The 72,089-nt window shown below is 33.9% G+C and overlaps 1 protein-coding gene, 1 non-coding gene and 2 pseudogenes across 2 annotated transcripts in view; all 4 read right to left on the minus strand.

Annotated features, from left to right (window-relative positions):
• Positions 1-1,661: 1,661 nt before the first annotated feature.
• LOC148547263 (uncharacterized) lies at positions 1,662-18,428 on the minus strand (annotated as a pseudogene).
• An 8,072-nt stretch (positions 18,429-26,500) lies between these two features.
• Positions 26,501-26,608, minus strand: LOC148547264 (small nucleolar RNA R71). Its single transcript, XR_015897365.1, has one exon. It is a non-coding gene; the product is annotated as a small nucleolar RNA R71 (small nucleolar RNA).
• Positions 26,609-48,066: 21,458 nt separating this feature from the next.
• Positions 48,067-55,962, minus strand: LOC107610522 (uncharacterized; annotated as a pseudogene).
• Positions 55,963-70,958: 14,996 nt separating this feature from the next.
• Positions 70,959-72,089, minus strand: part of LOC107612858 (O-fucosyltransferase 36) — a 2,781-nt gene continuing 1,650 nt past the window's right edge. The window contains exons 2-3 of the mRNA XM_016314619.3: positions 71,757-72,006; positions 70,959-71,394 (exon numbers count right to left, since the gene is read on the minus strand). Coding sequence (XP_016170105.1) covers positions 71,218-71,394; positions 71,757-72,006 — 427 coding nt within the window. The 3' untranslated portion in view covers positions 70,959-71,217. The remainder of the gene's footprint in view (positions 71,395-71,756; positions 72,007-72,089) is intronic.

Below are 72,089 nucleotides of genomic sequence, written 5' to 3' on the forward strand. Positions count from 1 at the left end.
GATTTATATTTTGCCACGTAGCATATCTTTAAACTTTGATCTGTACCTTATATTTTACCAATTAAAAAACATAGACAATGACTTGGTCCACAGAATCAGAAATCCTATTATTTAATTTATTTTTATTTATTCATTTATTTCATACGGAATTGAAAGAGACTATTATTGACATGATGGTGATAAAAAAAAAAAAAACTTGTTGATCACACACCTTAATCTTTTTCATCAATTCATAGGTTCAAAATATGACTTGAAAGAATTCTGTTGGTCAACAATACTTTAATGTTAACCATTTGATTAAAATATTTTTTACTTAAAATTTTTCCTTAAAAATATTAATTTTTTGTATGCTTTTTTTTGTTTTTATTAGCATTACTTTTGAATTATTAGTGTCATAATTGCTATGCTTTCTTCTATGTACACATGCAGAGGTTATTGATCTCTTTACAAAAAACCTAGTACATTTTATATTTAAAAGATTATTATATTTATTTAAAATAAAAATAAAAATGATGAAATTTATTTTTGAAAAATTATATATTTTTTAAATTAATTTTTAATTTTTTTAATTAAATTTGTTTTTTTAAATCTTAATTTAGTTATATTAATTTTTCTGTTAATTTTATAATTGATGCATCAAAATTGACTGACATTAAATAATGTCATACTGACCACAAGACATTCGTAACAGTTAAAATAATCTCAAATTAAAAGAAATCTTGAAATATTGTTAATTTGTCAAATTAGATAATTATTTATCCAAAAAATTCAAATATTTATAAAATATCGCATAATTAGAATAACTTTTTTTTAGGCAACCCATGAAAATTAATATTTAGTTTTGCGTATCTATAACTTTTTCTTCCTTCAATAAAGTAAAAATTTATTAGATTGTTTAAATTGAAATTTATTACACTATTTTTATAAATTGATATATGTTATTATTTCTCCATAAATCGAATAATCTGTCACCATTTAATGATTTACTAGATAAAATTTACAAACATGAAAACTTAAGAGAAGATTAAATTAAATTATGTTAGGCAAATACAACTTCCTTGGGGCAAAACTACACAAGGCATTTCACACTTAAAGAGGCCTGTTCAGTATTTATGGTGAAACACTGGAGCTGCAGGTTTGAAAATGAGATTCATCGTGCTCCCAATATACCCTCAACTTAATTCTCACCACTCTTACTAATATGTACTTTACAGTAGGTCAAATGCATATTTATGAGTTCAAAATTCATGATTAATTTATTCGGCTCACTCATTCAAATAAATAATTTTAGTAATAATATAACATAACTTAATATAATAATACATTTAGAAATAATTTTTTGATAAATAACAGAGTAAAAAACGCTCAAGAAAAAACAGACTATAAAATAAAAAACAATTGAAGGCCCTGATAAAATAAAAAATAAAAACAAATTATAATTAAACATGGAACTCATTGGCATCACAGGATATATCTCTCAATTTGACTATAAAATCAAAGTATAATAGACACACAGTTTTAGAATTAAAAGCTTTAACACAATGACGTTCTCTACCAAAATATATAAACTAAAACAAGACAATATACTTCTCTATTTAATCCTTGTATTTTAGACCAGCTCTCCTCTCCAATAATCTTGCTGTGCCTCAACGGGTGGGACGCTAAGGACCTAGAAAAATCAAACAAAAACAAGATGTGGCTGTAAAATGAACAGTAACACTAATAGAAGTTGAAATATGGGTATGAAGAACATGTAATTAAAAATGTATCTGAACAATTTTACCTTCATCGCCACCTAGCAAAGCTCGAAATCTCTTGATGAATTCTTCACAATTTGGGATCAATGTTTTCCTCAAAACCTCTGCTGCTGAAACAGCAGAAGGGCCAAATCTGAGAATATGTAACATGCTCAACATTTTATCTCCCGTGGCCTTCGCATTATGTTGCCGGAAATAGTCAAGCAGCTCAGTCTGGTCGTGCCGGTAATATTGGTTGAAACACCTTTCAAGTATCAATGTTTGTTCCTTGGCCCAATCTTGTTCCTTAGATAAATCAAATCCAAATTCTACGGCCTTCTTTACTATGTAGATGATATTAGTCATCAGTGACACTCCCTGGAGCTGATAAACATAGGTCTTTTTGAAGCTGGATTCAAGAGAGGCTTCAAGCTTTTTGTTGTTCCAATATATATACTTTGAAATCAGAGCTTGTCTTTTAGTCAGAATTTCAACTTCACCATTGGGGTATGTTTGGAGAAGTGATTGCAAGATGTTTTTATCCTTGAAGGCAGAATGAAGGCGATTCATTGCTTGGGCAGTGATGGGATGAACCTCACATGAAAAAGAGATTCTGATTTCGGAAGGCACCTCGTACTCTCTAAAAAAATAATCTCTGGTTGCCTCTCCTAATCTTCTTTACAGCTCTACCATGTCGGCCTTTATGGAGATATCATCCGACCCCCACATAACAATGAATTCATGTATTGTTTGAAAAGTTAAAAAAACCTCAGAGGAATCCATCAACGCAGACATCTCATTGTGGACAGAACGTACCAATTCTTTCTTAACATCTGACCAGAATTCCATAAAACACGAAGGGAGAGTCGCCGAAGATTCCATGATAGAATACCCGCTCATTGGGAATGAGTATGTTGAATACGATGGTGAAGTGTTTAATACACTTCTTGATCGTACTCATCGGGATAGCAGATCTGTCGAGCCTTAACTCCGATTTGCACAACTTCAAGAACTCTCTCCGATTTCTTGAGTACACTTCAATCTGGCTCATGGATGTCATGCCATCCTTTGGTAACGCAAGAAATTCCATCTCTCGCCGACTCCTATCAAAGGTGAGGATTTGGCTTTCCATCGTTAACTCTGGAATTTGGTCATTCCAACCATTGATGTAAGCCACAAAAACACGCCGTAACTGCCGAACAAATTCCTGATCCTTCTCGTTAAGATTGCACAAAAATCTACTCTAACATCCAACCAAGCATTTTATCAAACACTTGGAAGGCATAAAAGGGAAGCATCATAAAATTGCAAGAACAATAAAATCTACAACTACCCAATTGCAAGGAAACACTAACAATAACTCAATTTAACAATAAAGGAACATAAAACATAAATTACATTAAATGAAAATCCAAATCTAACAAGAGTTCATCAACATAAAAGCAACAAAATAAAGGAAATGACAATTAAAACTAGAGGAGCTAGGATGAAGGAACAATACATTGCAAGAAAAAGTATATGAAAGCAAGAATTAAACCCTAGATCTAAGATGCAATTAACCTAAAACCCTAATTCTAGATAGAAGAGGGAGCTTCTCTCTCTAGAAAACTAACCTACATGATCCTAAGCTAATCTAATTGCTCCCCCCTTTGTCCAATCTTCAATTCTGCATGAAATAGCCTCAGAAACGAGTTGGATTTAGGCCTGGAAAGCTCAGAAATCGCCCCCAGCATTTTCAGTTTAATGAGGTCACGTGCCGCTTGTGAGGTGTACGCATGGGTGACGTGTATGCGTCGTCTGGCTTTTTCTTGTCACGCGTATGCGTCATGTCACACGTATGCGTCGCCTGGACGATACACCTCTTCACGCGTGCGCGTCTGTCACGCGTGCGCGTCGTTCTAAGCACTCCAAATCCTTGTTTTTCCATGAATTCTCCACTTTGCATGCTTTTCTCTTCACCTCTTCCATCCAATACTTGCCTTATGAATCTGAAATCACTCAACAAATATATCAAGGCATCGAATGGAATTAAAGTGAATTAAATTTAGCTATTTTAAGGCCTAAAAAGCATATTTTCACACTTAAGCACAAATTTAGGGAGAATTACAAAACCATGCTATTTCATTGAATAAATCTGGGATAAGTTGATAAAATCTCCTAAATTGAGCACAAGATAAACCACAAAATTGGGGTTTATCAAACCTCTCCACACTTAAACTAAGCATGTCCTTATGCTAAACTCAAGAAAGAAACAAAGAGTTATCAACATTTATTCAATGTAAACTATCTATATGCAACCTATCTACATGCAATCTATCTATATGAATGCAACTACTTGGTTAAAATAAATTAATTTCCAAGAATACATATATGAACATAGGGTCTAAGGCAATCATAATCAAATCAAACCCACAATTGAATTGAGTTATTGAAAAGAATTTACAAACTTGCAAGAAAAGAGACGATCATAGGTTAAAACATGTAATTGAGCAATCGAACCCTCACTGGATGTGTATCCGCTCTAGTCACTCAAGTGTATAAGGTTGATTCACTCAATTCTCCCCTAATCATGCTTTCCAAGATTTGTTTTTTATTTAACAATCAACAATTATTTCATGCATGCATACAAATATCATGAGGACTTATCCATAGGTTGTAATGGGTCTAGGGTCAAGGTAAGGATACATATGGTCGAGTAAGCTTGAAATTTGAATCTTTGATTAACTTAAACTTCCCACCTAACCTATATAACAACCTATACAATTCTAAACAAACCTAACTACCCATTCTTCACTTTTTCACACATTCATGCATTCACTTTTTGATCATAACACATATGCATTGATTATTATTGAACTTTACTTTGGGGCATTTTGTCCCCTTTTTATTGGTTCGTTTTTCTTTTCTTTTTCCATTTTTCTTTTCTTTATATTTTTTCTTTTTATTTTTCTACATATTTATTTATTTATTTTATTTTTTTTAAACTAAAATATATACAAAAGCATCAATGCATATGGTTTAACATTCAATGCATGAGTATGTACCCAATTCCCAATATTTTCAATAGAAATACAAAAATACTCTTTTATCTCTACCCAATGTTCCCAAACTTTCCAAACTTGAATGATAACACCCTCACTAGCCTAAGCTAACCAAAGATCCAAACAAGAGACATTTATTGTTTTTCGCTTTATGGCTTGTAATGTGCTACAATTAAGAACAAATAGGTTTAGCATAGGCTCAAAATTGGCTAACAATGGAAGGTAAAAGGTAAGGCTATTTGGGTAAGTGAGCTATTCGAAACGATGATCTCAATCATATAAATGCATTCATACACAAAATAATGGACATAAAGAATCAAACAAATCAAAGATTACAATCATCGAAAGAGAATAATACATACAAGAATGAAAATAAGTGGTTATATGATGTAACCACACAATTAGGCTCAAAACTTACATACTTATGTGTTCTTAACTCAAAAACATGTTCCACAATATATATAGTTCAAGCAATTTTTTTTAAAAAAAAATTTCACTCACATCAATTGGGGTGCCCTATAGATAAAATCCTTGAAAAATTTTATTATTTTGACTAAACTTATTATGTATATATATGCAAACTAAGAAAATGCAACAAAAATCCTAAAAGACCTAAAAATGAAATGCGAAAGTGTTGGGATTAGAAATTTGTCACCCAAAAACGCTGAGTGGTCGGATGACCTCGCCACACTTAAAAGCTTGCACCGTCCTCGGTGCATTCAAAGATGAGCAAGAGGGTACGACGACTTTCCGAGGTGCCACCTTCAGCTGGTGGATCAACCGACTGCTGCATGTTCTTTCTCCCGCTTCTATTTTTGCTTATGATGACTTATCCTAAAAATAGAAGACAAGATAAGAAGCCAAGTAAATGCAAGATCAAGGAAGCATAGATTGTTGGAATGAGGTAAGGACCTCTAGAATGGAATGAGTGAATTAGTGTGACATTAAGGAAGAATAGTATGTGAGTTCTAAGTTTGCGCACGGTTTCAAACACACACTAGCATGAAAATCTATGTCACAAGTACACAAAAGAAGCATGTACTTCACTCATTCTAGTGTGCTTGAGATACTTCAAAGAAAACTTGTAGGTTAAGATACAGAAAAGTAGTGAAGAGGCATAAAAGCATTCAAGCAAAAATCAAGCAATTGTGAAATTGGATAATGAATGAACATAGATTGATGTGCAAGGTAACTCTAATGAACAAGATGGAATATGAAACTTACACATCAATCAATGACACACTTTGAATTTTATTTGCAATACTTAATTGACATAGGAGTGGGAAACATTGGTGTTATGGAACTTAGGAAAATAGGTAGAAATTAAAATCAATCACATAGCAAGAATGGTCTACAAAGCTTGAAAAGCTAAAAAATATGCAATTAAGTAAGCTTACTATCCAATTTCACAATTCCAAAATCTCAATTCATGAAATAGGTGATGTAAATAAGGATCAATCATAACAAGCATCACCTAATAAAAAAATGCATTGATAACACACTATTGCCTAACAATGGATGATGAATGCATGGTGGCTAAAATATGTAATTTAAAATATTTAAAAAGCTTGAAGGCATTGTATAGGTACTTGGTATGCACAAAATTAAACATTAAGAACTCAAAACCAAGTAACAAATTGTAACCTCAATAAAGAATCCAACCATGAATATTAACAAAAATGATGTTAAGATAACATCTTATCAGTAATTAGCAGCAATAAACAGCAAACAAAATTAAAAATCCAACACTTATCATGAAAAATAGAAAATCAAATAGAAATTAAACTAACTAAATAACTAACTAATTAACTAACTAAAAAAGATGGTGATAGATGGTGATTGGTGGTGTTGGATGATGGTTGAAGGGGGAAAAGAAAAGAAGAGAAGAGAGAAGACGGAAAGAAATGGAAAGAAGAGAAGAAATGGAGGTGGATGGAATAGGGTGCCCACGCGTACGCGTGGTGTGACGCATAAGCGTGGTGAGGTGAAAGGGGTGCGACGCGTACGCATCGGTGACGCGCACACGTGAGTGCAGAGAGAGATAAGTGACGCGTACGCGTGGGTGAAAATTGTGCCAGAGGCACAATTCCAACATGCTCAACGCGCAACTCTTTGGTTTTTGTACTGGCCCCTGAAAATTTGGTGGTCACGCGTACGCGTGGGCGACGAGTACCCGTGGATGGTTGAAAACTTGGCAGTCATGCGTACGCATGGCTGGGTGCTCTATTTTTCAAAATTTTTCACTTTCTTGCACCAAAACCAAGCATTCTAAACCTCAAAACAGCTACCAAAAGACCATAAAACCATATTTAACATACTAGATTCCCAAATAAACTCAACAAACTAAACTAAACATGAAATTAAACCTATTTTACCAATATATCCAAAAGAGAAAAATGAAAAGATGTTACCATGGTGGGGGTGTCTCCCACCTAGCACTTTTGTTTATTGTCCTTAAGTTGGACTTATGGGGAGCTCTTCATCAAGGTAGCTTGTGCTTGAATCCATCCTTGAACATCCACCAATGCTTGGATCTCCAATAAGCCCCATCATTCAAAATTAATAGCTCCAAGCTTTGATGGAGTTCTTCACAAACTATGAGCTCTCAAAATTGATCCTCTTCTTGTAATCCAAGATCCCATACTTTGTTTTCACACCCATCTTCAAATTGATCATCATTATTCCATTTGGGTGGGAAGCAAGCCGAATTCTTATTTGAGCACCAAATTCTCCTCCTAGACCCAAGCAATCTAGCTCTACACCAAACCTTGCAATCACACTTTGAACATGCAACCATCATGAACCTAGAGTGATGTTTTCAACCACTAACCATCCCCCTTTTGCTTTTAAAGCCACAAAGAGCTTGATGCACCACTATTTCGTGGTACATCTTGTGCTTAATTGAGTGGATTTTATCCACTATTCTCACACTTATTCATACAATTTGCATGATTTTACAATTTCTTCCCAATTTTGTTCTATGATTGAAAACTTGCTTCCTAAGCCTTTAAATTATGTATTTTTAATCCCCCTTTATACCATTCGATGCCGTGATCCATGCATTAAGTGTTTTTAGGCTATATAGGGCAGGAATTGTTTAGAGGATGGAGAGGAAGCTTGCACAAATAGAAGGAGCACAAGAATTAAAGGAGATAACCAGTGAGGAGCGACGCGTGCGCGTACTTGATGCGTACGCGTGACACGCGAAGAAGACCATCGATGCGTACACGTGGCTGACGCGTACGCGTGACATGCGCCACGTGCAGAAAACGCTGGGAGCAATTTTTGGACTCCATTTTGGCCCAGTTCCAAGCCCGAAAACACATAATAGAAGCTGCAGAGTGGGGGAATCATGACAGACATCACTTCTCATTCACATAATTTTGAGGTTTAGATGTAGTTTTTAGAGAGAGAGGCTCTCTCCTCTCTCTAGGTTTTAGGATTTAGGATTTCTCTTCTACTCTTATTGACTACTCATTGTTACTACCTTAGTTTGTGAACTTTTGATGTTAGATTCAATTTCCATATTAATGCAATTTGAGTTCCTTTATGTTTATTGCTTCTCCCTTTATTTGTTCTCATTGATGTTTGCAATTGGTTGTTTAGATCTAATATTCTCTTATTAATTTCCTATGGTTTTGTTGTGTGCACTCCAAGTGTTTGATGAAATGCTTGAGAGGATGTTAGCTTAGCCTTTTATGTTCTTGGCTTGGGATGGTAACTTGGGAACTCTTGAGTTACTAATGTCCAAGTAATTGATGGTTGGAAGCCATTGATTCTAGTCATCACTAATTGATTTAGTGGATAGCTAGGACTTATGGACTTGGATTGATATAGCTCATTTAACTTTCCTTTACTATTAGTTAGAGGATGATTTAATGGGATTGATCCTTGCCAATTCTCATGTTGTGGTTAGTGATAAGGATAGAGATCCTTGACCACCAAACCTTGCCAAGACCTCGTTTTATCATTTAATTTTCCACCAAAAAGTTCATTAAGAATACATTGCACCCTCAGCATGACTAGTATTGGCTCCAAACAATCAGAGAAACTACTTAATAATTGTTTAGTTTCTAGTTTTTAATAATTTTTCTAGCTCATTGTTTGTTTTCTAGTTCATAGTTTATTTTCTTAATAAAAGTACTTGATGTTTCATGCATGTATTTATTCTGCTGCATATAGAAGTAGGCAAGAAACTAAGTTTGGTGTTCCCACACCAACTTAGGTTCAGAGAATCACAAGCATACATGCATGCTAACTGTTTTCAAGTGCTTGGGGAAACAAGCAACTTTCAATATCTCTTGTAGGAAGTCATTCAATCTCTTGGAGGGAAAGATACATCATCATGTGGATGGACAAATAAAGGACATGGAACACAACAATGATGATGACACAGAGGAAACAAATGGACTCCAAGAGGTTGTATTATTCTTTGACTGACTTTAGCTTAAATATGCTAATTGAAAGTGCAAGTGTCCCCTGTTGATTAGTATCCTATTAGACTTATTTACTATCTGTTAATTTGTTTGTTTTCATGTTGTTGTGGCTTGCTAGTCTAGACATGCTTGAATAAAAGAAAAAAAATTACTGTGAAACAGAGAAAGAGTAAAAGCCTGGTTTAATATGAGACAGAATAAGGATATGTGGTGGTATGGTTGGCATGACTTTGTGATATGAACTTGAGTTACATTTCATGAGACTTGACAAATGAAAGAAGTCCATAATGAAAGAAAGAAAATACAAGAAAAAGAAACAAAAGAGAAATAAACAAGGCTGGGCACTAATGGCTTGAGATTTGGATATATGCCTGTGATGCTCTTGTACAAAGATCAGCTTGGATGACTAGGTTCTAAGGGGTGCTTCATCACCCGGCAACTTGGGTTAACTAACCCGGGATTGCCAACCGAAAGTCCACCATCAAGAGCTACTTTGAGACAAAGCATTTAGTGACCCAAAGAGGTACTGGGCATCAATTTCCAAAGAATAAAACGAGCTAAATGCCTGTGATGTATGTGTGCTAAGGAGAGGCTTGAGCAAGTAAACCCATAGGGGTGTTTCAACACCTAGCATCTTGAACCAACTGGGACGGGAATGCTGGCTGAAAGCTTACTCTAAAAAGCTGCCTTACCACATAGCATTAAGCCTCAGCAAACAATAAATTTCAGCCAAGAAAGAGAACAAGAAAAACTAAGGACCAAGCAATAATAAGTCTCATTTTTTGTGTAATTCAAGAGAGGCTCCAAAGGATTGTCTATACTTCAGCCACAGATAAAAATCACTAAGACACCATGCATGAAAACCCCATTAACCAGAATTGAGAATTCTCCAAATAAAGGCTTATACCTCTCTCTGTTTCCATCCACTTTATTTATATTTTAATGCTTGCTTGGGGACAAGCAAGATTTAAGTTTGGTGTTGTGATGACAAGTCATCTTAGGCTAGTTTCACAAGCCTTTTTCATTAGTTTTTACGTGGTTTTCATGCATTTTTAGGCAATAAATAAGTGTTTGAGTGAAAATTTCATGCTTGTCTTGATTCAATCAAACATTAGTAATTTTATGCATTTTCATTAGATTTCTTGCAAGATTTAGTTGATAATATGAATGATGCAAGATTTGATGATTATGCCAAGGCTTTGATTGCATGTTTGGTTAATTTCAAGTGAAAAAAATGGAGAGAAAGAGGGGCAGAGCAGAGTAGCGCTGCGTTCAAATAAAGAACGCCATGTTCACAAGTGACGCGCACGCGTGCAAGGCGCTCACGCGTGGGGAAGCCATTTTGGAGATCCACGCGTATGCATGCATTGCGCGCATGCGTAGATAGAGGATTAGCGTTCATTCAGCAAGAACGCTACGTTCGTTACCAAAGAACGCTTGCAACAAAGCGCAAAGTTTGGAATTGAAGTTCAGCCACCGACGTGTACGCGTGAATGACGCGTACGCGTGGATGTGGCAATGGTGATGAAGCACGCAAACGCGTGAATGAGGCACAGCGTCGATGTGACATTTTGCAATTCACGCGTACGCGTGGAAGGAGCGTTCATTTCATGAACGCTACGTTCGTTTATTGAACGCTGCAAGGGACGCGTACGTGTGGATGACGCGTACGCGTCGATAAGCCAGCACACCAGGTAGGGGTGTAAGTTACCGAACTGGACCAAAAAATACTGCAAAATCGAACCGAAAATTACAACAACCGATTGAAAAACCGAAAAAATCGGTTTTTTTTTTTATTTTTTTGAATTAAAGCGATCGGTTCGATTCAAATTTTGATTGGTTTGGTGGAAACCAAACCGAACCGAAAAAGCTGCTGCATAGTGATTCTTTTTACTGATTTACCCTTAATAAAACCCTAGACTCTGAATACCCTCACAGCCTCATTCTCTTTTCCTTTCACTCGCGTGGCGCAGTCAGCCTCTCCCACTCACCCTCAGTGCTCACTACTCACTCCTCACACAGACACGAGACACCCACCCACAGGCCACAGCTCCCTTCCATCTTCCATTCTTCCTGCTCCATGCGGCCTTGCTTGAGAGAATGAGAGCCTGAGAGAGCCAGAGAGCCAGAGAGCGTCGTCCATTCATCTCCGTCGTAGGCTCGTAGGCGTAGCAAAGAGCAGCGCCGTCGTGTAGCCAGTAGCATGGTCCAGTTCGCATCCTCGTGCAGTCCTGAGTCCACGCCGTCGTCCAGTCATAAGCCGTCGGAACAAACCATAAGTCGTGGCAAGAAACCCTAAGCGGAGCAGCACTCCAGTCGCCGAGCAGCACTCCAGTCGCCGAAGAGCACTCTGGTTGCCGAGCCCTCTCCTGCAAAAAGCACCTGAAAGATGTCTTCTTCGGAGGTTAGAATCTGATTTTTAAAATCTGATTTTTAGTTAAATTCACAAATCATTATATTGCCATAGTATATCAAATTTAATGTGTCCCTGATTGTTGTTGCTGGTCTCTTCTTAATTAAGAAGATGAGTTTGATTTTTAATTTTTGTCTCTGCGGGCTGTTACTGGTTTGTGCTTAATTAGGAAGACAAGTTTGATTAAAATTATTGTCTCTGATTATTGTTGCTAGTTTGTGTTTAATTAGAAAAATGAGTTTGATTGAAATTTTTTCTGCAGAATTTTTATTGTTGTTACTTAATTATTGTTCTTGCTTTTTACTTTGTTTACCAAACCCTGGTCTCTGTTTTTCCAATAAAAAGATAACAAATTTTCTTAGTTTCTACTAAACAGCTTTAACTATTTGGTTAATTTGTTTGCTGACATTGTGGCTAAGTGGTTATAGGAGTTCATATTTGTTGCTCCTATTCTTTATATAAAACTATATTATGAGACATATTTTAGAATTGATCTTACCTCATGCTTTATATTTATGTCGTGTGTGACACATCTAAATCAGTAAAGGTCTATCCCGTAACTTATTCTAAAACTGGATGAAAGTGGCTTTTGTGAATTATCCTGGAGAGAAATCAGAACTTTCAATAAGAGATTACTCAGAGTATCATGTTGCTGGCGCAAAATAACATAAAAGCAGCAGAGATTTAATCTAGGCATACCTGCATATATTTCTGCTTTGAGGTTCACTATTACCTATTCTTTTGCTTGTCCACACGGTCCAAGTCGTTTCATGTGTACTTGTTATCTTCCAGTTTTTCATGCTACTTGTCAACCTTTTTCATGTATCCATTTGATTTTTAGCCTGGTTTTCTCGTTAAGAGTTAAGACTAATAATTTGTAGTTATTGTGTTTAGAAGTAAACTTGTTTTGTTTGATGTTCTCGTCATGCTAATTTTCGTGTTTGTTCCTACATTTGAGATTATCATATTAGACAGGTTGTTAGTGAAAAGTGAAAACAGAGCATTGAACAAGATCAAGTTATTCTCCGGTGTCTAAAGAAACTAAAATGAATAATGAAATGAACCTTGCTACTTGGATATTATCATTTTACTTATGTTACTCTATCCTAATTTCTCTATAGGGATTTTCCAAACTAATTATCCATGTGGATCCTGTGTAGAAAGTATAAAATATCATTTCTAATTGGAGTATATAAATCTAAATTGTTTATCTAATTCATGGTTTATGTTTATAATTTATAATCTGTATTATGTTTATAATCTATATTAATTTTTTTGTTTTATTTTTGTAGAAATTGCACCAACCGGAGAAGATGATGATGAGTCTGGTGTGGATTCAGATTAAGCATGGTGGCTGTTTGGTTTTTATTTGTTTTAAAGTGACTGTTTCAGTTTAAAGTGTGTTTATTTTTGTTGTTTTGCTAGACATTTTTAATTGTCTTTGTTTTATGTTTAATTAAGTTGAATTTGTATGAATTTGGATGTGATATACTCTTGTTACTCTAGTTTATTGAAGGTTTTAAACTTCATTTTATAGTAATTTAAATTCTGATTATTAGGCGTAAAAAAACCGAAAAAACCGAAAAAACCGACCGAATCAAACTGCTGTTGGTTCGGTTCGGTTCGGTTCAGTTGTTCAAACAGCAGCCAACCGAATGGTTGGTATCATTGTAAAACCGATCAGGTCAGTTTGGTTGGTTTTCAGTCCAAAACCGAACCAAACCGAACCGATTACACCCCTAACACCAGGGACGCGCAAGCGTATAGCATGCGTACGCGTGGGTGTGAAAACGCTTCGTTCTCCAAATGAACGCTATGCTCTCCTGGAAGTGCATTTCTGCTCAACTAATTTCATTCTGAGCCCATTTGAACCACAGCAAGCAAAGCCCACTCAGATCACTCAAGCAAAGGCACAAGGAGAATCTAGAATAGGATTTTCGTTTAATTGTAATTTGTTTTGAATTTCATTTCAATTTGTAATTTAAGCAAGCCTATATAAAGGCATCAGTTTCATTTCAGGAGGAGGTAAGGGAGTCACCATGCAAGGCCGTTAGAGGCTGGCTCTACTAGAGAGCAGTAGGAGTAGAAGTAGGAATAGAGTAGAAGGCTCTTGCATACACTTTTACATTTCTGCACTTTTTACATTTCAGTATTGGATTCAATTCAGTTTTATGCAATTTCAATTTCTACAATTCTCTTCTGCAACTTTCCTTTCTGCCACTTTTATATTGCTGTTTCTATTGAGCTTGATTTACTTTCTGTCAATTTAATTTCTCTGCACTCTTTCTTTGAGCGATTATCCATTGAACCCCACTCATTAGGGGGAGGAGCTCTATTTTAATTCACATGATTGAGTGAACTTCTTCTTCTTCTCCATCCGCTTGGGTAGCTATTGGATATCCTCTGTTTTGATTGATAATTCATTCACTCCGGAAGGGGGTTTGAATCTGTGAATGCTTGTGTGAGCCTCGAAAGGGGAATCATGAGCATTAGAACTGAGGCTCTATCCTTCACTACTCTCTTGATCAACACTATTCAGGAGGAATTGAGATCTTGAGAGTTAGTGTGGCTTATGGATGAGAAACATGTACTTAACCTCTTCTCATGACAATTGGATCAAGGAATTGGAAAGATTGATTGTGATTAGAGAGATTGGATTGCCAAGGAATTGGGATCCAATCAATTTCAATCTGCCATAGATCTACTCATATGATTGAGAAAGGAGTTGAGACCCATTTGATTCGTTGTGGATTATGATATCTCTAATCCCTGATGAGTCTTTCCTTCTGTCACTTGTTCTTGCTTTGATTTACTGTTTCATTTAATTCCCCAGCACCCATTCTCTTTACATTTGATGCAATTTACTTCCTGCACTTTATATTCCTTGTTATTTACATTCTGTTTGATCAATTCCACCCAATTCACTACTATTAGTTTGACTAAATTTATCACCTCACTAAAGTTGCTTGATCCATCAATCCTCGTGGGATCGACCTCACTCGTGTGAGTTTTACTACTTGATGCGACCCGGTGCACTTGCCGGTTAGTTTGTGTGGAAATATAATTTTTTCGCCATCAGTTATATCCCACCCACCTTACAAAAAGTTTCATCCTCAAAACTTCGAGTATATCTTAAGGGTTATAAAACCACAAAAGATCCTATATTAACTATCCCAACAAATATCTTACGCAAAGAAAGGTTTGATCCTAAAGGTATTCGTAAGTGAAGTCGATGGAAACTCTCCACATTTGTATCTCATGTCACCACGCTTCCACTGCGCATCATTCACATCGGGCCGTCTTGGATTCGTTGTTACCATTCTTGTACTATTCCTATCCCAACATCTATCAGTCAACCGTACTTCTAAGTACAACAACTGCGTCCCACATAAATGTGGTCAACAGCGTTTAAAAGTTTTATGATGGTGGTCTATCTGATAATCGTAGGTGTTGCGAGAAATCCTATATCGATAAATTTGTCTACTCACAGTCATTGAGGTCTTATTCATTCCCAACAATCAACATCAAGGTGTTCAGCCTTAACATATCAGGTCAAGTGTGAATAATTCCCGAACAAGCGCTCGTAGACGATCATGCTAAATGTATCAATCAAGATACCCCAACAGCATGAGAAAACGAAAAGCAGAGTATGCAACGAAGCATGGCTAGTCCATTCCCAAGCTCTGTTAGGAACGAACTACTCTGATACCAAGTTGTAACGACCCGATTTCTGGCAGGTCCAGATCACTGCCAGTCATCAGTTGTTACATCCCAGTAGTCCTATAATACTCTATACTCGGTAATACTTACTACATATGAGCCTTTCGTACTAACGAAATTGCGTATGTTAGCTTATTTTTATCATATGTCTTTCTTAACAAACCTATTAGCAATCTTCAGAGATATACAATATAAAATAAACACCAAACTAGAAGCAAAATTAAATTAGTAATGAGATTACAGAAAACTCTCATGCATGTATACATCTCAAGTTAGTTCTCTCTTTCTTTTCTCTCTTATTAGGGCTCAAAAATTGAACTCTAACAAGGCTATTTAAAGGGCAATGGATAGTGGATTAAGGGATGGTTTAGTGACACCAATGCAAGGAAGTGAACACGTGTTTGATTGCATGCTTCCTTCATTAATTGCTTCATAATAATTCATCACTCGTGGTCAATATGTGGAGGAGGTTCAGCTAGCAAGAAGAGGAGAGAGAGAGAGAGAGAGAGTGGTTTAGTAGTGGTTAAGTGGATAATCTAGAGAGAGTGGTTTGGTTAAGGAAAAATTCGGTTATGTTCAAGTTCGGTTAGATTTTAATTAGGCTAAGTATTTTGGTTCTTTATTTTAATCAGCAGCAGAGAGTATCTTGACTCTGAATCAAATTTAGAATATTCTGCTAAGCTAAAATTGTTAAGAATAGCTAGTATTAAAGATTCCATAGATGAATTTAGCTCGACGGTCAAATTCATGGTTATCGATTTAGTTTTTGGCTTAGGACACGCTTTTATCTCTCACGGTATATCTATTATTTTCGCTTACCAAGTCTAAATCCGCCTTATTATTTTATGATGAGGTGATTCTCAGATATTTATCGAATATCTCATCACAGAATTTCTGAGAATAACTCTGTGGAGAATTGGGGTGTTATAATTTTCATCATCTTGAGCCAACATACACCCAATTGTCTTCAATGATGCCGCAATATATAATTTTAAAGGCTCATGAGGGCGAATTTTTGCCATTACTGGAGATTTGGACAAATAAGCTTTAAGTGATTCAAAAACCTCTTGATGTTTTTCTGTCCATTTGAACTAAGATTCATTTTTAAGTTTCAGCAAAGGTGCAAATACTCGAGTTCGATCTGAAAGGTTCGATATGAATCTTCTAAGATAGTTAATTTTTCCAAGAAAATATTGTACTTCCTTCTTTGACTTAGGAGGGGATAACGTCAAGATTGCATCGGCCTTATTCTTATCGACGGCGATCCCCTTTTTATGGACAACAAATCCTAAGAAATTCCTGGCTATTACATCGAATCCACATTTTAAAAGATTCATCTTTAATCCCTTTTTCCGCATAGTAATGAATGCTTTTCTCAAATTATCGATGTGTTGAATCACAGAGTTCGACTTAACCATTACATCATCGATATATACTTCCATAAATTTTCCAATATACTCATGAAAAATTGTATTCATGGCACGTTGATACGTTGCACTAGCATTTTTCAAAGCGAATGGCATAACAACCCATTCATATGTGCCTAGTGCCCCAGGACATCGAAAAGCAGTTTGGACACGTCATCTTCTGCAATGAAGATTTGGTTATATCCTGAATAACCGTTTATAAAACTTAAAATCTCATTTCCTGTAGCAGAATCAATTAACATATCTGCTATGGGCATAAAATATTCATCCTTCGGAGTGGCATTATTCAAATCTCGAAAATCAATACACATTCTCAATTTCCCATTCTTCTTCATTACAGGGACAATGTTTGAAACCCATTCAACATAACGTGCGGTTCGAATAAATTTCACCTTAATCAAGCATTGAATCTCTTCTTTAATCTTTTGATTAATTTCAGGAGCAAATCGTCGAGGCGTTTGCTTTATGGTTCGAGCATTCGGTTTAACGCTAGTCGATGTTCCACAAGAGAACGATCAAGACCAGGCATCTCATGATAATCCCAAGCAAAATAGTCTTTAAACTCATACAAAAGATGATATAATTCAGTTCGAAATGGAACTGGAAGGTCCTTACATATGTAAGTAATTCAAACATTATCAACAGATCCCAGATTAATTTCTTCTAAAGGATCTTGCGACTCGAAACCTCTCACATTTTCATTATCTTTTACCGAATATTTTTCAAAACCCAACGCTTCTAAATCATAGATATAATCAAAAGATAAATCAATAGATTCATTTGGATTGAAACAAACTTGATCATTCACTGTTAACAACAGCTTCATTTTCAATACAATGTACTTCTGCTATATCAGCAGCAGTTTGATTGACAACATTACTACAATTACGGGAACAGAAAGAATTTAAACCATGACTAAATTTGACCGAAGGGATCGAACCTACACTATAGGAAGAAGATGAAACTACTTTCTTAAATGACTCAACTTCATAAGAAGAATCACTTTTATTTTCTACTGAAAGGAAATTACTTAAATATTTATTTAAAGTTACTAGATAATCCGAGACATCTTGTTTACTTGCCATCGAAGGACGTCCTCGAATCACAACTTATGTTGAACAATCCCACCCAGTCGGAGGAATACTGAGTTGTGGATAACGAAGCTTCACACTTAAACCCTCTGAGGTTAGATAGCACCCTTCATAATTGAAAGAATTAAGGACCCTGTCAACATTCAAAGGTTTCAATTTAGGACTATACACCCTGAAGTCAACGTGTAATTGCTCGACATACAGATTCAAATCAGCTTTAACTACTTCAGGTTTTCCATCATTTGTCCAAAGGAGAATACTTTGATGCACAGTGGACGGCACAGTCCCAACTCCATGGATCCAATCACGTCCTAGTAAGGCATTATAACTAGCCTTTGAAGACATCATAACGAAGATGGTGTTTTGATCAGAGGATCCAACTTTCACTCCCAAAGTAACCAAACCTTTAGCAGGGGTTGAAGCACCACTGAAGTCTGTTACTGAAATATTAGTAGGGATTAAATCATTAGGATGTTTTCCGACCTTCATCAACATCCTTTCTGGTAATAGGCTAATAGCTGCTCCTCCATTAATCAGAACTTTGTTTATCTTGATCCCACTCATGGTTGTGGTAATGTGTAGTGGGCGCAAATGAGATTTTTGCTTCTCGGAGGGCCTTTGAAAATAACCAGGTTCATTATAAGAACCTGATTTTCAGTAAACAGATTTTTTTTGACTATTTTAAAATTTATTTCGCAAAATTTTGAAAAAATTGACTTTATGAGGGTAATTAAAGAAAATTAAAAAAAGGCCATTAATATGGTCAAAATTGACTTTATGAGGGTAATTAATCCCCCTAAGTCAAGTTTGACTAATAAATAATATATATTAGCTTACCATTGGTTTATTTCCCTCATTAGAGACTTTTTGAGCCGGGGAATTCACTTTTAATGACAGTTTTGCGTGCGTCGAGAAAAACTCTAGTAACCGAAAACCTCGGAATCAGTGGTCAAAATAATTTTTACCCAACTAAATGTGCCTCAAAATTTATATTAGCCATCCATTCATAATTTACTGCTTTAAGAATAAATAGTATCCATTAATTATTTTACCACACGATAAAATTTACTCTGAACCGAATTTCTAACTAGTATTCTGCAAACGACTCTTAGAGACCCCAAATCTTCTTACTTGGTATCCAAGTAACTTGTATCTCCTTCTCAACCTATAAGCCAAGACTATCTCAGCCTTTCACCCCTCTCTGCTGTGTTTCAACCACAAGTAACTAATTGCGGTTAACTGTGGATAAGCTCAACACGCAAGCACTGACCAAACTTCCTCGTTTCATGCCCCTTATTCATTGAAGCCTAGCCCTTGACCATGAAACTTTTAGCCACTTTTACCATTATAAATTCAGCAAGACTTTGATTTTTTATTTAAGGAAGCACTGACCACAACATTCACAAAACACTTTACACATTTTTACACTCTTTTGACCGAATTCTTGAGAGAGAAAGAGAGAAAATTCTTGTACGTATTCTCTGTGCCCCAGCCCCTATTTCAACTCTTCTTTCATTATTTTTCATGTGTTCTTCAAGTACCCAATCCATACAAACACAAACACTTGCCCATTTTTGCCAATCTTTGCGTTTATATCGAAATTTCAGCTATGTAAACTCTTGTTCTTTCTCCTTTCATTTTCTATTTTTAAAAATAGTAGATATGATGAATTCCTACTCTCCTCTATGTATAGAAAACTCCTCTTGAAGCACCCATGGAGCACGCTGATGGGGAAAAATTGTCGGTAAAGAATTCACAAAAATAATTACGTTACAAGTATAGTTCTAATCCAACAATGAATCCTCAAATCAAATTTAATTTGTTTGTCACTTAAGCAAACCCAATAAAATTAATCGAAGTATTTAAACCTCAGGTCGTCTCTCAAGGAATTGCAGGGAAGTGTTTATTATTGGTTACGAGATTGTATCTTTTTGGGTTTTGTAATAAGAAACAAGAAAGTAAATAACAAGGAAATAAAATAACAATTAAGAAAAATTCTAGCAAGGATTGAGAATTAGAAGTCCTATCCTAATTATCATTATCAATTATGATGGTAATTGCCTTTTGCTTTCACTTAGTTAACCTCTAACAATGAAGGTAAGTCAAGTGAGTAAAATCAACTTAGGTTCACAAGTCCTAATCTAAGACTAGATTTAGTGATGCTTAAGCCAACTAGCAAGTCTCAATTACCAATCAACAAAAGACTTTGGATAACTCAAGAGTCTCTAAATAATCAATCCAAGTTAAGAACATAAAAATCTAAATTAAAATCTTCCCAAGCATTTTATCAAACACTTGGAAGGCACAGAATAAAAATATAGAAAATTAATAAGAGATAATAAAATCTAAGATACCCAATTGCAAGATAACAATGACTAACAATTAAAGAGAGCAACAATAAACATAGAAAACATAAATTGCATTAGAAGAAATCAAATGTAACAATAGCTCATAAACATGAAAATAGCGAAAAAAGGAAAATAACAAGGGAGGAAGATGAACTAAATTGCTTGAATAAATAAAAGTAAGAGAAAACTAAATTAAAGTAAAATTGAACCTGAACCTAAGGAGAAATTGAAAGAGAAACCCTAAAACCTAGAGAGAGGAGAGAGCCTCTCTCTCTAGAAAGCTACATCTAAAACCTAAAATTATGTGAATGAATATTGAATGATTCAATCCCCCACTCTGCAGCCTCTAATCTGTGTTTTAGGGGTTGGAACTGAGCCAAAAATAGCCCAGAAATCGCCCTCAGTATTTTCTGATATCTACAGCACATGACGCTCTGTCACGCTTACGCGTCATCCACGCGTACGTGTCATCCACGCGTACGCGTCGTCTAAATGCAAGGCAACTATGGCAAATTGCATATCATTTTGAAGCCCCGGATGTTAGTTTTCCAACGCAACTAGAACCACCTCATTCGGACCTCTGTAACTCAAGTTATGATCGATTTAGTACGAAGAGGTCAGGATTGACAACTTAGCAATTCCTTCAATTTCTTGTATTTCTTCCACTTTTGCATGCTTCCTTTCCATCCTCTAAGCCATTCCCGCCCTATAAACCCTGAAAACACTTAACAAACATATCACGGCATTGAATGGTAATAAGAGAGGATTAAAATTAGCAAATTTAAGGCCAAAGAAGCATGTTTTCAATCATAGCACAAAATCAGGAAGAAAAATATAAAACATGCGATTTCTATGAATGAGTGTGAGAATAATGGATAAAATCCACTGAATTAAGCATAAGATAAACCCTAAAAATAGGGTTTATCAATCTCCCCCCACTTAAACATTAGCATGTCCTCATGCTAAGTTCAAGAGAACCAAAAGAGTGAAGAGGGATGATATAATGTATGAAATGAAACCTATCTATATGAATACAACTAAATGTGAAATGCTTCTACCTACTTGTTTAAAAATAGATAAACCTTTCAAGAACAAATATGAACTGGATTTCACTAATTCAAATAATAAAAATGATGTACAAATAGACTTGTAAGAAGAATATAGCTCATGAAAGCCGGGAACAAAGAATCGAGCATCGAACCTTCACTGGAAGTGTATACACTCTAATCGCTCAGGTGTTTAAGGTTCGATTCTCTCAATTCTCTACTAATCTTGCTTTCTAAGGCTTGCTCTTCATCTAACAATCAACAAAAATTTAATGCACCAATACACATATCAAGAGGTCTTTTAAGGGTTGTAATGGGGTTAGGGTCAAGGGAGGATTGTATTTGGTTAAGTGGACTAAAATCTGAATCCTTGATTAACCCAAACTTCCCACCTAACTTAAGACAATCCATGTAATTAAAATGTAAAATCTAACTGCCCATTAACTATGTTTTCCACATATTCATGCATCCAAATGGAGTACAATACATATGCATTGATATTATTACTTAACTTGGGGCATTTTGTCCCATTTTTATTGCTTTTTCTTTTTTCTTTTCTTTTTTTCTTTTTTTTCTTTTTCTTTTTATTTTTTCTTTTATTTTATTTTTCTCAATGCATATGATTAAGGTATTGAATGCATGAACATGCCTTCATCATTATTTTCACATTTTCACAAAAAATATACAACACCCAATTCTCAAACCGAATGTTCCCAAACCCAATTTTCCCACACTTAATTCATGAGCACTCTCACTAGTCAAAGCTAACCAAGGATTCAAATTAAGGACATTATTATTTTCCGCTTAGAGTTAATGATGTGCTAAAGTAAGGAACAAAAGGGGTGAAATAGGCTCAACATTGGTTTGTAAAGGATAATGAAAGGGTAAGGCCATATAGGTATGTAAGCTCAGTGAAACAAAGGCCTCAATCACATAAGTGCATGCATACATCAAACAATGGAAATATAGAATCAAGCAAGACAAAGATCACAATTTTAGAGAGAACAACACACACCAAAATAAAACATTGGTTGATAAGATGTAACCAATCAATTAGGCTCAAAATCTCACTGGTTTTGTGTGTTCGAGCTCTAAAACCATGTTCCAAAATAAAATTCTTCAAGCAAGTTTGATGAGCGAATAATTTATACGCTTTTTGGCATTATTTTTAGTATGTTTTTAGTAGGATCTAGTTACTTTTAGGGATGTTTTTATTAGTTTTTATGTTAAATTCACATTTCTGGACTTTACTATGAGTTTATGTGTTTTTCTGTGATTTCAGGTATTTTCTGGCTGAAATTGAGGGACTTGAGCAAAAATCAGATTCAGAGGTTGAAGAAGGACTGCTTATGCTATTGGATTCTGACCTCCCTACACTCAAAGTGGATTTTCTGGAGCTACAGAACTCCAAATGGCGCGCTCTTAACGGCGTTGGAAAGTAGACATCCAGGGATTTTCAGCAATATATAATAGTCCATACTTTGCCTGAGTTTAGATGACACAAAAGGCGTTGAACGCCAGTTCAACACTGTAGTCTGGAGTTAAACGCCGGAAACACGTCACGAACCAGAGTTGAACGCCAAAAACACATTACAACTTGGCGTTCAACTCCAAAAGAAGCCTCTGCACGTGTAAACTTCAAGCTCAGCCCAAGCACACACCAAGTGGGCCCCGAAAGTGGATTTATGCATCAATTACTTACTTCTGTAAAGCCTAGTAGCTAGTCTAGTATAAATAGGACTTTTTACTATTGTATTTACATCTGATGATTTTTAGTTCATCTTTGGATCATATTGATCGCATCTGGGGATGTTTAGTTCTTAGACCTTGGGGGCTGGCCATTCGGCCATGCCTGGACCATCACTTATGTATCTTCAACGGTAGAGTTTCTACACACCATAGATTAAGGTGTGGAGCTCTGCTGTTCTTCATGAATTAATATAAAGTACTACTGTTTTTCTATTCAATTCAAGCTTATTCCTATTCTAAGATGTTCATTCGTACCCAAGAACATGATGAATGTGATGATTATGTGACACTCATCATCATTCTCACTAATGAACGCATGCCTGACAAACACTTCTGTTCTACATGCAAACAAGCTAGAATGAGTATCTCTTAGATATCTAATACAGAGAACCGAGTCCGAGATATTAGAATCTTCGTGGTATAAGTTAGAACCCATGGATGGCCATTCCTGAGATCCGGAAAGTCTAAACCTTGTCTGTGGTATTCCGAGTAGGATCTGGGAAGGGATGGCTGTGACGAACTTCAAACTCGTGAGTGCTGGGCGTAGTGACAGACGCAAAAGGATGGTGAATCCTATTCCAGTATGATCGAGAACCTCCAGATGATTAGCCGTGTCGTGACAGAGCATTTGGACCTTTTTCACAGAGAGGATGGGATGTAGCCATTGACAACGGTGATGCCTTACAGAAAGCTTGCCATGGAAGGGAGTAGGACTGATTGGATGAAGACAGCGGGAAAACAGAGGTTCAGAGGAACGAAAGCATCTCTATATGCTTATCTGAAATTCTCACCAATGAATTACATAAGTATCTCTATCCTATTTTATTTATTTTCATCCACTATAATCTCTTAATACATTTGAATCCGCCTGACTAAGATTTACAAGATGACCATAGCTTGCTTCATACCAACAATCTCCGTGAGATCGACCCTTACTCACGTAAGGTTTATTACTTGGACGACCCAGTGCACTTGCTGGACAGCTACACGGAGTTGTGACAAATTATGAATTAAGATTAGAGCACCAAGTTTTTGGAGCCATTACCAGGGATCACAATTTCGTGTACCAAGTTTTTGGCGCCGTTGCCGGGGATTGTTCGAGTTTGGACAACTTACGGTTCATCTTGTTGCTCAGATTAGGTAACTTTATCTTAATTTTAGGTTTTTGTTTTTATTCTTTTAATTTTCGAAAAAAATTCCAAAAAAAAAATAAAATATATTTTTCTTCAGAATTTTTAAGAATGAATTCTAGTGTTTCATGAAGCATGTTGAAGCCTGGCTGGCTGTAAAGCCATGTCTAATTCTTGGACTGAGGCTTCCAAACCATCATCACAAGAGCAAGCTAGTTGTTGCTAATAAAATTTGCTGTTGTATGACTGATTTGTATTCTAAAGCTTGGCTGGCCATTGGCCATGTCTAGTGTTTTGGACCGGAGCTTTCACAAAAGCTTGGCTGGCTAGTGAGCCATGTCTAATTCCTGGACTGAAGCTTTAGACTAAGAGTGCAAGATTCCTGGAATTCATATTAAAAATTTTGAAATCCTTATTTTTCTTTTTCAAATAATTTTCGAAAAAAAAAACCAAAAAAAAAAATAGAAAATCAAAAATATTTTATGTTTCGTGTTTGAGTCTTGAGTCAGATTTTAAGTTTGGTGTCAATTGCATGTTTTAAATTTTGCATAAAATTTTTGAAAAATCATGCATTCATAGTGTTCTTCATGATCTTCAAGTTATTCTTGGTAAGTCTTCTTGTTTGATCTTGATGTTTTTTTGTTTTGTGTCTTTTCTTGTTTCTCATATGCATTTTTCGTTTGTTAGAGTCCAAGCATTAAAGATTTCTAAGTTTGGTGTCTTGCATGTTTTCTTTGCATCAAAAATTTTTCAAAAATAAGTTCTTGGTGTTCATCTTGACATTCAAAGTGTTCTTGGTGTTCATCTTGACATTCATAGCATTCTTGCATGCATTCATTGTTTTGATCTAAAATTTCCATACATTGAACATTTTTAGTGTTTTTCTCTCTCATCATAAAAATTCAAAAAATCAAAAAAAAATATCTTTTCCTTATTTTACTCAAAATTTTCGAAAATATGATTTGATTTAGTCAAAAATTTTTTAAATTTAATTGTTTCTTATGAATCAAATCAAATTTTCAATTTAAAAATCTTATCTTTTTCAAAATCTTTTTCAAAAATCATACCTTTTTCACTTTTCTTATTTATTTTCGAAAATTTTTAAAATATTTTTCAAAAATCTTTTTCTTATCTTTACTTCATAATTTTCGAAAATATCATCAACAATTAATGTTTTGATTTAAAAATTTCAAGTTTGTTACTTTCTTGTTAAGAAAGATTCAAACTTTAAGTTCTAGAATCATGTGATTTCTTGTGAGTCAAGTCGTTAATTTTGATTTTAAAATTCAAATCTTTTTCAAAACTATTCTTAATCATATCTTTTTATCTTATCTTTTTTAAAAGTTATCTTTTTCAAAAATTTAATTTTAAAATTATCTTTTCTAACTTCTTATCTTTTTCTCTTTTTAAAATTGATTTTCAAATCTTTTTCAACTAACTAATTGACTTATTTACTATCTCCTATCTTTTTCAAAACCACCTAACTAATCTTCTCTCTTTAATTTTCGAAAATTACCTTCCTCTTTTTCAAAATTTCTTTTTAATTAACTAATTGTTTTAATTTAATTTCAATTTCAATTTTCGAATTATTAACTTTAATTTTTAAATTTATTTTATTTTAATTTTCGAAATTCTCTCTCTCATCCCCTTCTATTTATTTATTCATCTACTAACACTTCTCCTCACCCAAAATTTGAACCCCTTCTTCTCCTCTGAGTTCGAATTCTTATCTTCTTCATTCTTACTCTTCTTCTCTTCTACTCACACAAGGGAACCTCTATACTGTGGTAAAGAGGATCCCCGGTATCTTTAGTCCTCTTCTTTTTCACATGAGCAGGAGCAAGGACAAGAACCTTCTTGTTGAAGCAGACCCTGAACCTGAAAGGACTCTGAAGAGGAAACTAAGAGAAGCTAAAATACAACAATCCAAAGACAACCTTACAGAAATTTTCAAACAGGAAGAGGAGATGGCAGCCAAAAATAATAACAATGCAAGGAAGATGCTTAGTGACTTTACTGCACCAAATTCCAATTTACATGGAAGAAGCATCTCCATTCCCACTATTGGAGAAAACAATTTTGAGCTTAAGCCTCAATTAGTTTCTCTGATGCAGCAAAACTGCAAGTTTCATGGACTTTCATCTGAAGATCCTTTTCAGTTCTTAACTGAACTCTTGCAGATCTGTGATACTGTTAAGACCAATGGGGTACAACCCGAGGTCTACAGGCTCATGCTTTTCCCGTTTGCTGTAAGAGACAGGGCTAGAATATGGTTGGATTCTCAACCTAAAGATAGCCTGAACTCTTGGGATAAGCTCGTCACGGCTTTCTTAGCCAAGTTCTTTCCTCCTCAAAAGTTTAGTAAGCTTAGAGTGGATGTTCAAACCTTCAGACAGAAAGAAGGTGAATCCCTCTATGAAGCTTGGGAGAGATACAAGCAACTGACCAAAAAGTGTCCTTCTGACATGCTTTCAGAATGGACCATCCTGGATATATTCTATGATGGTCTGTCTGAATTAGCTAAGATGTCATTGGATACTTCTGCAGGTGGATCCATTCACCTAAAGAAAATGCCTGCAGAAGCTCAAGAACTTATTGACATGATTGCAAATAACCAGTTTATGTACACTTCTGAGAGGAATCCTGTAAGTAATGGAACGCCTCAAAGGAAGGAAGTTCTTGAAATTGATGCTCTGAATGCCATATTGGCTCAGAACAAACTATTGACTCAGCAGGTCAATATGATTTCTCAGAGTCTGAATGGAATGCAAGCTGCATCCAACAGTACTCAAGAGGCATCTTCTGAAGAAGAGGCTTATGATCCTGAGAACCCTGCAATAGCAGAGGTAAATTATATGGGTGAACCCTACGGAAACACCTATAATCCCTCATGCAGAAATCATCCAAATTTCTCACGGAAGGATCAACAAAAGCCTCAACAAGGCTTTAATAATGGTGGAAGAAACATGTTTAGCAATAGCAAGCCTTTTCCACCATCCACTTAGCAACAGACAGAGAATTCTGAGCAGAATCCATCTAGCTTAGCAAATATAGTCTCTGATCTATCTAAGGCCACTCTAAGTTTCATGAATGAAACAAGGTCCTCCATTAGAAATTTGGAGGCACAAGTGGGCCAACTGAGTAAGAAGATCACTGAAACCCCTCCTAGTACTCTCCCAAGCAATACAGAAGAGAATCCAAAGAGAGAGTGCAAGGCCATTGATATAACCATTATGGCCGAATCCAAGGAGGAAGGAGAGGACGTGAATCCCAAGGAGGAAGACCTCATGGGACGTCCAGTGATCAACAAGGAGTTTCCCTTTGAGGAACCAAAAGAATCCAAGGCTCATCTAGAGACCATAGAGATTCCATTGAACCTCCTTGTGCCCTTCATGAGTTCTGATGAGTATTCTTCTTCTGAAGAGAATGAGGATGTTACTGAAGAGCAAGTTGTCAAGTTCCTTGGTGTAATCATGAAGCTGAAAGCCAATTTATTTGGTAATGAGACTTGGGGAGATGAACCTCCCTTGTTCACCAATGAATTAAATGCATTGGATTAACTGAGATTGCCTCAGAAGAAGCAGGATCCTGAAAAGTTCCTAATACCTTGTACCATAGGCACCATGACCTTTGAAAAGGCTCTATGTGACCTTGGGTCAGGAATAAACCTCATGCCACTCTCTGTAATGGAGAAACTTGGAATCTTTGAGGTACAAGCCGCTAGAATCTCATTAGAGATGGCAGACAATTCAAAGAAACAGGCTTATGGATAAGTAGAGGACATGTTAGTAAAGGTTGAAGGCCTTTACATCCCTGCTGATTTCATAATCCTAGACACTGGGAAGGATAAGGATGAATCCATCATCCTTGGAAGACCCTTCCTAGCCACAGCAAGAGCTGTGATTGATGTGGACAGAGGAGAGTTGGTCCTTCAACTAAATGAGGACAACCTTGTGTTTAAAACTCAAGGATCTCTCTCTGCAACCATGGAGAGGAAGCATGAAAAGCTTCTCTCACTACAGAGTCAACCAGAGCCCCCACAGTCAAACTCTAAGTTTGGTGTTGGAAGGCCACAACCAAACTCTAAGTTTGGTGTTGAACTCGCATATCCAAACTCTAAGTTTGGTGTTGGGAAGTCTCAACAATGCTCTGAACATCTGTGAGGCTCCATAAGAGCTCACTGTCAAGCTATTGACATTAAAGAAGCGCTTGTTGGGAGGCAACCCAATTTTTATTTATCTAATTTATTTTCATTCTTATTGTTCTTTTATGTTTTATTAGGTTCATGATCATGTGGAGTCACAAAATAAATACAAAAATTAAAAACAGAATCAAAAATAGCAGAAGAAAAATCACACCCTGGAGGAGGGACTTACTGGCGTTTAAACGCTAGTAAGGAGCGTCTGGCTGGCGTTCAATGCCAGAACAGAGCATGGATCTGGCGTTGAACGCAAGAAACAAGCAGCATCCTGGCGTTCAGACGCCAGAAATGCTCACTGAGGAAAGCTGACGCTGAACGCCAGAAACAAGCATAGAACTGGCGTTCAACGCCAGAAACATGCTGCATCTGGGCGTTGAACGCCTAGAACAAGCATCAATTCGGCGTTTAAACGCCAGAATTGCATGCAAAGGCATTTTACAAGCCTAATTGGTGCAGGGATACAAATCCTTGACACCTCAGGATCTGTGGACCCCATAGGATCATCTCAGCATCTGTGGACCCCACAAGATCCCCACCTACCACCACTCATACTCTTCCCTCTTCTCATTCATCCTCTCTTCCCAATAAACACCCTTCCCCAAAACCCTTCACCAATCACCTCAATCTCTCTCTTCCCTATCACCCATTCACCACTCACATCAATCCACCCTTCCTCATAAACCCCACCTACCTTCAAAATTCAAAATCAATTTCCCACCCAAAACCACCCCTTATGGCCGAACCTTAACCCCCCTCCCTTCCCTATATAAAGCCCTCCATTCTTCCTCATTTTCACACAACACAACCCTCTCTCCCTCTCCTCTATTTCTTCTTCTTCTTCATCTATTCTTTCTTCTCTTGCTCGAGGGCGAGGAATATTCTAAGTTTGGTGTGGTAAAAGCATAAGCTTTTTGTTTTTCCATTACCATTGATGGCACCTAAGACCGGAGAATCCTCTAGAAAAGGGAAAGGGAAGACAAAAGCTTCCACCCCCGAGTCATGGGAGATGGAAAGATTCATCTCCAAAGCTCATCAAGACCACTTCTATGATGTAGTGGCCAAGAAGAAGGTGATCTCCGAGGTCCCTTTCAAACTCAAGAGAAATGAGTATCCGGAGATCCGACATAAAATCCAAAGAAGAGGTTGGGAAGTTCTAACCAACCCCATTCAACAAGTCGAAATTCTAATGGTTCAAGAGTTCTATGCTAATGCATGGATCACCAAGAACCATGATCAAAGTAAGAACCCGAACCCAAAGAGTTATCTCACCATGGTTCAGGGGAAATACTTATATTTTAGTCCGGAAAATGTGAGGTTGGCGTTTAACTTGCCCATGATGCAAGGAGATGCACGCCCCTACACTAGAAGGGTCAATTTTAATCAAAGGTTGGACCAAGTCCTTAGGGACATATGTGTGGAAGGAGCTCAGTGGAAAATAGATTCCAAAGGCAAGCCGGTTCAATTAAGAAGACTGGACCTCAAGCCTGTAGCTAGAGGATGGTTGGAGTTCATCCAACGCTCCATCATCCCCACTAGCAACCGATCTGAAGTTACTGTGGATCGGGCCATCATGATTCATAGCATCATGATTGGAGAGGAAGTAGAAGTTCATGAAGTCATCTCCCTTGAACTCTACAAAATAGCCGAAAAGCCCTCTCCCTTGGCAAGGCTAGCTTTCCCTCATCTTATTTGCCATCTATGTTACTCAGCTGGAGCTTTCATAGAAGGAGACATTCCCATTGAGGAAGAGAAGCCCATCACTAAGAAAAGGATGGAGCAAACAAGAGAGCCCACTCATGGAGCTCAAGAAACACATGAGGAAGCTCACCATCAAGAAATCCCTGAGATACCTCAAGGGATGCACTTTCCTCCACAGAATTTTTGGGAGCAAATCAACACCTCCCTAGGAGAATTAAGTTCCAACATGGGACAATTAAGGGTGGAACATCAAGAGCACTCCATCATCCTCCATGAAATTAGAGAAGATCAAAGAGCAATGAGGGAGGAGCAACAAAGACAAGGAAGAGACATAGAAGAGCTCAAGGACATCATTGGTTCCTCAAGAAGGAAACGCCACCATCACTAAGGTGGACTCATTCCTTGTTCTTAAATTTTCTGTTTTTCGTTTTCTTTATGTTAAATGTTTATCTATGTTTGTGTCTTATTACATGATCATTAGTATTTAGTAACTATGTCTTAAGGTTATGAATGTCCTATGACTCCATCACCTCTCTTAAATGAAAAATGTTTTAATTCAAAAGAACAAGAAGTACATGAGTTTCGAATTTATCCTTGAACTTAGTTAAATTATATTGATGTGGTGACAATACTTTTTGTTTTCTGAATGAACGCTTAAACAGTGCATATGTCTTTTTGAAGTTGGTGTTTTAGAATGTTAAATATGTTGGCTCTTGAAAGAATGATGAAAAGGAGACATGTTATTTGATAATCTGAAAAATCATAAAAATAATTCTTGAAGCAAGAAAAAGTAGTGAACACAAAAGCTTGCAGAAAAAAATATATATGCAAAAAAAAGGGAGAAAGAAAAAGAAAAAGCAAGCAGAAGAAGCCAATAGCCCTTAAAACCAAAAGGCAAAGGTAATAAAAAGGATCCAAGGCTTTGAGCATCAGTGGATAGGAGGGCCTAAAGGAATAAAATCCTGGTCTAAGCGGCAGAACCAAGCTGTCCCTAACCATGTGCTTGTGGCGTGAAGGTGTCAAGTGAAAACTTGAGACTGAGCGGTTAAAGTCAAGGTCCAAAGCAAAAAAAAAAAAAAAAAGAAGAGTGTGCTTAAGAACCATGGACACCTCTAATTGGGGACTTTAGCAAAGTTGAGTCACAATCTAAAAAGGTTCACCCAATTATGTGTCTGTGGCATTTATGTATCCGGTGGTAATACTGGAAAACAAAGTGCTTAGGGCCACGGCCAAGACTCATAAAGTAGCTGTGTTCAAGAATCAACATACTGAACTAGGAGAATCAATAACACTATCTGAATTCTAAGTTCCTATAGATGCCAATCATTCTGAACTTTAATAGATAAAGTGAGATGCCGAAACTATTCAAGAAGCAAAAAGCCATAAGTCCCGCTCATCTGATTGGAGCTATGTTTCATTGATAATTTTGAATTTATAGTATATTCTCTTCTTTTTATCCTATTTTATTTTCAGTTGCTTGGGGACAAGCAACAATTTAAGTTTGGTGTTGTGATGAGCGGATAATTTATACGCTTTTTGGCATTGTTTTTAGTATGTTTTTAGTAGGATCTAGTTACTTTTAGGGATGTTTTTATTAGTTTTTATGTTAAATTCACATTTCTGGACTTTACTATGAGTTTGTATGTTTTTCTGTGATTTCAGGTATTTTCTGGCTGAAATTGAGGGACTTGAGCAAAAATCAGATTCAGAGGTTGAAGAAGGACTGCTGATGCTGTTGGATTCTGACCTCCCTGCACTCAAAGTGAATTTTATGGAGCTACAAAACTCCAAATGGCGTTCTCTCAATGGCGTTGAAAAGTAGACATCCAGGGCTTTCCAGCAATATATAATAGTCCATACTTTGCCCGAGTTTAGACGACGCAAAAGGGCGTTGAACGCCAGTTCTACGCTGCAATCTAGAGTTAAACGCCGGAAACACGTCACGAACCAGAGTTGAACGCCAAAAACACGTTACAACTTGGCGTTCAACTCCAAAAGAAGCCTCTGCATGTGTAAACTTCAAGCTCAGCCCAAGTACACACCAAGTGGGCCCCGGAAGTGGATTTATGCATCAATTACTTACTTTTGTAAACCCTAGTAGCTAGTCTAGTATAAATAGGACTTTTTACTATTGTATTTACATCTGATGATTTTTAGTTCATCTTTGGATCATATTGATCACATCTGGGGACGTTTAGTTCTTAGACCTTGGGGGCTGGCCATTCGGCCATGCCTGGACCATCACTTATGTATCTTCAACGGTAGAGTTTCTACACACCATAGATTAAGGTGTGGAGCTCTGCTGTTCCTCATGAATTAATACAAAGTACTACTGTTTTTCTATTCAATTCAAGCTTATTCCTATTATAAGATGTTCATTCGCACCCAAGAACATGATGAATGTGATGATTATGTGACGCTCATCATCATTCTCACTAATGAACGCGTGTCTGACAAACACTTCCGTTCTACATGCAAACAAGCTAGAATGAGTATCTCTTAGATATCTAATACAGAGGACCGAGTCCGAGATATTAGAATCTTCGTGGTATAAGTTAGAACCCATGGATGGCCATTCTTGAGATCCGGAAAGTCTAAACCTTGTCTGTGGTATTTCGAGTAGGATCTGGGAAGGGATGGCTGTGACGAACTTCAAATTCGTGAGTGCTGGGCGTAGTGACAGACGCAAAAGGAGGGTGAATCCTATTCCAGTATGATCGAGAACCTCCAGATGATTAGCCGTGCCGTGATAGAGCATTTGGACCTTTTTCACAGAGAGGATGGGATGTAGCCATTGACAACGGTGATGCCTTACAGAAAGCTTGCCATGGAAGGGAGTAGGATTGATTGGATGAAGACAGCGGGAAAACAGAGGTTCAGAGGAACGAAAGCATCTCTATACGCTTATCTGAAATTCTCACCAATGAATTACATAAGTATCTCTATCCTATTTTATTTATTTTCAGCCACTATAATCTCTTAATACATTTGAATTCGCCTGACTGAGATTTACAAGATGACTATAGCTTGCTTCATACCAACAATCTCCGTGGGATCGACCCTTACTCACGTAAGGTTTATTACTTGGACGACCCAGTGCACTTGCTGGTCAGCTACACGGAGTTGTGACAAATTATAAATTAAGATTAGAGCACCAAGTTTTTGGAGCCATTACCAGGGATCACAATTTCGCGTACCAAAGTTCAACAAAAATTTTAATTCAAATTAGTGAAATGCTATAAAAATATTCTTGAAAAAGAAAATATTACTTCAACCAAGTAGTATATAAAATATGCACAAAGTCTAACTATAATGCAATCTATCATGCAATACAATAACTAACTAACAACGAAAATGAAAAATTGGTGTTGGTAAAGGAAGTAGTTACCCACGGAGATCGGTATCGACCTCCCCACACTTAAAGATTGCACCGTCCTCGGTGCATGCAAAGATGTGCAAGTGGACGGGTGGCTCCAATTGACGCTTTTTCTCTAAAGAATGTGCGCCAAGCACTTGTTTGTCGCCCCATGTAAAAGTCTTCCGTTTCCCTTCTTGATGGCCATCCTGCAACAAGAGAAAAAGGAAGAAGAGTAACCTAGAAACAAAGATATGAAAACAAATAAAATATGGGTGGGCTAATGCCAAATAATAATGAGGTTCTCAACTATATGGTAGCTACAACATGCAAGTGAGAAAAGAATATAGGCAAATAGCATACAAGACAAGAAGAACCTAAAACAATGCAAGAAATATGCAACAGTTAAGTAGGAATAGTCAACACCAATAGTATAATATCAAACCTAGAAAAAAAAATAAGAACAAGCAATAAAGTTAAAATGTAATAAATGAAAGTATGCAAATGCAGTAAACGATGGAGAATAAAGATGAGAAGGGAAAGGATTGAAGGAGAGGAAAGGTAGAAAGAAAGAAGAAGGAGAGAAGAAGGAAGAAGAAAGGAGAGAAGAAAGATGAAAAATGGGAAACAGAAAGCGACGTGTACGCGTCAGTCACGCATACGCGTGGTGTGTATTGTGCTCCTCACACAATTCCCGTGCAGTGGCAGCGCAACTCTGTTCATGTACCAAAATATGCCGATTTCTCATACAACGCGTACGCGTCGTCCACGCCTACGCGTGGGTGGTAAAAAACGTAAATGACGTGTACGCATTATTGACGCGCACGTGTGGGATTGGCATGACACCAGCGCGGTTCCAGCGCAACTTTCTGTTAAGGCCGCGTGCTCGTATTGTTTCAGCACTGTTTAAGCACGAGCCAAGTCTAGGCATCGACGCGTATGCGTCGGGCACGGGCATGCGTGACAGCCCTTTTAAAAAAAAAAAAGAAGCTGATTAAAAATCTAACAAGCTACCAAAATAAATCCGAACATTATTAAACAAGCTAAATCACAAATTAAACTAAATAAACTTCATTAAAAATGAAAATTTAACTTATTACCAATAGAAATAAAAGAAAAATTAGAAAGAATTTACCATGGTGGGGTGTCTCCCACCTAGCACTTTTAGTTAAAGTCCTTAAGTTGGACATTTGGTGAGCTACTTGTCATGGTGGCTTGTGCTTGAACTCATCTTGAAACTTCCACCAACGTTTAGACTTCCAATAAGCTCCAACATATCCAAGTGAATTCACCAAGCCTTGATGAAGTTCCTTACAAGTCTTGAGCTCCCAAAGTTGATCCTCTTATATGTCGGGATCCCAAATCTTGTTTCTACACCCGTCTTTAGGTTGATCATCATTGTTCCAACCGGGTGGCAAGCAATCCAAATTCTCTATGAGGCATCCAAACAACTTTCTAGACCCATTCAATTGAGAACTATACCAACCATAGCACTTAGACCTTGAACATCCAACCATAACGAACCTAGGATTGTGTTGCCAACCACTAACCATCTCCCTCTTACTCTTAAAGCCACAAAGAGCTCTAAGTTGACCATCCGTCTCAAGTAAACCATATTCAAGTGGGAAAGTAAAGGTTATAAGGATAAGAATTTTACCCACTTGAATGTTGTATTGGATGGTAATGGCTTTGGGAGAGGTGTTTCCAATGACTTTGCAAGCTCCACTCCCTTGTGCTCTTCTTTGAATTCTTCCACCTCTTTGCAAGCCTCTTCAACTTCAACCGCTCCCGTATCAAGTTCTTCTGATTCTTTCCCATCACTCAAGTCATAAGTTGGAGGTTGAGAAAAGTCTACCTCAACATCACTTTCAGATTCACTCGGAGAAGGCTCTTCTAACTCAAAGATTTCACTTGTAGATGTAAATTTATTACTAGGATGGCTTGATTCATGATCATCATCACCAAGGAAACTTGCCTTTTGATCTATTCTGTCCAATTCTTCATGGAGAACTTGCGTTGGAGGTTGTGCACTACCCTCCTCAACATCAATTTCAAGCTTCTTGGTGGAATACACTGTAACTATAGCTTCCCATGGAGGTTCAGCATCTCCTAAGTCTTCAACCACTTCTTCCTCTTCAACAATTACAGCTTCCTCCAATTGTTTCAATATAAAGTCACATTCCTCACTTTCCACTGGAGTTTTTAATTTCTCCTTCATGCTACGCTCCTCATTAGATTCTCCACATGCGGTCATGGGGGTACTTTGAGTGTTGAAGTGTAGTGAAGCTAAATTATCTACTACTTCGGTCAAGGTAGCTATGAACCTAGTGTCTCCCGCTGCATATCTCTTTGCTCTTGAAGTAGTGAAGTGAGAGAATCATCTATTGGGACTTAGGGTGGATATGAGGATTCATTACTTGGGAGGAAAGGTTCATGAGAAGAGGGTGGTTCATCATGATAAGGATGTGGCGGTTCAACACTCTCCATCTTTTTCACTTGTTGCACAACACACTCTTCCGTGTTCTCAAGTGGAGATTTGTTAGCTATGAGAGCTTCGTGTGCTTTTCGGCTTTGCTCTCGCTCCATTTGATGGATGGTTGCTTGAAGTTGATCCATTGTTTCCTTAAAATGATCTGGTGGCTCTTGTTTCGCTTGGTTAACATAATTAGGATCATATTGTGGCTGAAAGTTCTCATACATTGGAGGTGGTGTATATTGAAGTGGTGGTTCTTGGGAGTAATTGGGTTGGAATGGGGATGGTTCTAAGTATGTCTCGTAAGACTCATAAGGCTCTTGGTATGGTGGGTAAGGATTAGGGTCATATGGGGGTGTTTGGTAACATGGGGCTTATGAGTACGGTGGTTCAAAACTATATTGAGGATGGGGTTCAAAGGTATATTGTGGTGGGTGTTGATTGTCACGAAGAGGTCCACCATAACCATTGGATTGATAGGAATCTTGGAATGGCTCTTGCTCATAGTACGTTGGTGGAGGTTGTTGCCAAGAGGGTTGATCAAATCCTTGAGGCTCCTCCCACCATTGATTGTCCCATCCTTGATGCATGTTCTCATTGTAGCTTCCATTTCCTACAACATAATTTGAACCAAACTCATAACCAAAGCAGTGAGAATTCATAGTAGCAAATAAAAATAAAACTAATAAAAATAAGCAACAAAGTCCTAAAACTAGCAAAAACTAACAAACAAGAAAAAGGCAAATATATACAATAACCAATAATAAGGCACACATTTGCAATTTCCCGGCAACGGCGCTAAAAATTGATGGAGGGAAATTGTCGGTAAAGAATTCACAAAAATAATTACGTTGCAAGTATAGTTCTAAACCAACAATGAATCCTCAAATCAAATTTAATTTGTTTGTCACTTAAGCAAACCCAATAAATTAACCGAAGTATTTAAACCTCGAGTCGTCTCTCAAGGAATTGTAGGGAAGTGTTTATTATTGGTTACAAGATTGTATCTTTTTGGGTTTTGTAATAAGAAACAAGAAAGTAAATAACAAGGAAATAAAATAACAACTAAGAAAAGTCCTAGCAAGGATTGAGAATTAGAAGTCCTATCCTAATTATCATTATCAATTGTGATGGTAATTGCCTTTTGCTTTCACTTAGTTAACCTCTAACAATGAAGGTAAGTCAAGTGAGTAAAATCAACTTAGGTTCACAAGTCCTAATCTAAGACTAGATTTAGTGAAGTCTAAGCCAACTAGCAAGTCTCAATTACCAATCAATAAAAGACTTTTGATAACTCAAGAGTCTCTAAATAATGAATCCAAGTTAAGAACATAAAAATCTAAATTAAAATCCTCCCAAGCATTTTATCAAACCTTTGGAAGGCACAGAATAAAAACATAGAAAATTAATAAGAGATAATAAAATCTAAGATACCCAATTGCAAGACAACAATGACTAACAATTAAAGAGAGCAACAATAAACATAGAAAACATAAATTGCATTAGAAGAAATCAAATGTAACAATAGCTCATAAACATGAAAATGGCAAAAAAAAAGGGAAATAACAAGGGAGGAAGATGAACTAAAATGCTTGAACAAATAAAAGTAGGAGAAAACTAAATTAAAGTAAAATTGAACCTGAACCTAAGGAGAAATTGAAAGAGAAACCCTAAAACCTAGAGAGATGAGAGAGCCTATCTCTCTAGAAAACTACATCTAAAACCTAAAATTATGTGAATGAATGTTGAATGATTCAATCCCCCACTCTGCAGCCTCTAATCTGTATTTTCGGATTTGAAACTGGGCCAAAAATAGCTCAAAAATCACCCCCAGCATTTTCTGATATCTGCAGCACGTGACGCTCTGTCACGCGTACGCGTTGCCCACGCGTACGCGTCACTTAACATTTCCTGGTCACGCGTACGTGTAACCTAATTTTAAGGCAACTATGGCAAATTGCATATCATTTTAAAGCCCCGGATGTTAGCTTTCCAACGCAATTGGAACCGCCTCATTCGGACCTCTGCAGCTCAAGTTATGATCAATTTAGTACAAAGAGGTCAGGATTGTCAACTTAGCAATTCCTTCAATTTCTTGTATTTCTTCCACTTTTGCATGCTTCCTTTCCATCTTCTAAGCCATTCCTGCCCTATAAACCCTGAAAACACTTAACAAACATATCACGGCATCGAATAGTAATAAGAGAGAATTAAAATTAGCAAATTTAAGGCCAAAGAAGCATGTTTTCAATCATAGCACAAAATCAGGAAGGAAAATGTAAAACATATGATTTCTATGAATAAGTGTGAGAATAATGAATAAAATCCACTGAATTAAGCACAAGATAAACCCTAAAAATAGGGTTTATCACACGCCTAAGGAGTTAGAGAGATTCGAGCTCAAAGTGGTTGAATTTCGACGTTTTTGTGACACTTTTGGCTAAAAACGAAGTTGCACCATCATCAGCTGTGATTCTGCCCTTGTGTGCACGTTTTGTAGTGTGTGAAAGGTTTAATAACTGAATTACATAAGAGGTAAGGGTTAGGATTATTTAGAGTATGGTTGTGCTTGTTTCGGTGCTTATATGAGCGACTTTATGGTGAATTTGTGTTTGTTTTGAATTTTTGAAAATTTTGTGAGTTACCACTGTTTTGGCTTGCTAAATATGTGTAACATACTGTTATGTTGCCTCTGGATTTTGTGTGAAAACAGCCTAAAACATGGAAGTGCTTGGGGTTAAAGTTTCAAGCTTTAAACGTCACAAAAAGTGAAGAAAAATATAAAAACTGCATCTCTGAAATTTTCAGTCACTAAGAGCACAAAAATTATGAGAGAAAAGAGTTAAAAAGTAGTAATAAAAATAGTTTTAATCCTATGGAAAGGAGGTGGAAAGGTAAAAAGGGTCTTATGGTCATTTTTTGGTAAAAAGAGAGAGTTAAAAATGTAATTTAAATGAAAAATAAGTAAAATTATGAATTTAGTGTCATAGGGATAAAATAGTAATTATATAAATTATTTGGGTCAAGATTATAATTATAAAAAAGTTTCAGACCTAAATAAAAGCTTTAGTAAACGTTAAAAGTAAAACGATAAAAAGTGGTAACTAGAATAAGTAAATAAATTAATAAAGGGTAAAATGATCTTTTAGGTCTCTAAGGATAGAATTGGCATTAATTAAAAGTATTATTGATAATTTGGTCATAGAAAAATATTAGGATTAACTCGGTAACATTTTGACGCTAAATTAGGTTAAACGGTAAAACTAGAGTACTTAGGGGCATATTAGTAATTTTAGGAATAAAGTCAAAATTAAAAATTATTAATTAACTTAATAAAGGATAAGAAGGTCTCTTAGGGAAAATATGAGGGTAAAATGGTGAAGTACACTAGTGGTGAAAGCGTCACTAAAAGCCTAAAGAAAACTAGAAAAACTAAGTTATATAAAAAAAAGGGTAAAATTGGAAATGTACAAAAATTTCAAGGCCAGATTTGAAAATATATAAAAGCACTAAGGTAAAATAGTAAATGTGACGAAGGTTGAGTTTTAAAGAGCAGAGACCGGGCACAAGTTGTATTTAAAAAGAAGGGGAGAGAGAAGTCCCTTAGAGATAAAGTTTATTAAGATGTGCCGCGGAAAAATAACTGGAAACCCCAAGGTGCTTGAGGTTGTTTGGAGGCGGGTATTACCCACTGACTGCTAAAAATATGTTTTCCCTTTGTGCGTATATTATGGCGTCATGCTTTGCGACGATTGCCTGTGTCACGGACTGGTGATATTCTTAACCACATCGACACGTATGCACGGACGGACGCAATCGGGAAACCATATCTAGGACTAGTTCCTAGGTAACGTTGGGTTGCGGATAGTCAACCAACACATGAGCTCATGGCCTGCACAGGACCAAGCATGCATCATACTTGGTTGCTGCATTCTCTATGTTTATGATTGCTTACTTGTACCTGTGATTGTGTTTTATCCCCACTTCTTGTATTCTGTACTTGGTTACTATTCTGCTATATACTTGTGCCTTTACTTGTTTGTGTGACTTATTGACCTAACTGCACGAAGTCTTAGACTTAGGCTGTGGAACCCCTTAGGATTCCTGTGTAGTACCCTGCTGGGAACCTTAGGTTCTCACCCCTTACTTCCCCGTTCCGCAGATGCAAATCGGCAAGATCATCTTTGAGTTTTCAGCCTTGGGACTAGCGAGCAACAGTAGCATTACCGGAGGGTCAGATCGACTTCTCTTACTTCCACACAGTACTTCCGTGTTTCTTTAGCTACCAAGAATAGATGACCAGCAGTAGTTATAATAGTAGCAGTAGTAGTAGTTGTCTTTGCCCTCGCTTTGTATAGACTTTTAGAGGGCTAGGTGCTTTTGTAAATACCTATATAAACAAGTTAGAATGGGTCCCAGACTAAGGTGACTCTTGTGAGTCGAGGGCTGTTAGTATAAATATGGAGTCTGTAAATATTTTTATGAATAAGCAACGACATAACATGGTGTGAATAATGATGTACTAAATGAGCCTTCGGGCATATATGTATGATATTATTATGTTTTCTGTATTTTCTATGCATTATGTATATATTATCTATATAACTATTATCTATTTCGTTACATCTATATATCTGACACGCGATCTCAACTAGCGCTATAAGCTCATATGTATATATTTAATATAAGGTCTAGAGTCTCTAGGGAATGCCGTGTAGTATCGCCTGGCGGCTAGCAATGGTCATGACGTGCTAGAAGTTGGGTCGTTACAAAATGGTATCAGAGCAGTTCGTCCTTGGTAGAGCCTGGGGATGGACTGACCATGCTTCACCGCATGCTCTGCTTGTGTTTTTCTATGCTGCTAGGGTATCTCTATTGATACATCTTGCATGATGGTCTGTGAGCATTCATTTTGGAAATGTTAGCACTTAAATTGGATATGTTAAGATTGATCACTTTAACGTTGATCTTTGGTGTTAACAGGATCTCAATGTCTGCAAATAGGCATAGCCCTCGTCAATCGAGTTCGAGTTCCAAGCCGACATTTGACCCGGCCGCCTTGTTAGAATCTATGAATGCAATGGCTGCAGTTGTGCGCGATTCCGTCGCTGCAACCAACAGAGCGGTGGAAAGAATGGAACGGCAGCAAGGGAACAGTAATGGGAATGGCCATGAAAATGGAAACGGACTGGAAAATACCGTACCCGGGGGGATGGGCTAATGACTTTGGCATCTTTCCTTAAAGTTAATCTGCCCAACTTCTTTGGAACCACCAACCTGACCGGGGCAGATGATTGGTTTTGTGGCATGGAACGGGCTCTACAAGTGCAACATGTCCCTGAAGAACAACCAGTGGAATTCGCCACTTACATGCTGAAGGGGAATGCACAACATTGGTGGCAGGGAGTGAGCCAGTTGTTGGAACAAGGAGGCGCTGAGATCACTTGGGCTAACTTCCACACTGAGTTCTATAAGAAGTATTACCCTCCGTCCGCCCACACTGCCAAGGAGTTGGAATTGCTGCAGTTGAGGCAGGAAAGCATGACGGTGGTTGAGTACACCCGGATATTCGAGGACTTTAGCCGATTTTTGAAGTTGTGCCAAGGAAATCTTGCAGATATAAGGAGTGAAAGTGTATTAAGTATGAGAGAGGTCTCAGAGAGGAGCTGTTAGCCTTAGTGGGTCCAATGGAGATCAGGAACTTTGCTGAATTAGTCAATAAGAGTCAACTAGGGGAGGAATGTTCAAAGAAGTTAGCAGTTGCACGAGCAAATCGTCGAGAGGCTGCACAACAAAGTTTCGATCAGAGACTAGCCACTCGAGATAGAGATTTCAAATCTAATGGAAAGCAACAGCACCGGAACCGATATGGAGGCGACCTTCCCATTCGTTTTAATGGTAGTAACAATAATCATGACCTAGGATGGGTACAGGGAGAACAACCTCAGCAAACTCAGGATGACCTCATATGCCCAAAGTGTGGGAAAAATTATGGTAGGAGGCCTTGCCAGTTTGGTACAAATATATGTTACTACTGCAATAATGAGGGACATCTGGCAAGGGACTGCCGCAAGAGGATTTCAGATAGGGCCTCTAGACCCCATCACCAGGGCAGAGTTTTATTGTGACTACTAACCAGTGCCACTAGATACGGTCACTTCGCTTAAGGTGAGTATTACGCCAATTAAGAATATTAACCATAATACAAGACATAGATGTCTTTATAATTTCTTGTGCATAACTGAAATTTTGAGGGCAAAATTTTCTTTAAGGAGGGTAGAATGTAAGAACTTGATTTTCAGTAAACAGATTTTTCTGGCTATTTTAAAATTTATTTCACAAAATTTTGAACCACGGCCTAATTAGAAATAGTGAGGTTGGCCCAATGGTAAAAAAATGAAAGTTAAAGAAAAAAGAAAAAAATTAAAAAGAAAAAGGCCATTAGTATGGTCAAAATTGACTTTATGAGGGTAATTAATCCCCCTAAATCAAGTTTGACTAATAAATAATAAATATTAGCTTACCATTGGTTTATTTCCCTCACTAGAGACTTTTTGAGCCGGGAATTCACTTTTAATGACGGTTTTGCGTGCGTCGAGAAAAACTCTAGTAACCGAAAACCTCGGAATCAGTGGTCAAAATAATTTTTACCCAACTAAATGTGCCTCAAAATTTATATTAGCCATCCATTTATAATTTACTCCTTTAAGAATAAATAGTAGCCATTAATTATTTTACCACACGTTAAAATTTACCCTGAACCGAATTTCTGACTCGTATTCTGCAAACGACTCCTAGAGACCCCAAATCTTCTTACTTGGCATCCAAGTAACTTGTATCTCTTTCTCAACCTCTAGCCCGAGACTATCTCAGCCTTTCACCCCTCGCTGCTGTGTTTCAACCTCGAGTAACTAATTGCGGTTAATTGTGGATAAGCTCAACACGCAAGCGCTGACCAAACTTCCTCGTTTTCACGCCGCTTATTCATTGAAGCCCAGTCCTTGACCACGAAACTTTTAGCCACTTTTACCATCATAAATTCAGCAAGACTTTGATTTTTTATTTAAGAAAGCACTGGCCACAACATTCACAAAACACTTTACACATTTTTACACTCTTTTGACCGAATTCTTGAGAGAGAAAGAGACAAAATTCTTGTATGTATTCTCTATGACCCAGCCCCTATTTCAACTCTTCTTTTATTATTTTTCATATGTTCTTCAAGTACCCAATCCATACAAACACAAACACTTGCCCAGTTTTGCCAATCTTTGCGTTTATATCAAAATTTCGGCTAGGTAAACTCTTGTTCTTTCTTCTTTCCTTTTCTATTTAAAAACAGTAGATATGATGAATTCCTACTCTCCTCTATGTATAGAAAACTCCTCTTGAAGCACCCATGGAGCACACCTAAGGAGTTAGAGAGATTCGAGTTCAAAGTGGTTGAATTTTGACGTTTTTGCGACACTTTCGGCGAAAAACGAAGTTGCACCATCATCAGCTATGATTCTGCCCTTGTGTACATGTTTTACAGTGTGTAAAAGGTTTAATAACTGAATTATATAAGAGGTAAGGGTTAGGATTAGTTAGAGTATGGTTGTGCTTGTTTTCGGTGCTTATATGAGCGACTTTATGGTGAATTTGTGTTTGTTTTGAATTTCTGAAAATTTTGTGAGTTACCACTATTTTAGCTTGCTAAATATGTGTAACATAATGTTATGTTGCCTGTGGATTTTCTGTGAAAACAGCCGGAAATATGAAAGTGCTTGAGGTTAAAGTTTCAAACTTTAAACGTCATAAAAAGTGAAGAAAAATATAAAACTGCACCTCTGAAATTTTCAACCACTAAGAGCACAAAAATTATGAGAGAAAAGCATTAAAAAGTTGTAACAAAAATAGTTTTAATCCTATAGAACGAAGGTGGAAAGGTAAAAAGGGTGTTATGATCATTTTTGGGTAAAAAGAGAGTTAAAAATATAATTTAAATGAAAAATAAATAAAATTCTGAATTTAGTGTCATTAGGGGTAAAATAGTAATTATATGAATTATTTGGGTCAAGATTATAATTATAAAAAAGTTTCAAGTCTAAATAAAAGCTTTAGTAAAGTTAGAAGTAAAACGGTAAAAAGTGGTAACTAGAATAAGTAAATAAATTAATAAAGGATAAAATGATCTTTTAGGTCCCTATGGGTAAAATTGGCATTAATTAAGAATATTATGGATAATTTGGTCATAGAAAAATATTAGGATTAACTCGGTAATATTTTGACGTTAAATCAGGTTAAACGGTAAAACTAGAATACTTAGGGGCATATTAGTAATTTTAGGAATAAAGTCAAAATTAAAAATTATTAATTAACTTAATAAAGGATAAGAAGGTCTTTTAAAAAAAATATGAGGGTAAAATGGTGAAGTACACTAGTGGTGAAAACGTCACTAAAAGCCTAAAAAAAACTAGAAAAACTAAGTTATATAAAAAGAGTAAAGTATCGTTTTTTTCCCCAACGTTTGGGGTAAATCCTAAAGTTGTCCCTAACATTTTAATCGTCCTATTTAAGTCCCTAACGTTTTTAAATTGACTCAATGGTGTCCTGCTGTTAAAGATCCGTTAATAGAATTGACGGCGGGACAACATTGAGACGATTTTGAAACGTTAGAGACTTAAATAGGATGAAAACGTTGAGGACAAAAATGATACATAGAAATAAATTTTAATTTAATTTTATCCTTCAATAATATCAATTTTTTACTATACACAATATTCAATTATTTTTTAATCACGAAGTAAATTACACCTAATCACATTACTTTCATTCTAAATAAATTAATTTTTTTAATAATTTTACTCTTAAAGATTCTTAGTTATCATGAAATATTTGTAGAATGACTAGTATATAAATTTGTGGAAAAAAATTAATATATATATATTCATACAATAAAATATAAATTATACATTTTGTCTCTAATGTATCAAAATTCTTTAAAATTATAAAAAAAAATTTATTTAAAATGAAAGTAATGCGATTAAGTATAATTTACTTAGATGTGATTAAAAAATAATTGAATAATATGTGCAGTAAAAAATTGATATTATTGAAGGATAAAATTAAATTAAAATTTATATTTATGTATCATTTTTGTCCCCAACGTTTTCATCCTATTTAAGTCCCTAACGTTTCAAAATCGTCTCAATTTTGTCCTGCCGTCAATTCTGTTAACAGATCCCTAACGGTAGGATAACATTAAGTCAATTTTGAAACATTAGGGACTTAAATAAAATGATTGAAACGTTAGAAACAACTTTGGGACTTACCCCAAACGTTGGGGACAAAAACGATACTTTACTCATATAAAAAAAAGGGTAAAATTGAAAATGTACAAAAATTTCAAGCACAAAATTGAAAATATATAAAAGTATTAAGGTAAAATAGTAAATGTGACGAAGGCTGAGATTTAAAGAGCAGAGATCTGGCACAAGTTGTATTTAAAAAGAAAGGGAGAGAGAAGTTCCTTAGAGATAAAGTTTATTGAGATGTGCCGTGAAAAAATATCTGTGAACCCCAAGGTGCTTGAGGTTGTTTGGAGGCGGGTATTACCCACTGACTGCTAAAAATCTATTTTCCCTTTGTGCGTATATTATGGCATCAAGATTTGCGACGATTGCCTGTGTCACGGACTGGTGGTATTCTTAACCACATCGACACGTATGCACGGACGGACGCAATCGGGAAATCATATCTAGGACTAGTTCCTACGTAATGTCGGGTTGCGGGTAGTCAACCGACGCATGAGCTCATGGCCTGCATAGGACCAGGCATGCATCATACTTGGTTTTTGCATTCTCTATGTTTGTGATTGCTTACTTGTACCTGTGATTGTGTTTTATCCCTGCTTCTTGTATTCTGTGCTTAGTTACTATTCTGCTATATACTTGTGCTTTTACTTGTTTGTGTGACCTACTGACCTGTATAAAGTCTTAGACTTAGGCTGTAGAATCCCTTAGGATTCCTGTGTAGTACCCTGCTGGGAACCTTAGGTTCTCACCCCTTACTTTCCCGTTCCGCAGATGCAAACTGGCAAGATTTTCTTTGAGTTTTCAGCCTTGGGACTAGCGAGCAGTAGTAGCATTACCGGAGGGTCAAAGCGACTTCTCTTTCTTCTATATAGTACTTCCATGTTTCTTCAGTTACCAGGGATAGATGACCAGCAGTAGTTATAATAGTAGCAGTAGTAGTAGTTGTCTTTGCCCTCGCTTTCTATAGACTTTTAGAGGGCTAGGTGCTTTTGTAAATACCTATATAAACAAGTTAGAATGGGTCCCAGACTAAGGTAACTCTTGTGAGTCGAGGCCTGTTAGTATAAATATGGAGTCTGTAAATATTTTCATGAATAAGCAACGACGTAACCTAGTGTGACTAATGATGTACTAAATGAGCCTTCAGAAATATATGTATGACATTACTATGTTTAATGTATTTTCTATGCATCATTTATATATTATCTATTTAACTATTATCTATTTCGTTAAATCTATATATCTGACACGCGATCTCGACTAGTGCTACAGGCTCATATGTATATATTTAATATAAGGTCTAGAGTCTCTAGGAAAAGCCGTGTAGTAGTGCCTGGCGGCTAGCAATGGTCATGACCTGCTAGAAGCTGGGTCATTACATTCATCCTCATATTGAATGAATGAAAAGGCTTCCTCATCATCAACATCATAATCCTCCATTGGATTACTCTCATATTCTCCCAAATACTCAGTTAGGATAATCGTAATGGTTCAGACCATTTCATCTTCTCCTTCTTCGAAGTACTCTTCATCTAAACCAGCAACCTTGTCCTTATCACCATTAGAAACAGTAATCACTGCTTTTCCTTTATCCAACTTCACAGGGGAGGAAACTCCCTTTGGATACATCTCTCCATCAATCGGGAAGACTATTCGAGTGTGCACAGAAGGTGTTGTCCCTTTAACTTTGTCAACTGGAGATACCTTGGGTGGCTATCGTCCTCTTCGTCCTCTGCCCCTTGGATACCCTCTGGCTCGACCATGGAAGTAAGGATATCGACGTCAAGGAGGAACTCTATGCCCCCATTGTGGGTTACGCTTATAATGAGTGTCCCTGTTCTGAAACTCTTGGCAGTTTCGAATCCAATGTACACCTATGACTTGAGAACAGTTTATAGGTGCAATAGTGCTTTTCTGAGGTCCTCCAAAACTTTCCCCTTCCATCCGTCGAATAGGCTGTTTCTGACGGGCTTGTTCTTCTCTGTGAGCCAATTCCTTCTTCATCCTTTCCTTCTCAAAAATTGCCGCAACCTCAGCATCAAAAACTGCATTGCATCGAGGACACAGAGATACGTCCCGCTCCCTTAATTTCTGTTGCACCAAGAAACCCATCAACCCATCTCCTGCCCCAGGGTATATAGATCAGACATTTGATTTAAAGTTTCCTAGGGCCATATCAAAGTCATAAGACATTCCAACCATATTCACCCCAAAATATGGTTCAGCAAAACTGGCTTCACTGTAAAAAAGATCAAAAAAAATCAAGTTTCATTTCTTTTTTTACTATCATCAAATTTCAACCGTCCTTCCATGATGATTTCTTGCATCAAATCTCTGAAACGAACACAATTGTTAGTTGAATGACTAGTTGCATGGTGAAACTTACAATAAGGTTTTCTTTTTAAATCTTTTTACCGAAAGCAAAGTTCTGCCTTCAGGTAAAACTAAATGTTTATCTTTAAGCAACACATTGAAAATCTGATCAAATTTCGAAATATCAAAACTATATCTTTTCCCGCTTTTCAATTTTGAATCATTCAACTTCTCATTGTTAGGGATTTTCTTGAGTAAAAAACAGACATAAGGAGGGTCTTTCCTAAGTTCAGCCAAATCAACTTCTGCATCTAAATCGGACTCCTCATCAGAGGATTCCATGGCCACATAAGAATCTTTCTCCTTACAAGAGAAAGGTTTACTCTTCAACCTCCTTTTGTTCTTATATTTCTCTTTTTCTTTCTTCATAATTTCTACTTGACGAACTCTCTCAGCCAAATGGACCAAGTCAGAAATATGCACATTGAATAATTTTCGACGCATATAAAATCCTAACCCCATAATTGCTATCTTTACTACTTCACTTTCAGGAAGATACACATAACAACGACTTCTAGCATTTTTGAAATGAATCATCTAAGGATGGTTTCACCATCGTCATGTTTCAAAGCCACTAGGTCAGTAACTGCCACATTTAGTTCTCCCCGATAAAATTGGGCATGAAAAGCAGTTTCTAACTGAGCCCATGTTGTTATCGAATTTGGTCTAAATTAGGGAACCAAGTAAACACATTCTTCGTTAACGAAGAATGAAAAAATTTTATTTTCAAATTTTCATCATTAGCCAAATTTCCAATCTCAACCAAATATCGAGCAACATGTTCAGTAGTCGATTCTCCAACTTCTCTTGCAAACTTTGTGATTATCTTAGGATTTTTCATTCCTCTTGGCACTTCAGCCATTTGAACACTATGAGAAAAAGCTGACACAAAGTGGGGTCAATTCATGAATCCTATATTGAATCCAACCATATTTAGAACATCTTCCACAATTCTTGTAACCTAATAACATTCACCGACATTATTAGCACGTAATCGAGCCAGGACATCATCTGCATTTTGACCACGAGAAATTAATTGAGGATTTTCTCTGTTTCTAAAAATATCATTTTTGTTTTGAAATAAATTTTCAAAACCCTCATTATTTCCTCTAGCATCTTGCCTTTCTCCTTCATCATAATTAATGATTCGGGCAACTCGCTCGACTTGCCTCGCAAGACGATCGAACTTCGATTCGTGATTAGCCATCATAGGATTTTGAATTGTGGTCATTTGTTGAGTCAATAAATTGATCAAATCATGATGGCTTTCTTCTACATGTTGTCGAAATGCTGCTATTGAATTAGAAGTATTCGATGTAGAACCCACATTATAATCACGAAAATACTCGGATTGCTGTTGTAGATTTTGAACATTGTTTATTCCACTTGTACCCCCAAATCGGATCAGAAGAACAAAATCACTTACTGGTAGGGTATAACCAGGAGGAAGGCCATAAGGAGGCCAACCAGCAGTTACTTGGGGCTGAATCGGGGATGGATTACCACGTGGACGAGTATTACGCCCGTTATTTTCAGCCTGCACATTAGTAACCGCCACACTTTCATTTACAACCACCCCTTCCGAACGTGAAATAACGTCCGAAGGTTGTACATTTACTGGTGCACTGTCATTTGTGGTCGAACCACCATTCACATTCGAAACTTTGTCAGCGATGTGAATAATTCTTCCACTCCTAATTAATTGCATACACTAAGTGACACCAAAATCATTTGACACACTTCAATTTAAAACTGTCCCGCCGGACGTGCCAATTTGTTTTGTCAATTTTTAACAAATCGAAGGTGGTTCAATTCTAATGGTCTGGGAGTGAAACCAACTCCTCTTTTGCGGGTACCAGTTTTCTAACAGTGCATCAAAGATTCTCGAATTAGACGAGATTTAAAGAAAAGACCGAAAAGACATAAATAAAGGCTTTGAAAATAAAATTGACTAGAATTAAAATGGTTTGCGTTGAATTTAAACAAAGCAGTAAAATGCCTTCGATTAAATCAAAGGTCTTTTGACATGGAAATTAAAGGTTTCGAAACATAAAACTGAGCAAGTAAAGTAAATGTTGCTTGAAAGATAAATTTGCATGAAAAGTAAAGTTTGCAAAAAAAGATAAATGGAAAATAAAGACATGTGGAAGGAAACCTACAGAAAATTAACTCGAAGCAGACTCAGAAAGTCCCTGGGATGTGAGTGTATGTGAGTAATTTTTGAAGCAAAGATCCAACCTTTATATCTTCGAGCTTTCTTCTGTTTATAGCCATCTCCTAACCAATCGAATCAAAGTGTAACCACCACGTGTGTCAAAACATATGTAACCGTTCCCGCTTCTTCTACTTTATAATGTAGCGTCTTAAAAAGCAAACTTTAAAACTTGATGTCTTCGATTTACCTCTTCGACTAACTATAATATTAAAGCTTCAAGTCAATATCAAAATGCCTTCCTCGATACAGGCTTCCTTCTGAGAGTACACGCCTGCTGTTTTTCAAATCACTTCCTTTTTCAAAATTAATTATTTTTCGACTAATACATACATAAATTTTTTTTTCAATTTCTTTAACCTAACTTAGTGAATCTAACTATCTTAATATGTTCATAGTAATATAAGTCATTAATAAGTTTATTCGATGAAATAACAATCATTTGTTATTTTCTTTTATAAGATATTAATTTGTTATTTTTTATTTAAATTAAAATTTTTTATTTTTTAATTTGTATATTCACATTTTTACGCATATTATTTGTTAATTCCATGACATATGTTATAAAATTAAAGAAGAAATGAACATTCACAAAATAAAATATAAAATTATAAAACAAAAAGAATCACTCCTATTTTTTTAAGATATGTATGCAAAATTATGATAAAAGATATTTTAATAATAATTGTCAATAAAAAATTATTTTTATTAAAATAAAAGATAAAAAAAAAACTTAAAAATTAATAAAAATCGAATTCAAATTTTGTATTTAATTCGAACTTAAGAAAATTTCGTTTTTACAAGTCTATAAATTTAAACTATAATCTTTTTTTGAAAAAAAAGATCTAATATATAACTCTCCTAGATGGCACGTCAGCATAAATTTTAGAAATTTTAGATTTTGAAATAATAAATAATTATAATAAAATAATTTAAAAAAAACTAACTAGATTTATACAGTGTGATTTTAGAAATATTAGTCCATAACGTTAGACAAATTATTATTATTATTATTATTATTATTATTATTATTATTATTATTATTATTATTATTTAATTTTTAAAATAAATATGGTATAGCAATATTTTGAAATGATTATCTATTAATACAAACTTTAAAATATCTTAAGTTTGAGCTCATGTTTCTTATGTCACACGGAGGGCTATATCTTATATGTATCTTTTCAAAGTCAAAAGTTTCGATAATAATTCTTTAGATGATAATAAATTTTATAAAATTGTTAATCGTTCTGTTTTAAATTCATAAATTTAGTAAAATATATTTTTTAATGAATTTGAACTAAAGCATAAAATTTATATTTTTATTTTTATTAATTTAATTTTTTTAATATTTTATTTGAATTAAAATAAAAATATTTTTTATTAATATTTATATTTTAAAGCTTATGAAAAGTAAAAAAATAATTAATTTAATCATAAAAAATGTCATTATGATTAAAATCTCTTTTATCCTTATTTTGCATGCATAGTCTGTGGGAAAAAAAAAGACAATTACTTTTGTTTCTTAATTTTGTAGCTATAACTAGTATTTATAAAATATTATTTTCTTTTTTAATTTCACAATATATACCTGCAAAATAAAACTATATATCTATGAAAATAGAACTACTTGCAAAGGTAACAAATAATACACCTAAAAATAAATTAGTTATTTTTAACACAAATTAAAAATTAATTTTTATATTTAAATAAAAATTTTAATTTATCTAATATTCTAAAAGATCACATACCAATTTATTATTTTTTTTTGTTAGAAACTATTTTGTCTAAAACAAAAAATTATTAAAATCAACTGAAGTATTACTGATAAATAAATGAACAAATTAAAGTCTTAAAATTAATATTTTCTGTTATAGACAAATTTTATTTTCTACTTATATTATACAAATTTTGAATATTTTATACATATTTTTTCATAATGATTTATTATTATTATTATTATTATTATTATTATTATTATTATTATTATTATTATTATTATTATTATTATTATTATTATTATTATGATAAATTGCACCACATGCATATTAAATTATTCTATGGTAAATATTATAGTAACTCAATATTTATGATTCGTCTATTTAATCTATCTTTTTTAATAAATTATTTTAAATTACTAGCCATTAACTAAATTATTTTAAATTATTGTATATAATATTTTTGTGATTTTAATTGTCAATAATAATACATGACAAAAATTGCATAGGTAAAAGAAAGCATGTGTCTTTCAACTATATTAGGTGTTGGATTGCCGTGAATTCCATATTAGATAGGACTCAAATTAACTAAAAAATACAACTTTATAATCTTCTTATTTGTAAATTTTTTATATTTAATCAATTGGAATTAGTCAATTGATTATTGATTAGTTTAATCTTTTATTTAAATAAATTTTTGAGAGTCTGAATACTACTTTATGTATGTAATAATTTATTGACCAACAATAAATTTTTAAATTATACATTCCAAATCATTGATAAGAGATAAATAAATAATTCTAAAATACTATAAATATAATAAGATAAATAATAACGACTTTAATTTCTTAAAAAAAAATAAGATAAACTCAGGTCTAAATTCTAAAACCTAAATTTAACCTTATTCTTAAATCATATACTTTCTTTGCATTTGATAAATGAATGAGTTGATTATATATAAATACAACTTATAGAAGACTTAAACAGTTAAACTAATATTGATGTGTTCCATGTTAAAAAGTGTTTTCAAATTAAATATAATTTTTAGAAAAACTTAAAATTTTAACTTATTTTACATTGTCATAAACCATACACTCAATTATAAAATACAAGTTATATAAATATAAACAATATCAATTTATTCAATGTAACAAAAATATTTACGAACAAGATCTATGCAATTATTGATTATTAGAAAGCTTACAAAAAGATCATTTGTATATCCATTAGTGAATGAATACAAGAAATCAATAGATGGAGTGCACTTCTTCAGTGATTCGGCAAGAAGATTTAGTTTAATTATTACAAATTGTGATAAAAATAAAATAATTTTGGATTTAACCGTGCCAATTCGGCATTTAGATATCATGGAATTTGATTCTAAACAGTGTATTGGGAGATCTATATTTGCTATATCAACATCAAACTTCTAATCTCAATGAATGCATCTGACAATATAGAGAATCGTCGAAACATAGGCTATCATATACCATAAGCTTCATGTAAATAGTTTCTAAAGGCTGTAGGCAGATACAAAATCCATTTCTCCGATGTTTCTGACCTAGACATGCACAAGTTTGGAGTGAGGTTTCGTTTAGCAGACATCGATATTTTGATGAATGAGGAAAAATATTGGGAATTGATCCTTTTAATTTTTTTTAACAATTGAGAGAGTAAAGTGTGATCTCTCACCATTAATTTTATAAGTGAGATCAAGAAAAAGAATGAGAGAGAGAGCAATGAAGAGGTAGATATCATACTTTACTTCCTCAATTTTTTTTTAACAATTAAGAGGATCTATTTCCAAAAATATTTACTAGAAAACATTTATATTCACTTTCAAAGCCCATAAAGAACATGTATCTATGTTTGTCATGTTTGCGACTATGGATTATTGACATGATCAACATCTCAATACTTTTTATGTATGAAGAGATAACACCCAAAAATGAAAAAGGTACTGTACTAGAAAATTTCAGGAAAATTTCATGAGGAACATCCTTGAAAATATCATCAGGAACATCTTGAATTGAACTCCTATCTCTGTTTTTCTAGAATCTAAGGCCTTCCCTGCTTTTAGTATGAAGAGAACACCTGATGCCAAAAAGAAAATCATGGAATGCATGACAATATAATTATGTTTATTTTCCTTCGGAAAGAAAATGCTAAAGATTTTATCATACCTTTCCATCTTTCGCTGTGTATGCGCAGAATAACAGCTGCAAAAGTTGGAGTGTTCGAGTCATCAGGTACGGTTAGGTCATCTCTATAGCCTTCATATTGTCCAAGAACAACCTCAGCATCGCTAATAGATACTACTGATTCAAGAAACTGCATTTTTTGTGACCAATAGAGAACACTTTAGACTTTGATTGCATGCTATGGAACATCTCAAAATCTACATAAATATTGAAGTGCAACAACGAAAGGTTCCGGTTATGAAAATATTTCATTGATTCAATTGAAATTTGCAAGTATGAGAACCCGATTTAAAAGGAGAACAAGGATTTTCTGTCTGATATTGATGGCCTCATATCAGAAAAGTCAAATGAAATAGCAGCATAACATGATAATTTTGGCATAAATTGAAGGGAAAATGCGCTCACCTTCACTCTCTCATCCCGAATGTGCTCAGGATTGAGAGAAACAGGCCTTTCCATAGCAACCAAGCAGAGAACCTAAACGGTAGAAAAGTGATGAGAAAAATTCAACATATTCGCTATCTTATGAGCTATGATTTAACAGAAGCATCCACTTAACAAGACAAAATAATTATAACAATGTCAAAGTATATTATTCTATATCATTATGAAAATAAAGAGCTCACCTGAAGCAGATGGTTTTGAATAATGTCTCGGATAATTCTGCCAAATTAAAAGTTGTACACTAATGATTTATACTTCCACAGGCGTAATAAGAGAAATTCTATACAAAACGAATAATAGATATTCAATATTGATGCATATAAAAAAAAATGAAAAATCAAAGTTCAACTTTCAAGATCATCAGTGAAAGTAAAATTGCTACAGAAATTCTTTTCATTAGTATCTCTCACTCATCATTTGAAAGCATCATTGAATAATTTGACTAAAGCAAAATTCTACACATACCCATATTGATCAAAATATCCACCATGGGCTTTAATTATAAAATCCTCTTTGAAAATTATCTGCAATGAAATCAGCAGCCGAATGTTCATTTGGTGTGCACATCAAAAAAAATGTTGACAAGATTAACCCTTAAAAGTTACAACCTTGGGTGAAACCATTAAGCCAATTCCGTAACTTCCGACTTAAAAAAAGAATCTCACCTGTACATTGTCGATGTTGTCACGGTTCCAAAGAGACAAAAACAATTGATTTGCAAAACGAAGTACCAACTGCCGATATGAATAAAATGGAAAGGGTTTAGACAGAGCTCATGGAGCAAACAATAAGTATTAAGTACATCATCATATAACCATTTTTTACCATTTTCTGCACTAGTTCTTTTCCCAAGTAGTGACCAATACGGTAGATTTGTGGCTCCTCAAACAACTCTCCAATCTGAGTACTTAGTTCTTCTGCAGATTCTAGGTCCTTTCCAAAAGGCTTCTCAACTACAATGCGTGTCCACCCACCAAGATTGGCTAAGAAAAGGCAGCAAATGTAGCATCAATAGAAACAAAAGTTAGACATTCTGGATAATAAGCTAAAAGTTATTTCATTATTATTTCCTTTTTAATCGATACATAATAAATAATAACACATGCAGTCATCCTGTAAATCCAAAATCTACGCCGGCAGCAGCTGTATTTTAGAACATTTAAACATAAAATATATGTTAGAACCATAGATGATAACTCATACATTTATTCATGCAACAAGTCTTGATCATCTTGCAAACAAATGGATATACTGAAGGAGGAAGTTCAAGATAGAAAAGCCGCCGAGACGAACCCCCTTCGCTGTTTTTCGAATATTCATGCTCTGAAATCTCTTTGTCCAACAAGCGAAACCCTTCCTCAGAATCGTAAGAGCCACTTATGTATTTGATCTAAATGGAAGAGAAAAAATGAGACAGAATGAACATTTTAGGCTGATAAGAAGTGTTTCTTAGTGAGACTAAAATGAAATTTATATACAAGTACAACAACCCAAACAAGGGAAATGCTAACCAGATTCAGAAAATCCCATACATCTTCCACCTGTTTCGGGGAATGATATTTGGCAGGAATAAGATACCTGCACGAGTCATGTTTGTTATGCTTATAAACAGTGTAAATACAATTGCAACCATAAACTCGTCTCCCTGCATTTATGTATTGTCAATTCTAGAATATCAGGGAAGATTGTAACTGATTGCCATCATTTCCCCTTTGGTATTTCATAAATATTTGGAAAAAGGAAGATGCACTTTTCTTTCTGGAAAAAGCCTCACTCTCGCAATTGATCTCTCAGTTCATCATCAGAGATTTCTGTCCTTGCATAACCAAAAATTTGAACTTCTGTTGGTGGTAGTAACCCCTAAAAATAAATTCACCAAGGCCTAAGAAACAAATCCTTCAAGAAAAAGGAAACAACTATTAGAAAATATCCCATCTACAAAAAGAACAATAGCATGGCGATCATCTTCATCATTTTTCCATTTTAGTTTCACCATAGTTCTATGTAACACGCCAATCAGACATGATCCAAAGACTTTGATATATTGCTCTATAAATGGAAGGCACCAACCTTCTCATACAGGTGGAAAAGTGCGAGAAACAACGACTTCTTCTCAGCCAGATCACCAGAAGCACAAAGCAAAACAATGGAGAATGAGCCAGTTTCAGATACATTTGAAGACTCTCTTGTTCCCATCCTTTAGCAACTATTTATCACGTGTCAAATCAGAAGAAGAACTTAGAATCCCTCTACTTACTCAAGAATTAGGGAAGTGCTTTTTGGACGATTCGCTTACCGAAGTTCAAACTTTTTCCGTGGAAGGACAGGAAAGGGGAGAGTGATTCAGCTGCTAACAAGCGCACCAAAGAAAAATGAAACACCCCTTTTAACTACCAAATTTATCAAAATTGACCCAGATAGAAACAAAAATAAAAAGCTACAAACTTACTTTTATCAAGCATGCAACAAAGTTCAGCTGAAAATCCACACCTAAAAAAAGAAAGATTTGAAGGTTGATTCTAGCTCCATATATCGCCTGCCAATCTGCAGCGCTGTTGGCTTCCCGGTTATCCATTATTTAAAAAGGGTCTCTTTTATTGTTGAGGTTTGGGAAGTTTGTTGTATAAAATTAAAAAATTAAAAAATATAAACAATGAATAAAATTCTAAAATTTAAAATCAAAATATTTATGATAAAACAAAGAAATAAAGAGAAATTTTTAGTAAATAACAACTTAAATATTAATGTAACAATAAATTGAATCAAATAAAATATATTTAAATTAATTAAATTAAATAATTAATATACCAAATCAATTATAATTATTTGACTCAATAAAATAATTTAAATAAATAAAAAATATCTTATAAATATATTATGTAAATATTATAACATTTTTAAAAATCATTAATCAAATACACAAGACAAAAAATTAATGCAAATTAAAATAAAATTAATTTATTTATTTCAATCAGAATTTATTATTTTTGGTCGATAGTTAACCATCAATATTTAAAAATATGGGCTAAAATATATTCTTATATTACTAAATTAAGAAAATTAGGTTGATGGCAAAAAATAATAACAAAAAAAATCAAATAACCCTCTAATATTTCTCTTAATATAATTAATTAGTTGTAGTTAATATAATCAAATAAAATATTATATAATTTAATATTTATCTCAATCAAATCAAATCAAATACATGATTAATTATAATATTTTTAAAAGTTATTAATCAAAATAAATAAGACAAAATTAATACAAATTAAAACAAAATTAAATGATTAATGTAATTAATTAGTTATAATTAATGTGGTGAAATAAAATATTAAATAATTTGATATTTATCTCCATTAAATCAAATAAAAAAGATAAAAAAATACCTTTAAGAATATAACACGTCAGCTATATTATTAATTAAAAAATTTTAATTTTAATAATATATTATAATCAAATCAAATAATTAATATAATTAATTAGTTATAATTAATGCAGTTGAATAAAATATTAAATAATTTGATATTTATCTTCATCAAATCAAAGAAATTATTAGTTATGATAACACTTTAAAAACCATTAATAAATACATAAAAAAAATAATGTAAATGAAAATAAAATAAATTTATTTATTCCAATCAAATCAAGTCATTAATGTAATTGTCAGTTATAATTAACATAGTCAAACAAAATATTAAATACTTTAATATTTATCTCAATCAAATTAAATAATTAATTATTACATTTAAATAAATCATATAAAATAAATTAGAAAATACCTTAAAAACATATCATGTCACATTGTCAGTCATGTTATTAATTGAAGAAATTCAATTTTAATAAATATAATAAATAATAAATTATATAATCAATCATACACAAATTAATATTTAATAATTATTGATGTTGAGATTTATCAATCATTCTAATATTGTAATTCATATTCTTTTAGTTATTATTATTATAATTATTATAATTCTTTCTTTTTTTTTTTTCAGGCGATCAATAATCAATAATCAATATATCATTAATTATTAGTTCTAATTCTCATCGACCTCAAAGTCCATATTCTGGATATACAACGACGCCGTAACAAGCTGCTTCGACACATTTGCAGTATTCGTCGCCGTCGATAAAGGAGCGGCTGTGTGACGCTGTTCTGCGGATCCAATAGCGTCGTGGCCTCCTTTCTCTCTCCACGTAGCCTCCTTCTTTCCCAATTCATCATCGTCGTTGCCACCTTCTCCTTTTTCGGTGGTGCTTCCTTTTGTCACTGTGCTGTTTTCTTCTTCTCTGCTTCGTTCTGTCTCTCTCTCTCTCCTTTTGTATTATCAGCAGTCATGATTATTCAAGGGCGGAGTTAGATGAAAGATTAGAGGGGCAAAAAATATTTATATAATAAAATAAGACTAAAATAAAATTTTAAGGGAGACTAAACTGAAATTTACATATAATTTACATATAAAAAATTAAAATTAAGGGGCTATTACCCCCCTTTGCTACAATGTAGTTCTGCCCCTATAATTACTACTTCCATCAGCATCGAGCTCCTTGCTTCTTCTTCCTGGCTAATGTTTGATGATATCTCCATGTATTTTGAATTACCAGTATTCAATCAGAGAAAAAGAGAATGCAAGAAAGAAAGAAGAAAAAGAGAAATAGAAATAGAAAGAATTTAGCAAAAAATTGATTTTTAAACTTGACTTAAATCTGTGCACTAAAAAAAAAGATAGCACTTAAAATTTGTTTTTAAATTCTAATATCAAAAGCAGAAATATTGAGCTCAACTCAATCATTTTTTTAAAATCGTATATTAACAATCAAACAAATTTAATTTAGACTTTTGGAAGGTAAGATTTTCTTTTGAAGCAGCACAGTCATTATCGCTTCTGTCTGATTTTGATATGCTTTTTTTTTTAAATGGTCAAAATATTAAATTAGACTAATTTAATTCACTACTTTTTTAGTTATTAGATCCAATTTTAATAACTATGATTATAATTATATCTCTATTTTTTATATTTTATTTTTATTTTTAATAATTAATATTTTATTTTATTATCAATAAATTACTAGTAAAATAATTAGTTAAAAATTATACTTTAATCATTCATCCTTTTACTCTATTTATTCAAATATTACTTACAAAAGTTAATATCTTTTGAATCATTTTTTTTATGAGTATAATTTTTGTTACAGATTTTGATATGATTATCTTTTCTATTTGTATCAGTATTTAAATATATATACTAGATTTAAATTTTTCTAAAGTGAGAAATTAAAAACTTAATTACCCTTAAAAAAATAGAATTTACAAGGATCACATTTAATCAAATTTACAAGTTCAACATGAATTAGTGATTAATTATCTATTTTGTCATTTTACAATTTTTTTTCACAATTTTTTTCCATATATTAGTACTAGGACAATTATTTGTTGAGATTTCGTTCCTCCATCATAATACCTTTTGTGGACATTTTATTCCCCGGATCGGATAGCAATTTTCAAAAGTAATTTATTAAAAATAGTGTTTAAAAAATAACATTTCAAATATTATAACAGAACGAAGATGAATGGATTAACTTGCTTCATATTAAAAATAAGGAGGTCATTTACATAAAGACACAAAAAAATGTTTTTTTTTAAAGACGTGTATACATGTCATAATATGATTGGACATCTTTATTAAATCGGTTAATAAGCTATTTTTTAATAAATCAGAATAAAATCGATTTATTATAACAAAAATAATAAACCTAATTGTCCGTATTATAATTATTATATTTGGTTTGTTTCCATCAATTTACACATTATAAACCGAATTATATTTAAATTTTTTTATAAAAAGATAAATATATCCTTAATTTTTTATTTTGCAGATATTTAAATTCTTAATAATTTAAAAATATAATTAAATCCCTGAAAAATAATTCTAACCCTAATCCCTTATCTCTGTCCAAACTCAAATCCAAGCTTAATCTCTCACTAATCTATCAAACTGACCCAAAAATTAAAAAATTAAAAAATCTAACCCTAACATCTCCTTCCTCGATCTTTTTTCACTGAAGCTCAAGCTCTCATCTCTTTGTTTACCGGCTCAATCTTAAACTCACCGGAGATTGCCGCTGGAAGGCTTTCCCAGCAAAGAAACCCTTCGACACCGATAGAGAAGATCTTCGGCAACGATTCTTCCTCTCTCGTCCTTGCTTGTATGATTATCGACGACGAAGAAATCGATTAGTGAGTACCTATTAGCTTCTTCTCTCATTTTCTTCCGCTACTTCCACTCCCTCTCTTAAATTCCATAATTTTTTATTTTCTTTTTGGTTAAATTATGATTACGATGGCTCTGTAATCTAAAACGATGAATAATTTCGGATTATGATACCAGGTTTTTTGTTTCAAGCACTTGCTCAAGCGTTTCATCAAAATAAAGAGACCCCTATTCATGATACAGGATTTTTAGTTTTTCAAACCTTTCTCCAATGCCCCATTCTTTTGTTTTTCAATTCATAATTGACTGGCTTTTGTTCATATTTTTTTTACTTATCAAGGTTTGAGATTTGAGTGAACTAAAAACAGTCTCTAGAAAAATGGTATTTTCTATTTTTATTTTTTTATGTAACTATATGATTGTAGCTTTCAAATGCAAATTTGACTTCTTCTTTGGCCTCCAATTTTTATTGGTGAGATTTAACTATAGTGAATGCATGATTGTTGAGTTGCGATAGATATGAACAAAGCGAGTGACTTTTATTTATAATTAGAAGTAATACACATTAGCATACATGTATCTATTTCTTCTATTGTGGTGGTTGTTCACTGTAATTGGATTGGACAATTGGGGTTGGAAGTATAGTTTTTGAAGTTGTGGGGATAATTTAAGAATGATAAAACGAGTATGGATCTGAATTTTCTATTTTTTCTGGTGCTCGCATGACCGTCACGATTGTCGTTGGCTCCGCAATTCTTTATATTTGTTTGGTGCTTTTCTCAAAAAATAATTATTCCTTGTCTTATGAGTTTTGGTGCAATGTTAGTTTAAAATTGTTTTACATAAAAGGTGTATCAAAATTAAATTATTTTTGTTCTGTATAAAAAAATATTAACATTGTTGTTTTGAGAAATCTATCCATGCTTATATTATTATTTCACCATTGGCAATCATAGATATAGCATACATTTTTTTCTCGGGCCTATTTGACTATCATGGTTACCTTAGATCAAACTGATTTAGTATTTTCGATTTGCTTTTTCACGTGAAGTTGTCTTACCTCTTCCCTTAACTTACAAGTTTTACTATATTCACAAGAGTAAGTAGCTAATAAGTATATCTGTAACTAGGTACTATCAAGACCATTATTAGTCCTTTTCATTGCAATTGTTTTTACAGACGAATCATAACGTAGTGATGGGACACCAGAGTATATTACTGATTTCCATGATTCATAAGTATCTGCAGATCTATCTTCAGTCGCAGCCAAATCAAGTATAGGGTATATGATTTGGATCACTAATATGTATTTTCCATCTAAGAATTGTGATGAGTGGATATATTTGCTTATTGACTTATTATTAACTATTTGGCTTATTCTTGCTAGAGGGTTATCAAACTTAGATGTTGGTAGGGGTGCACATGGGCCGGGTGAAGTCGGGTTTGATGTGACCCAGACCCGACCCGAAATATATACCGGGTCTAATTATTAGACCCGAACCCGACCCTAGACCCGATGAAACCAATACACTTTCGGGCCACAATTATACCGGGTGAAAATCGGGTGAAAATCGGACCGTTAACATTACATTATGTTGATACCTTCTTGTAAGCTAGCATGTAAAAATATCCAAATTTTTAAGACTCCAACCATTATTTAACATGGTAAAATTCACTTAGAAAAATATAACAAGAACCAACCCTTCTTTAAAATTAAAGCATAACCACAATCAATACTAAAGCAAAACCACAATCAATACTAATATTGTCTAATAATACCAAATATTTAAATCAATACAAATAACACAATATTATGCATTAGTCTAAAGTCTTATGCATTCTAAAGATAAAACATTAACTTATAGTCTTATAATGACTAATAGCACAAAATATTAAGGTTTACAATACTTAAATTCCACAAAAGAATAGTCATGATCCATCACTAATAACACAAAATAATAATTGTGTATGATGACCGGGCCACCGGGCCGACTTCGGGTGACCCGAGCTATGGCTCGGACCCGACCCGAAATAATGACCGGGTCTATTTTTGAGGCCCTTACCCGGTCCTAAACCCGATGAAATCACACCAAATTAACCCCTAAAGTATTCGGGACTGGGTCAGGCCTTCGGGTCGGGCCGGGTCTGTGCACCCCTAGATGTTGGTATTTACTATTTACTTAGAAGATGTATGGTTTTCTGACATTAATCTGTTGAAAAATTGATAAATTGCACTTTTTTTTTTACCTTCACAAATAAGTTATACAAAAACCAAACCAACTCTTGGAGGCACTTCTGTGATTATTGTGTCAGAGTAGATCTGCCCCCTTTCTCCTGTCTTGAGAGAAAAGGAGCAGGACAAAGTATTAATTTCTCAACAGTTGTATTTTGTCTCTTTTCAAAGTGTTATATTAAAAAAAATATAGAGAAAATCATGTCCGGTGTATTCAGTTTTGATATTCATCAGTGACTTTTGAAGTTCATACTTCGAGAATAGTGAAGCATTAGATATTCCATTTATATAGTTGGTAGCTTTAAGGCAATTGTTAGTTGTCATTTTGGTTTTAAATTGATTTTCTTGACACAAGTTCTGAAATCTTGGCCGCAGTTGCCTTAATAGCAATAGCATATTTACTTGCATATTTCTTGGTGTCTCATGTTGCAGCAGACCATGATTTAGTAGTGTTTATGCAGAATCAATGACGATGAGCTCCACAGCAGCTTGTAATAATGACGTTTCAAGCTTCTTTGACAATTCAATGGCGGAGGAGTTACAAAATTTTGTTAGAAGAAGAGTTAGAGAGTTGGTTAAGTTTGGTGTTGTGGCATGGATTTGATGTAATGCAAAGACTTTGTGCCCTATTGTAAGGCTTGGCCTAGTAGATTATTGGTGTCTCGTGATAGACCTCAATTTGATTTTTTAATTTAAAAACAAAGAAATTATATAATTATAGTATAATTTGTATAATCTAAAGGAGGTATAATTAGTAATAAATAAAAATATTATCTTTCTTCTAATAATATAATCATATCCAATGTTACCATTAATTAATTTAAAATTCACGTTCTTTTCGTAAGTATAATATTATTTAAGATTAAAAAAAATTATTGATTAATGCTATAATAAAGGATATCAAAATAAAATATTTTCTAACACATTAGGAAACAAAATATTAACATAACCTAATATAACTATCTAAAACTAACCAATTACAAGATTTAAATTCCTTAAATTAATTTTAAAATGTTGTTCTATTCTCAAAATTCAAAAAAAAATTACTTTATTATATTAATTTCCGTAATTAGAGTATATTCATTTAACCATAATGTTTTTAAAATTAGAGAATATATTATTAATTAACGATATCATAATTTGATTCTTTAGACTAAGAACAAATAATTAACTATAATTGTAGTATAACTAGTATAATTTATGTGTAGTATAACTAGCATTAAATTAGAACAGTTTTTTGGATATTAAACTAATCAAATCCTAATATTAGAATTCAGTTATTTAAATAATATATATGGTATTGAATTCTATACCTTAGATATTTATACATTAGTAATCTTTTTGTAACTACAACCAATAAAAATATCCTGACCAGACTGGATGTACAAAAATCACACAAATTCAGACCATCTTCTTGACTACGATAAAAAATTAACAATTGTAATATGTTTATAGAAAAAAATAAATAAAAAAAGAAGCTAAGAATATATTTGTGTACTTACGCAAAAATATTACTAGTTATAAAAATATAAAGATAAGAAATCCAAGATATTATAAATAGTTATAATATTATATTATTTTACAAAATAATATAGTATATCATAAAATACTTTCATTTAAGTAAAAAGGTTTCTGGAAGGAAAAAAAATATTAATAGTATATTAATACTTACAAAAAAAATTGTTACACCAACTATTAATCTAAGTAGTAGAAAAAAATTAATTTCGTTAATTTATTATTTTTTTTGCTTAATGTTATTAGTTAGGTTACTTATGATACAATATTATAGTGTTAAATAAATTTAGATAATATTTTTAAATAGGAACAAATTTAAAATAAAATACTAACGAATTAATGCAACTATAATTCAGTATTAATATAGTAGTGACAACTTTAATTTGATTCGTTTATAGATTTGTAACTGAGTCAAGACAAACCGTTATTATAACTTGGTTCGTTAACAGTTTAATAAGTTAAGGTTATGATCTTTGGAATGGATTTTGAACTATAATTTGAACTCATTTATTAATGTGAACTTAATATGGTACTAAAAGAAAATAAAAATCTTTTTTATGACATAAAATAAAGTCAAAGTAAGAAAAGAATAAATTTAAAAATAATATGAGGTAACTAAAAAAATAAAAATTAAATATAACATGATATATAACAATTTGTATTAAAAATTTAATATTAAATATAATAAAAATAAAAGAATAAAAAAATACCCATAAATATGATTAAATCTAACAAAAAAAAATGAAAGAATAAATTCGAAACAAAAAATAACGTTCTTCAAAATAACAAAAAATATGAGTGTTATCTAGGGTATATGTATTCTATCGAATTTTGTTTGGTTTTACTTTTATTTTATTTTATTCTATACTTTTTGTGAGTTAAAAAATAATGTTCCTAATATATGAATAATGTTAAAACACATTAAACTAATTTTGCAAAGGAAAAAATTTCAATTGCTATAAAAGACGGGTGTATAAATAAACACTAACGCACCTATTAATTCAATTTTTAAAAATATGTATAATAATAAATGAGATGTTAACTATTGTGATGATTATTTCATATTTTGATCAAGAGGTTTTGGAATTGAGTCTTAGAAACAAAAAATTGTACCTTTTCATAAGTTATATAATTAAGGTTATGTTAGGAAAAAAATTAATTTTAGAATAGTAAAAATATTTGCGATAAATCATAGACTAATTTAATATATAGACAATAGTTGTATACTAAATGTTAAAATTTTTCAATAAACATTTGAAATGTGTTTGAAAACTGATGCACTTTCAAACGGAATTTATAAATGATGTTATTTTCGTCCCAAATCTGTGGGCAAAAATTTTAGCTACTTCAAAAGGTTAGCTATAGTAAAAGCATTTAAGACTAATTATAGACAAATTTGGGATACAATTAACATTTTTCAAAATACGTCCCAGATCTGTCTGAAGTTATTGCGCATATTTAGATGGAATACGGACGAATTATAGTTTTTTTCAAAATGTGTTGCTAATCTGTATGAAAATTTTGGCGCCAACCAAAAAAAATTTGGTGCCAAAATTTAGACAAATTTAGGACAGAACATATTATTTCAATACCTCCACTAAAAGTTGTTCGACATTTGTCTTAAATTTGTCCAAAATTAAAAAGTCATTCAGACGGAATGAATTTCGTCTGAAATTTGACAAATTATTGTAACTCTTTTATATTTGTTTAGGTGACATTAATTTCTCTTTGCCAAAGATAGTGGTATTTTGAGAGATTTTATTTTTTTAAATTACATAATAGTTAAGGAAGTGTAGATAAATACTTTTGGAACTGGACCGTCTTCATAAATGTATTTTCGATGTATCTTCTAATTTTGTATAAAAAATCATCCGTTCTCTCTCAAAGTATTTTTGACTTAGAGTTAATGTATAATCGTAGGCTCCAATGATTTTATTATGCAAAAATTTGCAAAGCTGCTAACTTTTTTATAGAGATATTTTTGGTAAAAATTTTTTAATTACTTTCATAAAATAATTGTATAATATTTATATTAATAGAACAAAACTATTCATTAATAATACAATACTTTGATTTTATAATTTAAAAACATTATTTATAAAATTATAGTATAATTTGTATAATTTAAAAAAAGTATAATAGTAATAAATGAGAATATTTAGTTTCTCCTAATAATATAATCATATACTCCAAAAACAATGCTAAGAAAAACTTTTTATTTTTTAATCATTTACTAAGAAAATAACAAGAAGTGAATGTCCATACGGTTTTGAATTGAATGATAAACAATTTGAAAAAATAAAATTGATGTGAAATAGGCTTTTATGTTGCGAAATGGACGCGCATAAGTCCATTTGTATTTATATTAATAAAAAATTCGTTTGATTTGTGTTATTCTGAAGTTATAGAGAATCTGGTTTTTAAAGGAAAGAGAATTTGACCCAAAAAAAAAAAGAAAATATAATATATGAATAAGAAAAAAAATAAAAAACCAAAATAGCAAATATAAAAACTACTGACCATCATCACAGAATCTTTAAATTTAAAAGTTTCCAAGTTTGAATTATTTTAAAATCAAAGACCAACAACGATTTATTCCAAATTTGGATTAACGTAATTATAAAGTACAACATCTTTATAAAAAAAATACTAGATTGAATTTAAATTTAAATTTGAATATCAAGTGAAAAAATAAAATATTTTAGTTATTTGTTATGATATCGTTACAAAAAATTAGATTTAATTTGAATATTAGTTAAAAAATTATAATATCTTTTTGATTTATTAGGATATCTCTATAAAAAAAATAAATTTTTTGTTATCTTTGTTCGTTATCTCTATAAATAACAGTGTTTATCATGAAGTTTTAAACTTAACATTTTTTTTTCAATCACTGCAGATCAAAGGAGCAGAGAATATGAGTAAGGTAATCACGCTTGTTTTTGTTAAATGATCGGATTATTAGTCTTTTGTAAATTCTGTTTAGTAGTTTTTTTTAGTCTAATAAAAATACTGAAATTTATTTGGCTTGAGTATACACATTGGAGGAAGAATCAAACATGGACTTTTCCGCTTTGGATGAGAAGGTAATCTATTTTTTGGGCTACAATATCCAAATATGCATTACTTTCTTAGCATACTCTATTTAACATGTCTTTAATTATCTTTTGTGATGTTTATAGTTGCTGTGTTGTTACCTTAGTGTACAAGTAACGCGTCTTATTTTATGACATCTTGTAGCTTGGAAAGGGTGTTGCCGAGGCACTATCAACGATGATTCACGAAGTTGTTGTGCAAGGGATAACAGCAGTTCTCCCAGAAATTGTGAAAACGATTGGTTCCTCACCAAAAAGTGGAAGTGACGGTGTAAAACTTTCGAATACTACTCCAGTTGTTACAGCGCCGTCGGACACTTCGAAACGTGTAAAGCTTTCGAATACTGCTCTAGTTGTGCTCCGCTGTCGGACCCTTTGAAAAAAATACTTAATGCCAATCCCTCAATGTGTTTGGGTGACGAACCAGTCACAAAGAAGAGTACTTGGAGGTGGAAGGGAAAAAAGCGTGGATTACTGGTCACCGCAATTAAGGTTTTATCTTTTTTATTTTTAAATAAAAACTATTAAATACCACCTAGATTGCATTTGATCAAAATAGTACACACTAGATGGTGTTATAGTTCACAAAGTACAACATGATATCTAGCTTCATTGTTGAGTATTTTAGGCTCCTGAGTACCAGTTTCTTTTTTTTGTCATCAAATTGTGCCTGTTAATGACATTGGAAGGTTGATTAGAACCTTGTTAATATTAGGGAGCTAAATTTCATTTGCTTATATAAGAATTTGATTTGTTGATGTCGTGAAAAGTTGATCATTTGAGATGACATTATTGATAAATAAGTAACAATGCCTAAAATAATTATCATATTTCTTGGTGTTGCAGAAAGAATTGCAATTTGTGAAGAAGCTTCCTCTAGGGTGTACATGACTTTACTACAACAACTATGGTCCAAATATGGACGGGGATGACATATCAAGTACTTAACTTTTCGGATAACGTTAGTAGATGAAAAAAAATATCTGGCTGATTTTGTGTGTACACTTTGAGTAAATAAACATAGTCTAATTTTTTAAAATAGAAGGAAGATTAAACAAACGGCATGTAAAAAATTAGACAATATTTATTTACTCAAAGTGTACACACAAAATCAGTCAGATATTTTTTTTCATCTACTAATGTTATCCGAAAAGTTAAGTACTCACACGTGTGGTATGTCATTCCCGTCCATATTTGGACCGTAGTTGTTGTAGTAAAGCCATGGACGAGGAAGCTTCTCCGCAAATTGCAATTCTTTCTGCAACTCTAAAAAATATGATAATTACTTTAGGCACTGTTACTTATTTATTAATAATGTCATCTCAAATGATCAGTTTTTTACGACATCAACAAATCAAATTCTAATATAAGCAAATGAAATTTAGCTCCCTAATATTAACAAGGGTTCTAATCAACCTTCCAATGTCACTAACAAGCACAATTTGATGACAAAAAAAATTGGTACTCAGGAGCCTAAAATACTCAACAATAAAGCTAGACATCATGTTGTACTTTGTGAACTATAACACCATCTAGTATGTACTATTTTGATCAAATGCAATCTAGGTGGTATTTAATAGTTGTTATTTAAAAATAAAAAGATAAAACCGTAACTGCGGTGACCGGTAATCCACGTTTTTTTTCCTTGCACCTCCAAGTACTCTTCTTTGTGACTAGTTCGTCACCCAAACACATTGAGGGATTGACATCAAGTATTTCTTTCAAAGGGTTCGACAGCGGAGTAACAACTGGAGCATTCGAAAGCTTTACACGTTTCGAAGTGTCCGACGGCGGTGTAAGCTTTACACCGTCACTCCCACCTTTTGGTGAGGAACCAACCGTTTTCACAATTTCTGGGAGAACTAACAGCTTCGTGAATCATCGTCGACAGTGCCTCGGCAACACCCTTTCCAAGCTACAAGATGCCATAAAATAAGACGCGTTACTTGTATACTAAGGTAACAACACAGCAACTATAAACATCACAAAAGATAATTAAAGACATGTTAAATAGAGTATGCCAAGAAAGTAATGCATATTCGTGTATTGTAGCCCAAAACATAGATTACCTTCTCATCCAAGGCAAAAAAAGTCCATGTTCAAACCAACTAAATTTCAGTATTTTTATTAGACTAAAAAAATTACTAAACAAAATTTACAAAAGACTAATCATCCGATCATTTAACAAAAATAAGTGTAATTACTTTATTCATATTCTCTGCTCCTCTGATTTGCAGTGATTGAAAAAAAAAGTGTTAAATTTAAAATTTCATGATAAACACTATTATTTATAGATACCAAATAAAGATAACAAAAAATCTATTTTTTTATAAAGATATCCTAATAAATCAAAAAGATATTGTAATTTTTTAACTAATATTTAAATTAAATCTAATTTTTTGTAACGATATCATAATAAATAACTAAGATATTTTATTCTTTCATTTGATATTCAAATTTAAATTTAAATTCAATCTAGTATTTTTTTTTTTTATAAAGATGTTGTACTTTATAATTACGTTAATCCAAACTTGGAATAAATCGTTGTTGGTCTTTGATTTTAAAATAATTCAAATTTGGAAACTTTTAGATTTAAAGATTCTGTCATGATGGTCAATACTAAAAAAACATTGTTCTTTGACGGCCACGTGTTGTCACCACCGATGATGCTAAATTAGAGGAAACACTGTTTTTTGCCTCGTGTACTGAACTCCATAACTATAAGTCTATAACTATTATATATATTAAAAATATATTAAATATTAAATAGAAGATACAAGAACATAGATTGCTTCTGTAACAAATTAAAGCTTTTAATAAGCTTGCCATCATCAACATAGGAGAACAAGCAAAAAGGTAGAGAGAAACGATAGTCTCATGAAATTATATATATTCGTAAAAAAAAACTATGAAATTGGATGTTTTTAATCATTATATTATGGATTTTAATCTTCTTATGCGAGTCTTAAAACGTACTTCTAAAGAAATTTAAAAAGCAAAAGGAAAAAGAAATTAGTATATGACATTTTTTTATACAAATGCTGTGTTTTATTGTTATATAAAGACATCTTTATTTAAGTAGTTGTATTATATTAACTATATTATTGTTTTATGATGATTATGATGGGTTTTTTCTTTTTTGGTGGAGGGGGAGGAGTCAAGATCCCAAACAACAAAGGAGAAAAATCAAGGGAAACCTAGACAGAGTTCCTTGTCCTAACAACACTAATACAATCAGAAATAAGAGAATACCCTGTGGCAGAAGAGGGATATCATAAATATGAATCCCTAACGGCAGAACCTGGCCCTGCTTTGCCATATAATCTGCTACTAAATTCGCTTCTCAAAGGTTGTGTCAGATAATTTGCCAGATAAATATGATGGTTTGATAACTTGATTAAAACTGATTTATCATTGACTTTTTGGATGCAATGTAATAAGGACAATGAAACTTGGATTGGTCACCTTTCATTCCTAAATTAAATAGGATAATGCTGCAAATCCGAATTCGCTGTCAGAGTAGTGTAGATTGATGGTGAGAAATGAAATGAATGAGTCAATGAGTCAATGACACAACAAATAAAATTGTTTCCTTAGTGGTCAAGGCACGTAAGCAAAAAAAGTATTAATATATTATTACATTGCCACCTACTACTTGCTTAAAATACTGGAAAGGTAATGTCACATGGAGGTTTCTTACTTTAAGATAGTCATTTAATTAACAAATAAATTGCAAATGTTTCCATGTTATCCTAATCTATTCCAAAATAGTTAAAGTATGAAATGAGCACATCATAATCGAACAATTTTACTACTATAATCCCCTTTGGGCAAAGCTCTCAAGATGCAATCCTTATTAGGTACCAATACGAGGTTCCATTAATGAAAGAATATGCATAACAAGCAAAACTTAATGAATAAAATTGGCTAATTCTATTATCATACATGATTACTCTCACATTGACAATTGACAAAATTCCCAATCAAACCTATAATAGAGCAACAAGCATAACTGGTCTTGCGTCAAGGCACAAAAAAATGGTCTTTATCCTCATTCATTTTCTGCTATAAAGTTTGGTTCTTCACCTTGGCAAAGGTACTCATCGCACAACGATGCTGATCCCCAATCCTTTCTCAGCCGCAGGATATCTTCGGTGAAAGTGGAACCAGGGGCTCCGATGAACACTGTAGACATCGCACATATCGTTTTGTCTAACATAGCTTCAACCTTCAGTGTGGAAACATTCAAAACTCATATCAACAAAACAATTTTCAAGGAAGAGTTATCACCGCATATAAAAGCTTCTCACTGATATATTTTCAATTGCATAATAATCCAACCAAACAAAAATGTTTTTAGTGAAAAACGAGTATATAGCAATACACTGCCAAGTGCCATCGCAGATGTCTTTCTTTTTTCGTGATTGTCATACATAAACTTATGGCTCCTTCGGGTACCCTTAAACTTCTATTCCCAATCCAACTCAATTCTAAGTTGAAAAGTAAAAACTTGCAGGAGCACCTAAAAGTTCTCGATCTTTCATTTCCTAATTTTCAAAACCAAAGAAAAGGAATATATTGTTATCTCACCTGTGAGTCCCCCTCAATGCCACTCCTATATAACAAAGCATCCCATTTCTCTGCTGAGTCACGAGCAGGGCGTTTTACAAGCAGAACAGGCTTGCCATCCAGCACAACCATTGACTGAAGCAGACCAGTCTCGCTTTCTGCAGCATCGGTAGAAAGATAAATGACAGGTGCATCGGCCGTTTCAACCACCCTCAAGATGCAATCTGCAGCTTGAGGAATTGGGTAAAAGCAACTTGGTTTCTTAAGATTACTGTAAACATGCGAAGTAATCAATCATTAGTAGTAACTTTTTTTAAGGAAAAAAAATTCAGCAATCGAAAAAAGCATGCAGAT

The sequence above is a fragment of the Arachis ipaensis genome, chromosome B8 (assembly GCF_059453495.1).
Source record: "Arachis ipaensis isolate K30076 ecotype BB chromosome B8, ASM5945349v1, whole genome shotgun sequence".
Taxonomy (NCBI): Eukaryota; Viridiplantae; Streptophyta; class Magnoliopsida; order Fabales; family Fabaceae; genus Arachis; species Arachis ipaensis.